Raw genomic sequence first — 72,089 nt, 5'->3', positions numbered from 1 at the left:
CTGAAACAAAAATTGTGGTAGATACTGCAGTTGGAGGTCAAGTGTTAGAGAAAAGCTTTGACGAGATATATGCATTATTGAACAAATTCTCCAAAAGCAATCCGGACTAGAAAGGAGAAATGGGCAGACAAACAGTGCAAAAATCTGCAGGGGTTCTTGAGTAGGGATGACAAATGGGGCGGGGCGGGCCAAGTTTAGCTTTAACCCGCTCCGCCCCGCACGAACTCACCCTGGCCCACCCCGTATACACTTTTTTCCTTTACTTTGTTATTTGCATATTCATAAATTTAAAAACATTTGGATAGATTTTGGAAGCAGATTCAACAGATTAAAATTATCACTGAATAACAACAAATTCGTCTTTATCATGAGTTCCTTATTCGATTTGTAATAAACTGCTTTTGTTATATAATTTTAAAAAAACAGAAAAAAGACTTCATCCTATTTTTATCATGTTTGATGGAACAAAGTATTTTAAGTTTAATCATATATGACTAATTGTTTTTCCGCATATGATATCAAAATAAATTATAAAAAAGCACTTACACATAGATTTTCTAAATGCACGGAGATAAAAAAAAGACCAACTTTTATTGCCGATTAAAAAATTGTATAGACTCAAAAAAGAAAATTCTCTATCAATCTGGACGGATACATGGTTTAATCGAATAACTAGGACATGATTTTGATAAAGTCTAGAAGAGACATATCGCATATGGTATAACCCACCCCCGCACTCGCCCCGCATAGTTTTGGAAAAATTGAAGTTTCACCCCGCCCCGCCCTTCCCCGCACCCGCATAAGCACATCCCTGCCCCGCCCCACCCTGCATCTATCCTGCCCCACTGCCATCCCTATTCTTGAGTTAGATATCGCCTCGGCATTATCAGCGTAGATTTCTACACTAACCAACAAAGTCAATCAGATGACCTTGGTTATTAACAAGCAACAAGCTCAACCAGTGCAACAAGTTCAAGTGTTTTGTGAAGTATGTGGAGAGGGTCACACGAGCGACTTATGCCCGGTTAATTCAGAGTTTGTCTACTTTGTGGGTATTGTAAACATGGTCTAGACAAACCAATACAGGAACACTTACAATCCCAACTGGAGGAACCAAACAAACTTCTCTTGGGGTGGAAATCAAGGTGCTCAAAATCAATACCACCCCCAAGCACCTCAACAACAATATAGATCACCTCAGGTTGAACAATAGGCAAACTCAGACATATTTAGTAAACTATTCCTCCTTCCGAAAGGATGAGCTGGATCTGATACCACAGTATAAGGAACAAAGCAAGAGACTCCAAGAAAGCAAACTAAATCATAGATACAAAAGTCTCCCTACAAAGGGGCTGGCTTCAACAACCCATAAGGGTCCTACAAAGGGGCTGGCTTCAAAAACCCATAAGGGACGGTTTGCCAAGCTACACAACAACCCATAAGGGACAGTTTTCTTAGGCTGAACAAGTTAGCTTGAGGAAATGATGATGAAATTGATGGCTGATCAGCAAGCCCAAGCCACAACAATGAGAAATTTGGAGCGCCAAGTGGGACAACTTGCCAATGCCCAAAATACTAGACCAGTTGGAGCTCTTCCAAGTGACACTGAAGCTAATCCTAAGGCATCCATTAATGTTGTGTCATTGAGGAATGGGAGACAATTAGAAGAAGTCCAGTTGAAAAAAAGAAAATAGGTGACATTTAATGAGAGGCCAGCCACTATAGAATCAAAATCAAAAAAATCAAAGGAGTCAGAGAAGCCAGCTGAAGAGGTGGTGGCTGAGCAACCCCCACCATTGGTTGCAAGGCCACCACCTCCATTTCCTTAAAGATTGCATAAAGTGAAGGATAATGTCGCGTATAAAACGTTTCTTGATATTTTGAAGCATGTGCAAATTAATATTCCATTGGTAGACATCTTGCAAGAAGTACCCAAATATGCAAAATACATCAAGGACATAGTGGAAAATAAAAGGAGGCTGACCGAGTTCGAAACTATGGCAATCACTGAAGAATGCAGCTCTAGAATCCAAAGCAAGCTACCTCAGAAATTGAAGGATCCAAGTAGTTTCACGATCCAAATATCGATGGTTAAGCATGCAGTGGGGCGAGCTTTATGTGATCTTGGAGCGAGAATCAATTTGATGCCGCTATCTATGTTCAAACAGTTTGGGTTGGGTGAGCCACGCCCAACAACGGTAATACTACAGTTGGCTGACAACTCTCTTGCTCATCCTGAAGGAGTGATTAAAGATGTGTTAGTTCAAGTGGGTTCTTTCATATTCCCTGCTGATTTCATTATCTTGGACTATGAGCCTGATCAAGAAGTCCTATTTATTTTGGGGCGTCCATTCTTAGCCATGGGCCGAGCTATTATTGATGTAAGCGAAGGAAAGATGACAATGAGAGTAGGTGATCGAGTGGAGGTATTCAATGTATATAAAGCACTCAGATTGCCAGCCCACTATGAAGAGCTATCCATAATTTCTATGGTTGAAAGTGATGCTACATCCTTAGTGCCTTATATGAGCCTTATAGATCCCCTTGAACAAACTTTGATTGGGGATGAAGAAGACAGTGAAGATGAAATAATGGGAGAAGTTGAGCAATTACTTGATATGTCCTGCAGTTATGTCCATGGGTTCAGAAAATTTGAGGAGTTGGATAGGTGATCGGTGCCAACCCTATACCACTACAACGTGGCTAGAGCGGTCGAAGATGCTTTTACCCGAGATGGTCGGGATCGAATCTACAGGGAGCTAGAATTGGAAATTGGATTTCTATCTAAACTAGTAGTGCGTAGTGCTCTTAATTGCACTTCCAATCATCTTTGGATGTTTGCTACTTCTAGTTTTTAAACTAATAATATGCTAAATTAAACTAAGAGTGAATGCTTGTAAGGTTTTCTAAATAGTTAAAGAGGCACTAGGGAAGTAACTTTCTCCTAGGTGAATACTTGATGGGATCTAGAGCCTAAGGCAAAGATGTTATGTTGGGAATTGCGATATAGATAATGCACAAAAATACTCACTCTATACCTCTCGGTAGCTTGAGTGACTTTGCCTTAATTGACTTTCTCAAGACCAATTGGGTGTCCAAATTGTGCAAACAATATAGGCTCAGGTCGGGTATTACTATCTTTAGGTTTAACCCTTTAATTATGGCTATCAATTTCTTAATTACACCACAATTCCTTGTTAGACTGATTTTCCTAGACTCAACTATTTCTCAAGAAGAGCCCAAGTCAACAACAACAACAACAACAACATCCCAGTATAATCCCACCAGTGGGGTCTGGGGAGGGTAGTATGTACGCAGACCTTACCCCTACCCTGAAGGGCTGAAAGGCTGTTTCCAGGAGACCCTCGGCTCAAGAGAGCAACAAAGAAAGAAGAGGCCAAGTCAAATAGGCACAAATTAGTGTTTGCAACCACTAATTCAACATGGAAAACACAAATCAGACCAAATATCAACTACCCATAAACATCTAAGCCTTAAAACAAAAGACCCATCAAATACCCCCCTAGGTAGAGCCACAACCCTAGATAATGAGTCTAGCTACTCATAGTAATGGAAGAAAATAGAAAAATAGATGAAGAATAACCCATACATTATGATTACAAACTAAGATATTGAAGATTCAGTGTTAATCTAGCTACAAATTACTTAAAATGGAATAAAACAGCCGTTCACATGCTCTGAGATCTAACAGATTACAAAAGATGCCCTAAAAATGTGAAAAGAAAGCATTTACACTAGGCCGAATTTTCTGGACAAAAATACCCTTGACGGAGGTACTGCGGTCCGCAAGAAATGGATTGCAGCTGCAGTGGGGCTTTTTAGCTTCACTTGCTCAATCTCTGAACTTGGCCACCGGGCCGTATAAAATGCATCGCGGCCGCAGTGGCTTCACTGCGGTCCGCATAAAATCCTCTGCGGACCACGCTGGCTCCAATTGTCCAGACTCCCAGGTCTCTGAATCCCCCTCTCCGCGGACCGCATAAAATGGTTTGTAGCCGCAAAGAGGCTACTTCGTCCGCGAGAAATCCTCCGCGGACCGCACTACTTGAAGCCCCCAAAAGTGCACCTCTCTGAACTTTTCCACCGCAGACCACACTAAATGGTCTGTGACTGCGGTGGGTCTTTTGCGGCTGCAGTGGATTTTATGCTACAGCACTGCCTTGAATGGTTCTTGGTACTTGTGCATGTTTCACCCCTTTTTGAGTTGGTTTTGACTACTTGTCACTTTTTTTTATCAAACCCTGCAAACAAGTACAACATGTAAGCCTTTGGGACTATTTGTATACATTTTTAATCCAAAACTCAAGTAAAAAGAAGTGTAAAATGAACTAGAATCCCTAGTTATCAACTCCCCCAAACTTAAGCTTTTGATTGTCCTCAAGCAAACAAAATAAGTCCCACCTCCTTAAGAGTAAAACCAAGAAAATTCATAGGAACTAAAGTGACCTCATCTAGCATCAATTGGGACTAACAATTGCCCTCAAATCAAATGAATCATTAACAACATTCAACATTTTAAGCACCATGGTTTTAGTGCGACACAAGAGCATCAAAAATTGACTCAATACATCAAGGAAACTCTTTCTACTACATTGGTCATTGTGGAACCCAAACTCATACTCCTCACTCTCCTTTAAGCAAACCTCACTTTTAGATTGAAACACTCAAAACGAGGATTGCAGAAAACACACTCATCTCTCTCAAAGAAAGGTCACAAGTCCGGCTCTAAGTACCATAAACTTTCCCTTTATGTGAGTCGCCACTAATGTAAGCTTCATTCAACTCAAGATCATATAGGGCTTTTGTGGAGATATAGTGAAGGTTTTTGGTTCAGGGTAGGAAGTATTTGGTCTAAGTAGGTTCCATTTTCCCTTAAGCGCTTCATTTGCTTCCTTTTGGCATACATTCTCTTGACTTTATAAGTCATTTACTTCTTTCTTAGGGGTTAGAGAAACACACTGTCACTCTTTATTGTTCATTTCAAACCTTTTTTTCCTTTCTAAACTTTCCACACCTTTCATCTCTTTACTTTTGTTGAATCCTTTCATTTCTTCAACATTGTTCATTCTTTTTGACTTTTTGATTTCCTTTCTTTTTTCATTGCCTTTCCTTTTCTTCATTTTGTACCTTTTACCACTTTGTTGCATTCCTTGTCTCTCCCCCCCAAACTTATGCTTTTGCCTTTTGCTAAGGAAAGATTGGGTGCCAAAAGAGGGTATTTTTAGAACGGGTAAAGTCTTGTATCATGGTTTTTGCAAGAAAAAAGGCTATGACTCAAAATGGTTGACTAGGGATAGTATCATTAGTAGGATATGGAAATTTTCAAGATATCATTCGGATCAAGGAGAGCCTATAATCACTTCTCAAGTCAAACTATACTTAGGATTTCACTTAGACAAACATTCAGGGCAAGTTTTAGACTAATGGCACGAGACTTGGACTTGCAATTCAAATTCTCACCACACAAGCTATAGGATTGCTAAAGAGATAGAGTCGGGGGCCCACAACAACCTTAGTTAAGATTTGAGCAACACGAATGGTCCCGAAAAACCATTTGATGATTATCGGCCAACACAAGAGTCTCAAGGTCACAACTTTCACCATCCTATACACAATAATTTATTTTTGACCATAAGATCAAAGGCAAATGTGCTAGGCCCAAGTGAATCTTTGCTTGAGGCACCATTACTCACTAACTACTATTTACACAAAAACAAAAAGAAAACAGGCTCAAACCCTTAAGAAGGTTGTCATGTCATCCATCATCAGGAAGAGCTACCCCGTTCACACAAATTCCACCTTTGGAAAGAACCGTGGCATTAAGAAAAATAAAAGGCTTATTGAACGCAACAACTCAAAATAAGAAGCTACCAAAAAGAAATAAGAAGAATGCGAAAAAATAGAATGAATATGTGTAAGAGGGGATTTAGACGAATATACATAAGGGGGAAATGAATATATACATTAGAAAGTAACTTTATATACATACCAAAGTTGCAAAGTATGAAAAGTGAAATAATATGGTAAAATTATGTACATACAAAAAGTGAAAATAAAAGCATAATAAAAAGAAAATAGTATCATATTTACAACACCAAATCATCCAAATAGGGATACCCCATCAAATGAAAGATAGCATTGTACTCAATGCTAACTAACCAAAAATAGCTCAAAATAAAATTGAGAGTAAAGAAAACTCCCTATTGGCCCTTCGTCTGCATAGGATCATGAGTCTGGGTCCCTGGTTCCTTGGACTGTTCGGGAACCTGTGACTGGATCCCTGTAACCTGTGTTTGCACTGGGACCTAGGCCTGTACTGGGTCCTGGGCCTGCACTAGGGCCTGAGGCTGGCTAGAGGAACCTCCATACGGGTCCTCCAACTCTATCACAATATCATCAGCACGGGAAATCACCTTTTTCCTCTTTGCTGGCCTCTCCACATCCTACTCCGGTTCAGGCTGGGCTGCTGGAGCCGGGTCATGCAATAATAGCTCCAAGGTCAAGTGATCAACCTTCAATTTCTCTACTTCCACCCTCAACTCTTTCACTGACTCCTTTGATGCCCGAGTCTTTCTCAACTTCTTTGTTTCTTTTGTCAGCTCCTTCAATGCTTTGCCATGAGAACATACAGCCTCCAAAATTAATTGTTGGTTCTCCAGGAGCTTCTTCTGGTTGTCCAGAAGCTCCTTGAGAGTATCCTCCACTGACTGTGGAACTTGTGGCTGAGGGGTATAGACTGGGCTGCCACCGAGCTAGAAAGTACAAACATCTTAGAAGTAGTTGTCTACATCCAGTTGTTGATACTGGCAAGGGTTTGGCTCAAATAGTGGGCAGTTAATGGGTAAGCTAAGGATGATGGGATATCTGGAACTGTGGAAGTAGAGGGTCCTGGGGCAATGTCTGGTGTAGCTGAGGGAGGCTGAGAAGAAGCTACTACTACTATTGGCTCTTCAGACTAGCTAGTAGAAGCAGTTGTTTTACCTTTTGGATCTTTAGGGTTGTCATCACCCTTAAGGCTGTACTAGGAGAAGGGTTCCTTTGGTTTCACCTTTACATCCAACTTTCTTTTCTCCACATCTTGATCCTCAAAGTACATGGTTAGGAAATGTGGAAGGGGTAGGATCTATCACCTTCATTTACCACCCGTGTAATCACCCTGGACATAACATTCCTGATGTTTATCGGGTACCCCGCCATGATAGACGCCACCAATATAGCCCGGGAGATAGGAAGAGAGTTCTCGTGAGTGGTGGGGTCTAGCCTACTACACACAATGGTCTCCCACCCTTTCGCCTCGAAGTTCATGGTTCTCCTCAAAATTTAGACCCCTGCTGTCAACCATGCTGGGGTGGTACCTGGGATTGCCAAGTAATCTGCTAACCACAGATGAGCATTCTCCCCCAAAGCTACATTTTCTAGGTATAATGTTTCACCTTCCTCCGAAAAGTTCAGGTAGTCATTGATGTTTTTCCCGTCAAACTTCACTGTCAAATTTTGCACCTCAGTCACTTTCATGCCTTTTTTATGTAGGCAACATTAGTGTAGAACTCCTTAACCAGGTGCTCATTTTCATCCTCAACATTGCCTGTGAAATACTCCTAACCCGGTCTCTCTCTGAATTGCCTCCGCACATTATGATTGTAAGGCAGAAGATCCTTGTCAATGAATCTCCGTTCAAGTATCAACTTCCTCTCGGGCCACCACTCTTAGAATTTGTGGTAAGCAATCTCACTGACAAACCTTCCACACCTCGGGGTTTCTAGTCCTTTTCACACCCCCGAGTTGTGGTACACCCCCTCCCTCTTCACCCAGAACCTCATCATCGACGAGATCCTCTCTAGGTGATGAACCAGTAGGTGAGGTAGATACTTCACTATCACTGCCCTCAGCTGAGCCCTCAGATGACTCAGAAGAAATGTGTACTGAAGCTTGAGCAGTAGGAGTTCCCCGAGGTGTATCTCTCAATCTGTGCCTCTCCGTCCAGTCAGGAACATACTCTGGCACTGAACCAGAATCAGATGCCTCCCGGGAGGGTACATTCTCACTTCCCTCTAAATGGGAAGCAGCTCTATTCGCAGCCTTGATTGACTTTCTGGTGTCCTTGATTGCCTGCCGGACTTGGGGAGTCAATTTGATCATACCTTTTACCCTACCCTAGGAGGACTCTCCCTTTCCCTGTTGTTTTCTACCACCACCTCGTGATTGAACCATTATCTGCAAGTGAACGTTAAAGCTTGTTAGTATCAAACCATAAGAAGCACTTAAAATTATGATTACAGAAAATAGTTGCAGACAGTAGACTGCGGACCGCATAAAATACAGTGCGACCGCAAAGAGACCATCATGGACCGCACAAAATGGCACCGCGGTCCACATTGAGCTGGGGGTCAGAATACCCACTATCTGATTCCAGGCACTGGGAACCGCAAGAAATGGTCTGCGGCCGCGGTAAGGCACCGCAGACCGTGAAAAATTGACCGCGGTCGCGGTCCTCAACATTCAACTTTCTAAAGTTTCACCACCACGGTCCGCACAAAAAGGCCTCGTGGACCGCAGAGAGGCACTGTGGACCACAATAAATCTACCACGGACCGCGGTAAGCCATAAGCAGCAATACCAACCTAGGGTTTCAATTTTCGTCTCATTTTTAGCCTAAAATCACATATCATTAACCTACTAGGTGTCAATCATTATTCTTAACTAATTAACCCTAATTTAACATCATTATGTAAACCTACGCTACAATTTAAAGAAAAGGGAAGAAAAAGAAGTACAATTAACTAATTAATAGAAAATAAAACAAGGTTAAAAACTAAGAAGAGATTAAAATTACCAGTAGAGAGATGCAACACAGATGACTTAGAAACAGGGTTTGAATTTGTGCAGTTAGGGCTTGGATGAACAGTACTTTTTACTATTGAGAGTGAGAATGAGCAAAAAGTTTTAAATGAAGGCCTAAGGTCCTATTAATAGAAAAGGACCCTAGGACCCACCATACCTACCCACCGCGGACCTCAAGAAATGCACTGCAGTCCGTGGTGCATGACCATATGAAGCACTGGGCATAAGGGCACCGCTGGCCGCAAGAAAAGCTCTGCGGCCACGGTAGGGCATCGCGGACCGCACAAAATACAATGCGGCCGCGGTGACAACTTTAGAGAACCCCATTTTTAATCATTCACCATTGTGGACCACATTGAAATTTTTCCCCCGCACTAAGACCTTTGTGGCCACAAGAAATGCAATGCGGCCGCAGTGCAAACTTCAAAGAGTGACATTTTTCCAACTTGGTCCTACATTGCATCAAAACAATCCTGTACACATCTCACAACTAGTTAGTCCAAAAGCAAATCCTATACTAAAAAGAAAATCAATGAAAAACAAAAAGAAAGACACATGGGTTGTGTCCCAAGAAGCGCCTGATTTAACGTCGCGACATGATGTAGGTTACCATCATATCACTTTAGATGGATCAGGGCCACCATGTGGCTATCATCAATCTTCCTAAGGCAGTGCTTGACTTTGTGCCCATTAACTCTGAAGACCTCTCCATTTTTGTTTTTCAAGTCAAGTGCACCAAACGGAGTTACAAACACTACTTCAAAAGGTCCGCTCCATTTCGACTTAAGCTTTCCCGGAAACAGACGTAACCGATAATTGAACAAGAGAACCAAATCACACACTTTGAACTTCTTTCCTCGAGCATATTTATCATGAAGGTACTTCATCTTGTCCTTGTACAAGGAGGAACTGGAGTAGGCATGAAATCGGAATTCATCAAGTTCATTAAGCTACTCCACACAAAGATTTGCTACCACATCCCATTCAAGATTCAACTTCCTCAAAGCCCACATGGCCTTGTGCTCTAACTCAACTGGTAGATGTCAAGCTTTCCCAAACACCAACCGGTACGGAGACATACCAATCGGAGTCTTGTAAGTAGTCCTATAAGCCCATAGAGCATCATCCAATTTTTTTGACCAATTGGTCCTATTTGCATTGACCGTCTTTGACAATATACTCTTGATTTCCCTATTTGAGACTTCCACTTGGCCACTCGCCTGAGGATGATAAGGGGTAGAACTTTGTGATTGACACCATACTTTGCAAGCAAAGTGTCAAAAACTCTATTGCAAAAATGAGACCCCCCATCACTTATGATTGCACGAGGAGTGCCAAACCTTGTAAAAATGCTCTTATTGAGAAACACAACAACACTATGGTACTCATTGTTGGGCAAAGCCACGGCTTCAACCCACTTTGAAACATAGTCAACTGCCACTAAAATGTATGTGTTCCCACACGAGCTAACAAATGGGCTAATGAAATCAATGCCACATACATCAAAACTATTAACTTCAAGAATGGTATTGAGAGGCATCTCATCTTTCTTCGAAATTCCACCCGCTCTTTGACATTCGTTGCATCTCTTCACAAGTTCACTTGCATCTTTGTACAAAGTTGGCCAGAAAAACCCACAACTAAGAACCTTCGAAGTGGTCATCGCCCCACCGTGATGACCACTACAGGGAGAGGAATGACAAGACTTTAAGATACTCAATTGCTCCTCCTCCAGGACACACCTTCGGATTACACCATCCGTGTAGATCTTGAACAAGTACGGCTCATCCCAATAGAAATCCAAACTATCCCGTTTGAGATTCTTTCTTTGGTTAGAAGAGAGCTCATACGGGATTATACTATTCACAAGGAAATTAACCACGTCCGCAAACCATGGCATACCATTCACCGACACAGAAAGGAGTTGCTCATCTGAAAATGAATTATTAATCTCTAGGCCATCACGAGGCCTCCCCTCCTCCTCCAAGCGGGACAAGTGGTCCGCCACTTAGTTTTCACTACCCTTACGGTCCACAATCTCCAAATCAAACTCTTGAAGTAACAAGACCCATCGCATCATCCTAGCTTTGGAATCCTTCTTAATCATCAAGCACTGGAGTGCGGCATGATCGGTGTGAACTATGACTTTGGCGCCCATGAGATACGGCCGAAATTTTTCCATTGCGAACACAATAGCCAAAAGTTATTTTTCAGTCACCATGTAGTTCACTTGCACATCATTCATTGTCTTGCTCACGTAGTACACCGGATGAAATATTTTATTCACTCTTTGACCCAACACCGCCCCAACTGCAACATCACTTATTTCACACATAAGCTCAAAAGTTAAGCTCCAATTGGGTGCGGTAATAATAGGAGTGGTGGTCAACTTGTGCTTGAGAAGTTCAAAGGCTTGCATACATACCTCATTGAACACAAACTTGACATATTTTTCCAATAACTTGCACAAGGTATTCACTACCTTCGAAAAGTCTTTGATAAATCTTCGGTAGAACCCCGCATGCCCAAGAAAACTTCTAACTCAATTGACGGAAGTAGGGGGAGGGAATCTTGAAATCACATTATTTTTTGCTTTGTCCACCTCTATATCATGCTTTAAAATTTTATGCCCATGAACTATGCCCTCCTCAACCATGAAGTGACATTTCTCCCAATTAAAAACAAGATTGGTTTCTTCACAACGGGATAATACTCTATCAAGATTTTTCAAACATTCATCAAACGAGTCACCCACAACACTGAAGTCGTCCATGAACACCTCCAAAATATCTTCCACTATGTCAGTGAATATAGCTATCATACATCACTGAAATGTAACCGGTTCATTACACAACCCAAACGGCATCCTAGAAAAGGCAAATGTACCATATGGACAAGTGAAGGTGGTCTTCTCCTGATCTTCCGGAGCAACCAAGATTTGGTTGTACCTAGAATACCCATCCAAGAAATAGTAGAAGGCACACCCAGCAAGTCGATCTAGCATCTGATCAAGAAAAGGCAATGGAAAGTGATCCTTGCGGGTCACCTTATTCAACTTGTGGTAATCCATGCACACCCTCCACCCGGTGATAGTGCTTGCTGGAATCAACTCATTTTGCAAATTGGTAACCACGGTCATACCACCCTTCTTCGGTACACATTGCACCGACGAAGTCCAAGAGCTATCAGAGATGGGGTACACAACCCCGACATCCAACCACTTGATCACCTCCTTTTTCACAACTTCTTGCATTGCCTCGTTCAACCTCCTTTGATGTTCCAAGGAGGGCTTTGAATCATCTTTCAGAATAATCTTGTGCATACAAAAGGCGGGGCTTATCCCCGAATATCAGATAATGTCCATCCAATTGCCTTCTTCTGCTTTTGGAGCACCGCCAATGTGGCATCAACCTGTATGTTAGTAAGACAAGAGGAAAGAATAACTGGCAAAGTTGAACTAGGGCCTAAGAATTCATACCTGAGGTGTGGAGGCAACGACTTCAACTCCAACACCGGAGGTTCCTTGATTGAGGGCTTTGTTGGTGGGGTCTTCCTATTCATCCAAAGAGAGTTTCCTAGGCTCATAAGAGCAAGAGCCTATTCAATGTAAAGCATTGACACACTCCACTCGGCCTTCATCCTCATTTACATCAAAATTCAAAAAAACCGCCTCTAGAGGGTCCTCCACATTTATCATTGCATAGTATCATCAATTATCACTGTCGTGATAAGTCCACAAAAGAGCACACTTCAGAACTGTTGGGCTGCTTCATTGACTTGCACACATGAAAGACCACTTTCTCATCACCCACCCGAAAGGTGAGTTCTCCTTATTCCACATTAACTAAGGCCTTCCCCATTGCAAGGGAAGGTCTTCCCAATATGATTGGAACCTCATAATCTACCTCACAATCCAAGATCACAAAATCAACTGGCACGATAAATTTCTCCACCCGAACAAGAACATCATCAATTATACCCAATGGTCTCTTCATTGTTCTATCCTCCATTTACAATCTCATAGAAACCTTGGTTCCCCAATACCCAAAGTCTTGAAAACTGAGTAGGTCATCAAGTTGAAACTCGCCCCCAAATCACACTGAGCTTTTGCAAAGTCCGCACTCCCAATGGTACAAGGAATGGTGAAAGCACCAGGATCTTCTAGCTTCGGAGCCATTGAGTGCACTATTGCACTAACTTGATGGGTCATCTTGATAGTTTCACAATCAATTGATCTTTTCTTTGTCACCAAATCTTTCATGAATTTAGCATAACCAGACATTTGCTCTAAAGTTTCCACCAAAGGCACATTAATGGATAAGCTCTTCATCATATCAATGAACTTCTTAAACCGGTTCTCATTTTTCTACTTTGCTAGCCTTTGAGGATAAGGTGGAGGCGGCCTTGGCAAAGGAGCCTTAGCTTTAGGCACAACCGTTTCCGGCATGTCTATTACGTGTTCCCTAGACGGATTCACGTCATTTTGAGTTTCCACCTCGGCATCTTGGATATCAATCCTCACTTCCTCATTCATATTCTCATCAATAACATTTTCAACCATTAAAGGGATCTCATCCTCTTGCAACTCAACTTCATCACTCAAAATTTCTTTTTGCTTGGAGGCATTCATATCACCGCCTCGTCCACTTTTTGTAGTTACCGCCATTACATGCCCAGAATTGTTCCCACCCTTCGGGTTTACTATCGTATCACTTGGTAGAGCCCCATTAGGGTGAGTATTCAAGGATTGTGAGATTTGGCCTAATTGAACCTCCAAGATTCTGATTGAAGTATTGTGGGACCATAACTGAGCATCAGAGTCCGCATTGTTTTTCATCATTTGTTCAAACATCATTTCAATTCTCCCTATTTCATTGTTGGAAGAACTAGGACCTTGGGAAATGGGAGTGGATTGTTCGATTGTTTGGGGGCCTTTGAAAGCCTTGCCCCTGATTTCCTTGGTGCCATTGTCCCAACCACCCTGATTATTGTTTCTACCCCAGTTGTTGTTGTTGCCACTCCAATTACCCTGATTATTCTAATTATTGTTCTGATTGCCCCAATTGGAATTTTGATTGTTGTTCCCCCAATTACTATTCCCTTGTTGTTGTTGATTTCCCCAATTGCCTTGGAGTCTCCATTGTTGTTGGTTGGAAGAATTGCCCCTTTGGCATTGATAATTGTTCATATATTGCACTTCTTCATTCTGCCCATCATAACCATCATCTTGGAATCCACCACTATCATTTTCATATTGATCCAAACTCCTTTGGTTTTGTTGACCTCTTTATCTTCTTTTGCTCACTAGCATGTTGACACCCTCCATAGAATTAACCTGTAGTGGATTTTGAATCTGTTGTAATTGTGCCTTTGCTAGCTGGTTCATTTTTGTTGTCATATCTGTTATTGCCTGCCCATGATCATAGAGCTCTTTGTGCAAGTGAGTGACCATGGGGTCACCCTGTGGCACATTGGCTCTACTTTCCCAAGCAGAGTACGTTTCAGCCATCTCATCAAGAATGTCACAAGCCTCATCATAAGGCAGCTTCATGAAATTACCCCCGGCAAGTTGGTTCACTATGCACTGATTTGTTGTGTTAATGCCCCGGTAGAATGTCTGTTGTATCATTGCCTCAGTCATATTATTTTTGGGACATTCCTTTACTATTGTTCGGTATCTCTCCCATATCTCATGCAATGGTTCGTTGGGCTCCTACTTGAAATATAAGATCTCATCCTTCAATGCTATCATATGTCCCAACGAGAAAAACTTAACAATGAATTTATTCGCCAACTCATTCCAAGTAGTGATGGAATGGTTGAGAAGTTTTTCAAGCCAATCCAATGCCTTCCCTCTAAGTGAGAAAGGGAATAATCTCAACCGGAGTACATCCTCTAACACATTAGTTTGCTTGCTCCCCCAACAGGTATCCACGAAACCCTTAAGATGTTTGTAAGCATTCTGATGGGGAGCACCCGTGAAATACCCTTGCTACTCCAACAATGTCAGCATCATTTGTAATTTGAAAATTTCCCGCCCGGATACAGGGTGGGACAATTGTACTAGCATATCTTTGGTTGGGAAGCACTCGAGGAGCCACTCTTGGAGGTGGCGGGGGAGGGTCTAGAACACTATCATTGGCCTGGCGGCCTCTCCTTTTGTCCTTGAGGTACAATAGGAACCTCATCATGAATATTGTCATCTACCTCCTCCTCCGGCGGAAGATCTCCAAGAGGTGCGTTGTTTGCTGCCATTTTGTACCTGAATTTGCGACAAACACAAATTAGTAACACAGAAGGAAAGAAGAACAATACAAAAAACTATTTAGATAGATAGCTCGTTATCTCCCCAGCAACGGCGCCAAAAAGTGATCGGTGCCCACCCTCCACCACTACAACGCGGCGAGAGCGGTTGAAGCAGTTTTTACCCGAGATGGTCGGGATCGAATCCATAGGGAGCTAGAATTGGAAACTGGATTCCTATCTAAACTAGTAGTGCGTAGTGCTCTTAATTACACTTCCAATCATCTTTGGTTGTTTGTTACTGCTAATTTTTGAACTAATAGTATGCTAAATTAAACTAAGAGTGAATGCTTGTAAGGTTTTCTAAATAGTTAAAGAGGAACTAGGGAAGTGACTTTCTCCTAGGTGAATACTTGACGAGATCTAAAGCCTAAGTCAAAGATGTTATGTTGGGAATTGCGATATAGCCAATGCACGAAAATACTCACTCTATACCTCTTGGTAGATTGAGTGACTTTGCCCTAATTGACTTTCTCAAGACCAATTTGGTGTCCAAATTGTGCAAGCAATATAAGCTCAGGTCGGGTATTACTATCTCTAGGTTTAACCCTTTAATTGGGGCTATCAATTTCTTGATTACACCCCAATTACTTGTTAGACTGAATTTTTTAGACTCAAACCCTCTTTCTCAAGAAGAGCCCAAGTCAAATAGGCACAAATTAGTGTTTGCAACCACTAATTCAATATGGAAAACACAAATCAGTCAAATAGCAACTACCAATAAACATCTAAGCCTTAAAACAAAAGACCCATCAAATACCCACACTAGGGTAGAGCCACAACCCTAGCTAATGGGTGTAGCTACTCATAATAATGGAAGAAAACAGAAAAATAGATGAAGAATAACCCATAAATTATGATTACAAACTAAGATATTGAAGACTCAGTGTTAATCTAGTTACAATTACTCAAAATGGAATAAAACAGCCGTTCGCGTGCTCTGAGATCTAACAGATTACAAAAGATGCCCTAAAAATGTGAAAAGAAAGTATTTATACTAGGCCAAATTTTCTGGATAAAAATACCCCAGATGGAGGTACTGCGGTACACAAGAAATGGACTGCGGCCGTAGTGGGGCTTTTAGCTTCACTTGCTCAATCTTTGAACTTGGCCACCGCGGGCCGTATAAAATGCACCACGGCCGTGGTGGTTTCACTGAGGTCCCCATAAAATCCTCCGCGGACCGTGCTAGCTCCAATTGTCCAGACTTCCAGTTCTCTGAATCCCCCTCTCCGCGGACAGCATAAAATGATTTGCGGTCGCGAAGAGGCTACTGCTGCAGCGAGAAATCCTCCACGGACTGCACTGCTTGAAACCACCAAAAGTGCACCTCTCTGAACTCTTCCACCGCGAACCACACTAAATGGTCTGTGGCCACGGTGGGTCTATTACGGCTGCAGTGGATTTTATGCTGCAACACAGCCTTGACTGGTTCTTGGACTATTTGTATACATTTTAATCCAAAACTCAAGTAAAAAGGAGTGTAAAATGAACTAAAATCCCTAGTTATCAACATGCCTGTCACTCTGACCCATCCTAAGCCATCTATTGAAGAAGCTCCAAAGCTGGAACTTAAGCCCCTACCAACGCATCTGCGCTATGCTTATTTGGGCAACTCTGAAACGTTGCCCGTGATTATCTCATCTAGCTTGACGAACATACAAGAAGAAAAATTGCTAAGAGTACTTCGCGAACATAAAAAGGCTATTGGGTGGAAAATTGCTGACATCAAGGGAATCAGTCCATCGTTTTGCATGCATAAAATCTTCCTAGAAGATGGACACCTCCCCAGTGTTGAACAACAAAGAAGGTTAAATCCTATTATGAAGGAGGTCATGAAGAAGGAAGTAATTAAGTTGCTCGATGCAGGTATCATCTTTCCTATCTCTGACAGTAATTGGGTATGCCCAGTTCAATGTGTGCCCAAAAAAGGGGGGATGACTATGATTAAGAATGAGAAAAACGAGCTAATTCCTACTTGTACTATGACGGAGTGGATAGTTTGCATTGATTATAGAAAGTTCAACAAAGCAACCCACAAGGACCACTTCCCACTTCCATTCATTGACCAAATGTTGGACAGATTAGCGAAGCATGAAAATTTTTGCTTCCTTGATGGTTATTCGGATACAATCAGATTGTCATATGCCCAAAGGATCAGGAGAAGACCACTTTTACTTGTCCTTATGGTATTTTCGCCTTCAAGAGAATGCCGTTTGGTCTTTGTAATGCACCAACTACTTTCCAGAGATGCATGATGGCTATTTTCACTGATATGGTGGAAATATTTGTGGAAGTTATTATGGTTGCTTTTTCAATCTTTGGGTCTTCTTATGATTTTTTGAAGAATTTGAGCAAGGCGTTGGCCCACTGTGAAGAAACAAATCTGGTATTAAATTGGGAAATGTGCCATTTTATGGTGTAGGAAGGCATTGTGTTGGGTCACAAAATATCGAGGAGCGGCATTAAAATTGATAAGGCAAAGGTGGAGGCAGTTGAAAAATTACCTCCACCTATTTCTTTGAAGGGTGTCCGGAGTTTCTCGGGACACGTGGGATTCTATCGACGCTTTATTAAGATTTTTTCTAATATTGCTACTCCTTTGTGCAGGTTGCTTGAAAAAGATGTAACTTCAATTTCGATGACGCCTGCCTCAAGGCATTTGAAGAACTCAAAAAGAAGTTGGTGGCTGCTCCCATTATTGTGGTACCAGATTTGTCCTTACCATTTGAACTTATGTGTGATGAGGTGACCATGTTATTGGGGAAGTGCTAAGACAGAGGAAAGACAGGGTATTTTATTCCATCTGCAATGCGAATAAGACTTTTGATGATGCATAGCTAAATTACACCACCACTGAAAGGAGTTGTTAGCCGTTATGTGGGCCTTTGAGAAATTTCGGGCATACTTGGTGGGAACAAAAGTCATAGTCCATACCGATCAAGCAGAAATTAGGTATTTATTTACAAAAAAAGAATCTAAGGCTAGATTGATGCGCCGGATTTTGTTGTTGCGGGAATTTGATGTAGGAATAAGAGATCGAAAGGGCACAGAGAACCAAGTAGCTGACCATCTATCAAAGCTGGAAAATCATAACCACATGGATGAGGGTGGACAAATTAAAGAAGTATTTCCTGATGAGCAACTTTTTGCTATCACCCAAGACCCTCCCCCATGGTACGCAAACTATGTGAATTATCTTGTGAGTGGGGTACTTCCTCCTGAAATTGAATCTGAAGCTAGAAAGAGGTTTCTACATGATGTGAACTTCTACTATTGGGATGAGCCATATTTGTACAAGAAATATAATGATCAGTTGATGAGGAGATGCATTGCAAAAAAGGAGGTAGAATTAGTGTTTTATAATTGTCATGCATCACCTAATGGGGGCCATCATAGAGGAGATAGAACAACTGCAAAGGTATTACAATTCGGTTTCTTTTGCCCAACTTTATTCAAGGATGTCCATGTATTTGTTAAGAAGTGTGACCAATGTCAGAGAACAGGGATAATCACTAGAAGGCATGAGATGCCTTTGAATAACATCCTGGAGGTTAAGATTTTTGATGTGTGGGGGATAGATTTTATAGGACGATTCCCATTGTCCAGAGGAAACAAATACATTTTGCTAGCAGTTGACTACTTGTCAAAATGAGTATAGGCGATCTCATTGCCAACAAATGATGCCATGGTGGTAGCTGCTTTTGTGAAAAAGAACAACTTCTCGAGGTTTGGGACTCCACGTGCTTTAATTAGTGATGAAGGAACACATTTTTGCAATTGGTTCTTGAATAATCTTCTAGCTAAATATGGAGTCCGCCATAGAGTTGCTACAACATATCATCTTCAAACAAGTGGACAAGATGAGTTATTGAACAGAGAAATAAAGCAAATCCTAGAGAAGACGGTGAGTGTGAATAGGAAGGATTGGGATGTAAAGTTAGATGATGCCTTGTGGGCATATAGAACTTCATACAACATGCCAATTGGGGAATTGCCGTATAAGCTTTTTTATGGGAATGCATGTCACTTGACTATTGAACTTCAACACAAAGCATATTGGGACAGTAAGAAGTTGAATATGGGCCTTGAAGTCGCGGGCGAGAAATTGCAGTTGAATGAATTAGATGAGTTCAGGCTGCACTCTTATGAAAGTTCTAAGATTTACAAAGAGAAAACAAAAGGATGGCATGACAAACATATCAAGCCACGTCACTTCGAGCCAGGACAACAAGTATTATTGGTCAATTCTAGGCTAAGGTTATTTCCTGGGAAGTTAAAATTGAGATGGTTAGGCTATTTGAGGCGGTGAGAGTCGCTCTTTATGGTGCAATTGCGCTGCGAGCTTTAAATAGTGAGAAAATTTTCAGTAAATGGACACAGAGTCAAGCATTATTGGGGAGGAATAATTGATCGTGAGAAGACCAAAGTTGTACTCGCTGATGAGTTCGTGAGACTCTGGGTCGTGCCGAGATGTTAAATCAGGCGCTTATTGGGAGGCAACCCAATTTTTCTTGCATTCATAGTTTAGCTTCTTAAATTTCTTTTTAGTTAGAATAAAATAGAGGTTGCATTTTTTTTGTAGGCATAGAAATTATAGGTAAAATGATGTGGGACATGTAAATTGAGTATATAAAAGGCTCGAGGTATCGGGATGTTATATGAAAAAAACAATTCTCGAAAATAGCACTAAGGCCAGCGCCTCACGCTGCCTAGGGCGCTGAAGGCAATGTGTTCAAGAGCCCTAGCGCCAGGCATAGCGTTGGGCTGTGGGTGGTCAGGTAAGTCATTTTTTTTATTTCGTTAGTCATTAATCTAATAACCCATACCTATAAAACCAAACCCATATACCTATAAAACCGAACCCATATACCTATCTACACTAATACTATAACCGTCTTACTACACATATCCAACCACAACTTGAATTAAAACATAATTCAAACACCTCCCTCCCAAAAATACCCAAATGTACTCTCTCTTTCCCTCTCTCTTTTGCTTCTGCTTCTGCCGAGTTTCTTCACTTCTTTCTCAAAACTTTCCTCAAGTTTTTCTCTTGCTTTCATCCTAAACTCTACAGGTATGTTCTTTTTCCTCCTCCTCCTCTTCTTCTTCTTCTTCTTCGTCGTCTTCTTCTTCTTCTTCTTCTTCTTTTTGTATTTTAATTGACAGATAACATTGTACATCCCATCTCCAAGTTCCCTAATCCTCAAATTTTTCCCTATGTAGTTCTTAAGAAATTTTTATGGTGGGTGGTCCACATTGATCGAAAAGTGTTTGGTTGTTTTGTATACTTAGAGTAAACTAAAATTCCCTCTACTTCATTGAAATTTGGGAAGGCCACCATGTTCCACCATGTTCCACCATTGTTAAACTAGAATGCACACATTTTATGCACATAAGTTGTTTGTTCAAATGTTTGAATGAATATTTTGGTATACCGATGAAGTCTGAATAGCCGAGTGTCTTTGTGTATGAATTTGGGATAAGTGTGGGGTGTGTGGGGATTATTTTACATGCTAGGGAGCTTGGCTTTGATGTAAACATGTTCCTACACCATGTATCTTATATAATGTATGTTGTAGAATTAGTTAATTTAGTGTAGTTGTAGTAGTTGTAGAAAGGAAAGTAACGTATGCCTCTTGCTTACATTAAGGTGAATTCACTAAGCCATGATCAATCACTTGTATGTGTGACATTTCTTAGTGCCTTTAAGCTATTATGTGGCATGGGGAAGTCTTGAGCATAGCTTTGGAGTGCAACATTTGTGCATTTTAGCTCAAAATTGTGATGTGTTGTACATTGCGCCTTCGGATTTAAGTGTGGAGTCATTTCATGACTTGCGCGACAACTGTAGGCATATTTCTTGATGAGTTCTCACATTCATGCTTATTTGTGTTGCAGGATATTATGGCTCGTGATAGTTCTAGCAAAGGAAAAGGCATTGGAAAGTCCTCCACCACTTCCCCCACACTCAAAAAGTGAAAGCAAGGAGAATGATCCTCACGAAAAGCTAAAGGCAAACAAATTGCCGAGGGATCACAGTAGGCACCATTGAGACTGAGGCCTTGCTTGGATTTAGTCAATGATGCGGCTATTGCATAGAACAAGGAGTTTGTGCCATATGGACGGTACATCTCCGAAATGGGAATTAATACCAAGGCTTTAGAAAGAAACTACCCAGAGGTACTTGGCCGGCTACGCGCATTATATATGAAGACGTTCCTAGAATGCCTCGGGTATGAAAATTTGAGCATGGTTCGGGAACTATATACCAACTAGGATTCAGGATGGGTCACTACACGTGTACGGGGGAAGAACGTACCAATGGATAGAGGGTCCTTATGTGCATATTTGGGGGTTGAGAATGCTGACCCGATGAGGCTCCAGAAATTTGTCAGAAGCTCAAAATACACATTGATACATCACACTCTTTGTGGCGTGGATTAAAATGCCAAGTGGACTAGAAAGCAAGGAAATATTTACCTTCAAATGGTCCGCTCTAATTTCAACAAGACTGCAAAAGTGTGGTAGAATTTTGTGCAAGCTAGACTCATGCCAGTGGAGCACATCAGCAACTGCACTTGAGCTAGAGTGTGTGTAATATTCTTTTTGATGACTGGCAGGACCATTAATGTGGGCGAGATTATGCCCGGTGAGATGGCCCGCACGATATTTGGGCGGCAGATTAAGAGGTTCTTTTTCGACAACTTACTCACATAATAAATGTTATTTCGAGAAGTGACGGAATACCCGGGATATGATGAGGTGGTGGAGGCTCCTACAAGGTTATTGGAAATCACATAATTGTTGGAAATGTCATCGAAGCTCACTCAGGCAGCAAGGAACAAACGAGACAAGAACTTCAATAGGTACCTCTATAACTCTTTGAATTTACTCATGAGCAGGACTGATATTTCAGATGAGGAGCGTATGCATTTACGCAATGACTTGTTGAGCTCGTCCAAAGAGATGTTGGGGATTGCACCTGGCATCCCCATTCACTCATCGGAGGATGTAAAAACGATCAAAGGCTTAGACACGGAGGACGAGGTGGGTGATGATGTTACGGGGCCCATGGCTTTGGTGCCTCTAGGACCTGATGATGATGTGACCGTAGTTGCTAAAGGAGGGCATGTTGAGGAGGAGGACTCTTGCTGACAGGGAGTTTTCTTTTCACCCTATTCTATTTTGCATTTTTATATGCATCAAGAACTATGCATAGACTAAATGTGGGGTGGGAGGGATACTACATGTGATGTAGTTTGTATATCTTGTATCAATTTGTTTTAAATTATTTCTTTTATTAGTTTTACTTAGTCTAGTTTGAGTTTAGTTGTTTTAGAAAAGAAAAAACACAAAACAAAAAAATATAAAAACACAAAAAAGAAAACAAATTAGAAAAAGCTCAGACTTTTCCCGACGATGGATCTTTTAGAATTTTCTTGAGGTATAAAGTCCGATTAAAAATACCAAAAAGTTTTTAGGAGTAAAGCTCAGAAAAAGTTTTTTTTGGATAGTTAGGTAGTATCCCTTGGTTTTTCTTTGGGCGCCGATTCTTTTTCAAGGGTGTAGCTCGAACTGGGTACCTAATTTTTTTTAGGAGTAGTTTAGGAAGAAACTGAGTTGCTCTGAGGTACTCATTGACGTGGTTGATGTTGGCACATTAGGCTATGACATATATTATATCTTCCCGTGTATTTGGTTTGAATTGTGACGTCTAAATAAAGTAAATAGCCTATTTTGTGACGTTTTTTCTCAGTTGTTTGACTTGTATGCCACATAGTGCAATATTGCTTAATTTTCTCAATGATGTGTGCTTGCTTGACTTGAGAGTTGAACAAAATTATCTTGATTGAGTCAAGTGGAAGATGTGTATGAGGATTTGGGATCTTCTATGCTATCCTGTGTGTCTAGAACTTGCCCCGTTTGTTAATCTAAGTGAAGTTGTAAGTTGTGCTAATATAGGAGATGACGTAGGCATTTCTTGCTTGATCATAGATTTGCTTGTCACATAAAAATAAAAAATTTTGTTGCTAGCCCATTTGAGCCTATAGACCTTTCTTTTGGCACCCACATTTCAAGCCATACCCCTATTTTGTTCTTAATTTGAGATTGTTGAACCTTTATCTCCTAAGGCACTTAGTCGCTAAAATAAGTAAGGTGAGAGATTGAGGAGTAGCTTTTGAGTGGAACCATGGAAGGGCCCTTTGGTGTACTAAAGTTGAAATCAAAAGTCACTAGACGATGAACATTAATGTATGGAGTGTGTGAAGAGAAAAAAAAAGAGAAAGAAAAAGAAAAATTGCAAGAAAAGAGAAAAAATGATAGTCAAAGTATGTAGAAAAATACACACCTCCAATTTTTATTAATTTGTGCTAGTGGGAGTATAAAAGTTCTTAATGAAAGTAAGGGCTATGTTGCATATGGTTTGTGGCAAATGAATAGTTGATAAGAATATGTGCTCAAATTGTGAGTGTAGTGTATTAAAGTGCTTAGGAGGGTTAGTCACTATTCCTAAATGTATCATACCCATTCTTTAGCCTACATTACAACCTTAAAATACAAATCTATCCTAGATTTGGCTAGCTTAAATTAGTAGAGATGTACATTACGGTCAAGCTTATGGTACGACCACGTGATGCATATGAATTCTTTGTGAGAGTGAGCGAATTTGGTTCAATTGTGTGATGTCCTTAATTTATATTCAAAAGCATAGTTGAATGTGTGGACTAGTATATACTCACTCTTTCATTTGTTGGTAAGGGCACATGATCTCATGAATTATTGGTAATGTTGTAAACTTTCTTATTGGGTGAGTACGCGAGTTGAGGGTGCTTAGCGATTACAAGTCAGATTTTGAGGTTGGGTGATTACAAATAGGTTGTTGGAATTGATTGAATTGAAATGTTATACTTGGGCATGCTTAAACGGAAAGAATATAAAATTTTGTATGTTCATGCTTGTGTGCCGGTATTGATCATAGTCAAGGGTAGAGTGTATGGTTAAAAGTTGAAGTGTTCCTCTATAGTTGAGACTTGTACGTAGTTGGGGGTAGATTTGGTAGTCTCATTGCTCGAGGATGAGCAAGAGTCTAAGTGTAAGGTGTTGATGTTTAGCTTAAAGTATATATATTTATATATATATTGCCTCACGTTTTACTTTTGTTACGTGGATTTATGATGTAAAATATGTTGATTTATATTAACTTGAGGTATTTTTATGTGTAGGAATGATCTGGGAGCAATTGGGGGCGAAAGGTGCGAGATTAGAGCCAAAACAGATGAAAAGAGGAAAAATGGAATTTTCAGCAACACAGGCAGCGCCCCACGCTACCTGTGGCACTAGAGGCAGTATTTGCAAATTGTCAGCGCCCGGGACGACGCCTAGCACTGGGTTAGGCGCTAGTGGCATGAATTCTGTCCAATTTTGCCCGGGACAAGGTTATTTCAGCCCTAAACCTATCCAACACGTATAAAAGCAAGACTAAGCTTATTCTTTTAGGGGAGACCCCACTTTAAAGAGGAGTTACACACGGGAAACATTCGAGAGCAAGAATATCTCAAATTTCTTCATCTTTTATTAGTATTTTCAACTATCCAATACTTATGAATTTGTTTGATATTATTATGACTGGCTAAAAACCCATAGTTCTAGGGTTGTGATTTAGCCATGAATATTATTATTTAACGTTGACTTAACCTTAATTATAATTCACTAATATATGGTTATTTCTTCAAGTATGTGATTAATTGCTTAATTTTCTAGCCAGCAGTTAGGTTCTATTTACTATTTATGCTATGCTTGGGAAATCCATGTTTAGATTAGAGAAGAATTGAAGAGAGCATGATCTTAACTCTTGGGGGGTGGATTTGTGGTTAGGATAGAAATATACCTAGTAACCATGCTTAATTAAATATCATAATCTTAATGTGTTCTTGATAGATTGATTCCGTAGGAATATAGGCGTTAATCTATTTTGAATAGGTGAGTAGTACTTCGGGAGAAGGCTATGAGAGAAATTATTAATTAATTAACAACCATGAGTAAGTTGTATGAAAGGGAGAGTTAACTAGAACACAATAGGATTGGTGAATCGATCACAATCCTAAAATATGTGTCTCTATTGAAAATATAACAATCATTTTACTGCTTGATAATTTAGTTATTACTAACAATTATAGATTAGTATAATCACATTCTTGGACTCGAATTTGGTTTGACTGAATAACAATCTTAGTGAATTTAGTGAGTAGTTGATACAAGTCTCTGTGGGTTCGACACTCAACTTATCATTTTATTACTTGTACGACGACGTATACTTGCGTGTGCATTTGAAAGAAACAGCTACCACGACAGGCTAATAACCAGAAGTTACTTAAACCACATTGGCATAAACATTGACCCCACCTACACCTTTTGTAAGGTCCATAGTGAAAACATTACTTACATTTTCATTGATTGCATAACTGTTAAGGAATTTTGGATTCTATTAGGCCTTGATACGGATAGATGAAACAACAATAGTAATTGGTTGACTAATATACGCGACCAAAATATTATTCTAAAAAATAGCATCATTAGTTGGAAAGATATGTTTCCGTTTGCTATATGGACAATTTGAGTTAACAGAAACAATAACTTGTACAATAATACCACCAACAAAGTTGTCCTTCTTTATGCTTACAAACAAGTAGTGATACAAACTCCTGACTGAGAAGGAATTTGTAACACATCAAAGGATTCTCATATCAGTTAAATAGCTTAATCCCCCTTGTAGCTACATTAAGCTCAACATTGATGGATCTTTTAAGGAAGAAACATCACTTTTTGGCTTTGGTGGCCTCTTCCGAGATAGTAGGGGACAGTGGGTACTTGGGTTCCAATAGACACTTCCAGGCTTATCTCCCCTGCATGCTAAGTTAATGGCTTTAAAAGCAGGCCTACGCATTGCCAAGGAATAAGGTTACACCAACATAGAAGTGGAATTAGACTCAACAGACGTCATTACATGCTTAGGAAATGGAATCACAATCTTTGACAATATTATTCATGATTGCAGGTTATTAATGACCCAGATGAAGGTTCAAACTATCTAGCACAACTTAAGGTAAGCCACAAGCCGGCTAGGAGCGCGATTCGTGATAACAATGGCAGGGATCTTAATATTATGTACTATGCCCCTCCTTTTGTATCTGTTGCTTTAACTACAGACTATGAAGAAACTAATTACCTAGTCAAAAATATTAACAAAGATGTTTGCACTAAGCTGGCATCCTTTGGAAATCAAAATATTCTACGAGACATTATAAATTTCTGTAATAGCCAAGTAGCTAATGTTTTATCTGACACAGTTAATGGTGTAGACTCTATTTTGTGATTCCTATATATATAAAGATCCATGTTTATCCAAAAAAATGGCATTCTTGTTAAGTGTCGTCCTAATTTTCTTATCATATTGAGTTTTCCTATATCTTGAAGGAAATGGCAACATGTGTTATCATAATTGGGGTTTTCTTTTAGCTAGAAGGAAATTAAAAATCATTAGTATTTGGCTAGTCCTTTTTCTTGGAAGAAATGGTTTTGTATGTCTATTAAATTGAGGATCATTCCTTCTCATTTAATAACATCCACAATATAGTCATAAAGGGTTTGAGAGTCTTGTTTAGGGGGAGAACTTTTGGGACACGTGTTAGTGTGTCACTTATGTTTGTCTCTTCGTGAGATTGTTCTCTCGATATTTTGTACTCTTTTTTTATATAATGGATTGCTCATCTCCGCCTGTGGATGTAGGTCAATTGACAAAATCACGTTAAATATTTGTATCTCTTTTGGTATATTTCTCTTTTATTGTGTAATTTATTGACATTTAAGGTTTGCTTTGTTAGCTTCCGCATGAACATGATTATTTCGATTTAATTGGACAGAAGGCCCCAATTCTTAGCAAAACTACTCACCTTTTATCATCTTATAGAAAAACTTCTACTTCTAAGGATAAAAATCTAAAACATCCAACCATTTTTCAAGTTTGCTCTTCTACAACGTCTACAAAATATATTTTGCTTCAGGCTTCTAAGTAGGCGTTTGGTCATATATTTTGAAATTTTTATACAAAAAAAATAAATTCAAATATATGTTTCTTTATAGAATTAATTTAGTTTTGGGGAGACATTGAAAACTAAAACTTCAAATCCCAAATATAGCTTAAGACCTCTTTTGGGGCCAAATCGTGCCATTTGGGACTTTTTAGCTAGAAAAAAAATAAATTTTTAACTTGTCAAAACTTGCTCCAAAATTCACGTCCAAACATGTTTTCAATTTCAATTCAAACTCACCCAAGTTAGCTTTTTCAAAAAAAATATTTAAAAATTTATGTCCAAACGAATCCTAAGTATGGCATCTAAAGATCTCTGCTTGTGTTGGAAGATACGACGATTTCTCTCCTGCCAACTATAGTAAACAAAACCAGCCATTAACATTCTAAAGATATCAGTGGATGAGTTGTTACTCCTCATCTAACTGCTTGCCCAGTCTATTTCATCCTGCAACATCATCACAATTATATGCCCTGGCATTCTAGTAATTTATACATATATAATACTTAAAGAACTCTATAAAGTGGCCATGAGCACCCACTATAACAAAGCTCTAATGGTTGAAATTTATACTAAAATCCGATAAGCACCCCACAACCTGTAAACTTTGAATTCGCTACTAAAGCCATATACATATGTCTTTCACACACATATACACATATCTTTATCAAATAACTACTCCTTATGTCTTAGTGGTATATATTTTCACTTCCAATTTGTAATTATTGAGATTAATTTGTTTGGTATGCTATAAACAGCAGGGCGCAAGAGTAAGTATTTTCTGTAGAAGCTAGACAGAGTCCAACTAATTATTAGTACTTCTGATAAGTTATACATCATCCGCTCTTTTTTAAAAGTAGAGTTGCATTTAAATTAAAAGGACGAGTGATGTTTTATACTACAATACCACACAGGAGGGGGGTGATTTGTGTGGTACCCAATTTTCGCTTAACTTAGAAAGACTTGGTTCTTCTACGTGTTCCAACTACTACTGTTGTGGAATAATAAATACAGAAAATAAAGAACACGAAGATTTTACGTGGAAAACACCTGGCTCAAAAAGTGGAAAATCCACGACCTACCTTCCAGTAAGATTTTCCCAAACTCTCTACTAAAATCACTGAGCCAAAAACTGCATTTACAAAAACTCTTTTGTAAACCTAGGATTAACTCTAATCCTCGTTGTGGCACACAACCTCAACTGTTGCGACAACTTCAAGTTAACTCTAACTTGAAAACTCTAAGTACCTAATATAATTGTTTCTATATAAGTTGAAAGGTATAATGTAAAATCACCTACTACAATTGAACTAGAATAAAAGATAGACACTCGGAACTGGTTCTTCTATCTGGTTCAAGTAGCTTCAGATTTGCACGCTTGAATCACACATAAATTGCTTGCAAAATTGTCTTGCTATTTTGCTCTCAATTCACTTTTTACTTCTGCTTATGTGCATTACCTGTAAAAAAGAGTAACACTAATAGTTAAGGAGGTAATAATTAGAGATTGACTAGGATCCAGATGCTACTCTTCCATGGTGGAAGAGTTCTAGTTGATCTCATACTCTAACTCTATTCTTTTCCTAAACCGTGTTCTCTTTGTGTAATGAGTCTTTTTCCTTATCCAATACGCAACTTTTTTTATCATGATCAGGAGATATCACTTCTGATAAGTTAGGTTTATCTCTTTCATGTGCATCTCACATGTTTGGGTTGATCATAATTGTGCTTCACAAGATGGACCTGGTCCATATCTGAGTTCCTTTGTCAGTCTTCAAAACTTCACCTTTACTTGGGCCAACAAATTCCCCCTTTTGATGATGACCAACTCTGTGTTTTTCACTCACTTAGGCCCTGTCAGAACTCAGCTTATTCATCAATACAAAGTTAGAAAAAGTTACTTATCATCAAGAACCAGGTTCATTAGGTTATAAACATCACTTATTCAGAATATGTAAAGCACAATATCTCTTCCCCCTTTTGCCATCATCGAAAAGTTGCATAAACAAAGTGTGAGTCCCATAATTTAATAATTACTCATGGCCACTGGGGAAACTGTAAGTGCAATCATGGATCAATCATCAGTAATCAGGCAAACATATTAAAACTATCAAGGAAATATTAACAGTTAACAAGAGCAAAAATAGTAGATATCATTGATAGAAGATATGTTGCTACCACAATCCACAAATAGAAAGTAAAAATATTTAAAACATGAGCAAAAAGAAAGATAAATCCCTAATCTGGGTCACTAGTGGTATTAGACAGGTTCAGGAGATGAAGGCTAGAAGTCCTAAGGCTTGGGGGAGCTAGAGGGTTGGTTTTAGGCTTGGAGAAGATTCAGCATATTATGAAGAATTCCATTATTCTTCCTTTTTTCCTTGGTAAGCTCAGTTCTGAGAGCATCCCTCTTAGATTTAACCTCTGCTAAGTGAGCTTTCTGCCTAGCTATCTCAGCATCCTTGGCCCCACTTTCCTGAACAAGAGCCTTGACTTTACTGTTGATAGGTATCTTCTTAGATGAACCAGGTTCATTGGGAATGGCAGTGACTAGATAGTCACAAACAATCAGAGTATTAATGCCAAAATGGTCCTTGCTTGTGCCCATTTCCCACTTCTTCAGAGGCACCTTGCACCGATCCAGAACAGTAGTCAGAATAAATCCATAAGGAGTAGCATGGGCCTTGGAGCCATTGATAACCCTGTCTAGTAGCTTGATGATGAATGTAGGCCAGTTGATTTGTCTTCCATTTTCAAGGCACTCCATCAGAACTAAGTCCATATAGTTAACAATGTGCCTTCTTTCCTACCTGGGCAGTAGGCACTTGTTGACAAACTCAAAGAGGACTTTGTGGTGTGGCTTCATTTCACTCTTGTGCACAAACTTGGCCTCATTCACTTCTTCAACATCACAGAATCTCCTAGTGATTTCAAGGGCAGGAGGAAGGGAATCCAGACTTGGCCATCTTTGCCTAGTGTAGTCATCATATCCCTCAGCAGGGATGTAAAGAATCTCTCCCAGCTTCTCTGCATCGAAGGTCACTTGGACTCCTTTCACTTGGCTGGTGATTCTGCCATCTTTGACCTCTGCATTGGCCATGAATTCAATGATTTCATTCCTAGTTAGCCTTCCATCCATCTGAAAGACCATGTCCTTCCAACCCTAAACAGCTAGTGCATCAACCAAATGAACCATTCCTGGTTCCACCAAGTTTTTCAGCAATCTACCCTTAAAAAATATTCTTTTGCCAAACTTGGTCAGCTTGTCTTGTTCACCATCAGAATCACTCTCTTCTTCACCACTCCATTCATCATCTTCAGCAATTCTAACTGGTTTGTTTTTCATTGCAGACCTTGTCCTCTTGGCCAATGAAGATTCAGCAGCCTTAGACCTGATGAAGACTTCTTGGAAGAGGTCTTGGTCTTTTTAGGCTTGGGGGTCTGAACCTCCACAGTTGTACGTTCCTCCTGATGGACCTGTTCCATCTCCTCAACATCAACAGCCTCAGAAGTCTCTACAACCTTTGCTTTTCCTTTATCTATTTTCTTCTTCTTGCTTTCAGCTAAAGCCTTCTGTAACTCACTCTCACTCTATTTCACCATACTTCTTGTGGCTCTCCCTTTTGGCAAGGGAATTTCAGCAGTTGTTGGGGAATTGACCTTTCTTTTCTTGATGTTCGTTGTAGTGCTTGGATCTTGGGCATTGGAGTTTTTATTTTCTTGGGATTGTAACTGGCATCTACTTTCCTCAGAAGGTCTCCTAGGGTTTCTTCAACAGATGAATCGGGTTCATCCACATGAGAACTCAAATTTACCAAACCCTCAGCAGCCTCCCTTGATCCACTTCCCCCTGTGTTCTTGCCACTTTTTCCCACAATTTCTCCCTCAGCCCCACAAATTGCTGGTCTAATAATCTCAGAGGTGGGTGACGAATCAACCACTTCTACCCATGTTCCTCTCACATTACTGCTTGCACCCTCTCTCTCCTTTTCTTTTTTATTTTTATTTTTACCTCCTATCCTTCTCAATTCTAGCATTTCCACATCTCTAACAGTCCCTATAAGAACAAACCTATTTTCTATATTTTCAACCAATACAAAACTTACCTCAGCAGTGGAACTCTAAATCTTCTCAGAATCAGAAGACGCAGGTCTTTCCCCCTCACTTGCATATTTGAAAAAATCGTCTGAGTGTTTAGATTCTTGGGCTTGGGTAGCCTTCAATTGTGCGTTTAATATCTTCGATAGTGCACTTGTGGCTACAGCTTTTCGAGCGAGCATTTTGACACGTCTTTTCTTAGGCTGAGGGTTTGTATTGGGTGGAGGAGGTGTGGAGGAATGAGAAGGAGATGGTGGTGGATGAGTGCCTGGATTATCTTGAGGGTTCGACATTTTAACTGATGGGTTGAGAAAATTTGTGAGTTAGGATTTTGGAAGAGAGAACAATTGAGAGTGAAATAGATTTTTGACGGTTTGGAAGAGTGAGGGTGGCAGAGGGTGATGATGGGTATTTAAAGAAAGAAACCTATTTAATGACTAACGGTAGCTTTTTGCAATCAGTTAGAGGTCTAATCAACCTGAAATTTCAGGTTGAATGAACGGTTAAGCTTCCATAAATTTTAGCCATTTTATGTGGTGAGAATTCTAATGGGACGGAACTGGTTAAAAAATAAACACATAAGATTTTCTGCTATTTTTGAACATAGGTAGGACTCTGCTCATGATGTAAATATTTATATTTCTAATTGTATAGAGCATAGAAAATATACCTCGTTATTTAGATGAACCAATACTGATGAACTAGGTTCTTCATTTAAAATTCTCTTGATAATGCCTCAATTTACCAAAATAGAGAAAATTTTGTTAGATATCAGTGAGTCATATCAACACATGTCACAGAAGTATACTATTTACAGTATGAAACTGAGTGAAAATTAATCTAGATATTTACACAAGTTCCAGATTTCCTACCTAATTGTTTTTTCATTTTTTCATTTTTTTCATTGTGCATTCTGAGCTGGTCCCATTAGGTGATCTTAATCATCCCTAATTCTAAAATATTCCTTTCAAAGCTTTCTCTACTCAGTGCTTTAGTAAAGATGTCAACAATTTGTTTATCAGTAGCACAGAATTCTATTGTGATCAATCCTTTCTCATAGTTGTCCCTCAAGAAGTGATGTCTAACATCTATGTGCTTAGTCCTCTTATGATGAACTGGGTTCTTGGTCATACTTATAGCACTAGTGGTATCACAAAAGATAGGGATGCAACCAACTTCAATGCCAAAATCCATCAGCTGTTGTTTGATCCACAGCAGTTGAGCACAACAAGAGGCAGCAACAACATATTCAGCCTCAGCAATGGATAAGGCCACTGAATTATGCTTTTTAGTGGCCCATGATACTAGACATGAACCAAGAAAATAAGCCATACCTGAGGTGCTTTTCCTATCCACAAGGAAACCTGCATAGTCAGCATCAACATATCCTACTAGATTAAAGTTACTACCTTTAGGGTACCAAAGGCAGAGATTAGTAGTGCCTTTCAAATATCTGAGTATCCTCTTGACATCAGTCAAGTGGGATCCTTAGGATTTGCCTGAAAACGAGCACAAAACCTACACTGAAAACTATGTCATGTCTGCTAGCAGTAAGATACAAAAGTGAACCAATCATACCCCTATACAACTTCTAATCAACAGATGAACCAGGTTCATCTATGTCTAATTTAGTAGTTGTTTCAATCGGTGTGTTTATTTCTTTTGATTCATCCATTTTAAACTTTTTAATCAACTCTTTTGCATATTTCTGCTGATGGATCAGGGCTCCATTTGGGTTTTGTTAGATCTGTAAGCCTAAGAAGAAGTTAAGCTCACTCATCATACTCATTTCAAACTTACTCCCTGTCACACCTCTTTTTTGCGCGCCTGCCCCGAGGGGTAAATGCGCGAGGGAGTTTTTCCAATTTAAGTGACAATATTCGAAATGAGATTATTTATTTAATTCAGAGTCGCCACTTGGGAAAGGTTTGGCTTTTGGTGTCCCAAGTCACCGGTTTATCTTGAATCCCAATTCGAGGAAAATATTCGACTTTCCAAATGAAGTCTGCGAACCAGAAATTCTAAGTAAGGAATTCTGTTGACCCGAGGGAAGGTGTTAGGCACCCCCGAATCCCGTGGTTCTAGCACGGTCGCTTAAATTGTTATAATGGCTAAATATCTGATTTAAATACATGTTGTGACTTATGTGCTTTTATTAAGTTTAAACCGCTTTTATTATTATCATTTATTTTTATAGAATTGCAACGTCGTGAAAATGCATCTCGAACCACGTCACAATCAATGCACCCGTGGTCGTCGACACATTTTGACTCCGTTGAGATTTGGATTTGGGTCACATCAATGTGCACCCGTGTTTAAGAAGGTTAAATTATTAAAGGTGCGCCTAAAGCAACTAGCGTATTGTTATTTTGGGAAGGCCGTAAAATTCGCTAAACGGCCTGTCCCGAATTCTAAGTATTTTAATATATACATTTAGAGGGCCCCGCAGCTTGTGCATTTTTGTAGGCGAGGCTCATCTCATTTATTTTGACAATGGTCAATCCTAAAATGACTACATTTTTCTATTAAAATTAGTCTCTAAAATAAAGAAAGAAAATCCTAATTAATTAAGAGCTTTCAAGAAGAAAAAAATTAAGAAAACGTAACATACTAATTGCTAGATTAAGACAAATATAAATGGAAAGGAATTTTACGAAAAAAAGAAAATTCGAAATTATAAAAAAAATAAGAAATTTGATAACTAATATTCAAAAGAAATCAAATATAGCTAAATTGAAGCTCGCATTGTTAAAACTATTGGAATTAATTATTCACAACCATTTGAAACTAGATTTAACCATAATTACTAAAGCTTATTAGAAAGTTTATTAAACTTCTTGTTTGGCCTTTCATTAAATTTAGCTACCCATTCATGATTAACCTACTGTTAACCATATTAAAACCTTCATAGCTAGTGAATTAACCCGTTTTGCCAAGCTGATTCACTAAAGACCAACTTATGTTATTTTTCTCTTATTCTAATTATTAAACAGTAATACATGAAATAGCCTAAATACAATCAGTAAAAGAGACGAAGAAAAAGCGAAATTAAAACTTCAAAGTTCCATTCTTCATATGTATTCATGCTTTCACATTTTCCAACTTACAATATCGACAAGATTACAGCCATGTACCTGGTATTGAATACAAGAGAAGAGGAAGATGAGAATCAGCAGCAGTAGTAACAATACAGCACAACAACAAAACAGTCCAGCAACACATGAATAGACCAGTAACAGAGTTTGCAAACCGGTGGAGTAGTAGCCCAAGAAAGAAGGTTCAAGCTTCGATGAAAACAGTAGCAATTAATGCTGATTTCAAACAATGAAGGAAAGTAGAAGATTTTTTTTTCAGTTTTTGTTCTCTCTCTCTCTCTGTTCTTCTTCCTTTTTTTTGGTTCTGAAATTTCTATCTCCAAATTCAGTCCTTTTTCTCCCTCTTTTTTCTTTTCTCTAAGTGTTAAATGAGTCCTCTTATACCCAAAGCAAGACTCTCCTTTTTCTTTTTACCTCCTTACTTTTTCCCTAATATTCTTCTACTATGTATACCTTTTAACCTTTTATTATTACCTATACTATTTTTGAATTTTACTTAAGTAAAAGTAGTCAACACGGACCCCACGGTTCCCCCCTTTTGAGTGGTCAAAGAAGACCTCATCATTATCCTCTTTCCTTTTTACTGTACATCATTATGTCTTGTCCCCCACTAACATATGTCTTGTCCCCCACTATAATATTTTACTATTATTAGAGCTTAGTGGGCGGAGCACTTAAATTAAATAAATCTGCAATTGGTTAATTTCCGTATTACCCCTAAACCTACTGTTACTGCCCAGATTCAAAAATGTTTTCAAACTTCAAAAATTATCTAAGAACTAAAACCAAATTAACAGCTATAACCAATTCAACTAATCAATTAACCAAAATATAGCAGCTATAACCAATTCTTAATCAAATTCAATCAACAAATTCAAACTAAATGGTGAACAACAAAGAAACAACCAGAATTATTTTGACTGAACAATATTTTTAAACAACATCCTATTTTCATATTCAACAACAATAACAAACAAACATATTCAATTTTTTTTTAAATTCAAATTAAGCTTAAACGGAACAAATAAACAGATTCAAATCACTAAACTCAATAATCAATGGCACCTCAAACTAAATCTAACAATTTTACAAACAAGGTAAAGGATTCAGTTGACTAATACATTTCTATATTAAAACTAAACAAGAACAAATGAATAAAAACAAACTGAAGAAATAATTAATTGAACTTCAACTTAAATCAAACAACATTATAATTAAACTAACAGTTTCTTTATTAAAAATAAACAATAACAAATGAAACAACCTGAAGCAATAATTAAGAAACGATAAACATGAACAAAAACAAGAATCAAACATGTACTAATTTCAGATCCGAGTATATCAAAACAAAATACGGATAGAAACGAAACTTAAACCCACTAACTGGGTCGGAACGACGATGAACTCGAACGAAAACAAATCTGCCCGGAAACAATTATCGCACCAAAATAACTTGACGCTGAAGACGACCAAGAACGGATGATCGAAGAAGATGGTCGTTTGGTGTCGTTTGAAGACGAAACAGTGGCGGCGAGGAGGCGGTGAAGCAGTAGTAGCTACTACTACTGAGCATGCTCGACGGAGGGCAGCTTTGGTGGTCGTCCATGGCTGGACGTAGCAGAAGGCATCAGTAGCGATGCTGCAGCTCATCCATGGCTGGACGTAGCAGGAGCAGCAGTGGCGACGGACATGGGAGGTCGACGGACGTAGCAGGAGCAACCACACGCAGCCATGGATGAACTTGGAGCAGCTGCGTGTGGTTGAAGACGATGGAGAGGCAGCCATCGTCGTTCGACGTGGATCTGGTCGAGCTGCTGGACGTGACAGTGGTGAAGCAGCAGCGGTAGGGTGCTGGTTCGAAGGCAGTCGGGGGGAGGCAGCCATAGTCGCCGGAGGTGAAGCTCGTTTTGGACTGGTTTGCTGCGTGTTGAAGAAGATGACGAAGCAGCGGTAGGCAACCATGGTTGCCGGAGGTGATGGTGACGATGAGGAGGCAGCCATGGCTGCTAGGGTTTGGAGGGATTTGGAGAAGAAGAAGAGGGAGGGGGCGGGTAGGTTCTGAGGGTTTTTTTTTTGGGTTTGTTTTTTGTGAAATGAAAGATAGGGAGATAGGGGTGTTGGGTTTTTTGGGTTATGGACTGGGTCGACCCGGTTTGAAATGGACCGGGTCGTAGGGGAAGGTTGGGTATATTTGGGCTTGTGGTTCAAAATTGAAGAAGAGGCCCAATTCCGATTTCCTTTGTATTTTTTGCTCTCTTTTCTTTTACTTCCTAATTAATAAAACTAAAAATTCTAAATTAAGTTATAAACTAAATTGACTTATCAAAAATACTAATTAATCCCTAGCAACAATTATCGCACATTTGAATAGCAATTAACGATAAAATTGCAAAATTTGGTCGTTAAATGCTAAAAATGCAACGTGCATTATTTTATGATCTTATTCATTTTGTAAAACAAACTTAATTACTCCTAATTGCAGAATTACATATTAAATGCAAATGTGACATATTTTTATATTTTTTATTCATTTAACAAATAAACATGCACAGACAAAATATAAATAATTATCCAAAAGTGCCACGAAAATTCAAACATTGCACACAAAGGAAAATTGTTTTATTTTGAATTTTTGGGAGTAATTCTCATATAGGGCAAAAATCACGTGCTCACAGCTGCCCCTCTTTGTCTGAAAACACGAAGAGTTTTCGTGAAAAGATAAAGTGAGCGGATACGAGCGATTTTTGCCTGTTCGGGTACTCCGTGTGAAGCATTTTTTGGAAGATTTAGCCGAACCTTTGCTTCAAAGGTTTCCTATATATCCCTGGCTAAAAGGGAATCAGGTTAATGTAGTTCGGGAAGTTTTGGTAGCTGGGACTACCATGAGACTGTAATGTTGCTGTTACTGCTGTTACTACTGCTTTACCGACCTCCTTATTACACCAAAGGAGAATTAAAACTAAGCTAGTTATGCCTATCAACTACTAGTTACAAGATTCCTATCTACAATTCTTTTGCAACTTGATCTTGAGTCTTAGCTGATTCTGCTTGTAGACTTCGATCTGAATCTTGATGCTTGCAAGTTGTAGGTGCTTGTTTATTTCTGCAGCATTGAGTGAAGCGGGATTGGCGGAGCTCGTGACTTCAATCAGATTTTGAGCGATCTGCACTTTGTTTGCTCCAGTATTTGGGCTCATCTTCTTTTGTTCTTTCCTTCCTTTCTTTATTCTGGATTGAGACTCACTTTGTAGGTCATCTTGATCCCTGTGCCTCGAGGTCAAACCTGCTCAGACAACGAAACAAACAAACGAACGAAATTTTTCTGCCCCAGTTTCACTAGGAAAATTTCGTGAGTTAACTGCAATAAAAATCTATAGAATTGATGAAGGGATTGGAAACCTCAAGTCTAAAAGATGCAACTCAGGGATTGGAGCCCTAATGTTTGCAAAAGGCAAAACGCTCAACTCAAATATTGGAACCCTAATGTCGGCTAAAGGAAAATTTGCTCAACTCAGGGATTGGAGCCCTAATGTCGGCTAAAGGAAACTTGCTCGACTCAGGGATTGGAGCCCTAATGTCGGCTAAAGGAAACTTGCTCGACTCAGAGATTGGAGCCCCAATGTTGGCTAAAGGAAAATCTGCTCAACTCAGGGATTGGAGCCCTAATGTTGGCTAAAGAAAAATCGCTCAACTTAGGGATTGGAGCCCTAATGTCGGCTAAAAGAAAAATCGCTCAACTTAGGGATTGGAGCCCTAATGTCGGCTAAAAGAAAATTGCTCAACTTAGGGATTGGAGCCCTAATGTCGGCTAAAAGAAAAATCGCTCAACTCAGGGATTGGAGCCCTAATGTCGGCTAAAGGAAAATTGCTCAACTCATGGATTGGAGCCCTAATGTCGGCTAAAGAAAAATTGCTTAACTCAGGGATTGGAGCCCTAATGTCAGCTAAAGGAAAATTGCTCAACTCAGGGATTGGAGCCCTAATGTCGGCTAAACGAAAATCGCCCAACTCAGGGATTGGAGCCCTAATGTCGGCTAAAGGAAAATTGCTCAACTCAGGGATTGGATCCCTAATGTCAGCTAAAGAAAAAATCGCTCAACCCAGGGATTGGAGCCCTAACGTTGGCAAAGGTGACTAGGGAATGGAGGCCCTATGTCTAAAATCTCAACTCAGGGATTGGAGCCCTAATGTTGGCAAAGGTGACTAGGGAATAGAGGCCCTATGTCTAAAATCTCAACTCAGGGATTGGAGCCCTAATGTTGGCAAAGGCGACTAGGGAATGGAGGCCCTATGTCTAAAATCTCAACTTAGGGATTGGAGCCCTAACGTTGGCAAAAGGCGACTAGAGAATGGAGGCCCTATGTCTAAAATCTCAACTTAGGGATTAGAGCCCTAATATTGGTAAAGAATAGGTTTATATAGGGGATTCTAAATTAAACCCCCCTTTTTTTGGAATTTTCTTCTTATTTCTCTTTTCGTTTTTTTTATGTTTTTTTTAGTAAAAATGCAGGAAAGAATTTGGAGGAAACTTCCCTTTTGGGTTGACTCCTTGCTGCAAAGCTGTTTCTTGCACTTGTGCATTTCTTTTCCCTTTGGTTGCACATGCTTCTTGCACGGTTGCTTCGGATTGCACCTGTTTCGATTTTCCAAACAAAGAACAATTGTCAGTTTGAAAACGGTGGTTGGTTCGGTGGCCTTGATCATTCCAATTGCTTGGTCCAGGCCTCATTTCTGTTGAGAAACTTTGCCATTGATTGGCTTCAAAGGCGACCCCCTTTCAAATTGATAGGACTTGGATTTCAGGATTTTATGATGATTTGCCCGTGTAAGGCTTTGGTTCTTCCATCTCATTCTGCTTGGGGATTTTTACTGGGGCAAATCTCATTGGGGATTTTTTTTTTTTGAGAATGCCTTTACTTTGGAGGTAATCAACATCATGATCAGTCGGGATTGGACTGACGCACCACTGAGGCTGGGTATTTTCTTCACTTCTTGCTAGATGGAGCTCTATGAAACCGGTCCTGCCACCTTTTCTTTCTAATACATTTGGAATTTAGGGTTAAACCGAAAGGGATTCAAGGAAAGGTAAACAAAGAGCAGAGAAACGAATTTAAAAGAGAAGTGTCCCTTTCGGGGAAAAGAAGGACTTATCTGAGGTTCATGCTGGCTTTAAACTGACATGACATGCCTTTTGGACTGGATGCCCGAACCTCACGAACTTGCATTTTCTCATGAACCAAAAACGGATCTATGTTTCCCAAACAGGGAACCTTGCAAGAACTTTCTGTGGTGAAATCATCTTTTCGGCCGATAGCGCCCTTTGCGGGTTTTCGCTAGTCGACCTCTCTCATTTCTCTTCTCACTGTCGCCTGATAGTACTCTTTGCGAGTTTTTACTAAACAAGCTCTCCCATTTTCGATTTCTCTGCTCGTCATTGCCTTACGGTGCCCGTGTGAGTTTTCACCAATAAGACTCTCTCCTTTTATTTCTCTCATTTTCTTGCGGATCCAAATAGTTGTATCCTCTAATCCTTGACCACTCTCACTGATTGATCATAAGGACTTGAAAGGATTTGGGTAAAAATGATTTGGATCGATTTACAACATTGGAACCATTCAAAACGGGATTATCGCGGGATCATTATAACATCTGCCCCAGTTTCATTTTGAGGGAATTTGGATTTTTATTTTAGTATGACTGAACCCCAGAGAGAGGCTGCCTACGTATCCTTTCGGAATCAAGTCAAGCGTAGTTCAGGCTAATCATTTTTTTTTCAACGGTGCTTTTGGATTCCAAATAGGGTGGCCAAAGAAATGTAACCGGCTCAAAGGGTTTGTAGAAAGAGTTGATAGTGTTTGGGTAGCGGGAAAAAAACTTTCATCATCTTAAATGTTCCAACACATCACTGAAGTAAACTCAGACATAGTACATTTTGACTGCATCCGCGTTCACAGCTGTTTCAGGATCATTTCCTTCAATATCACCCAGATACAACGCTCCTCTTGGCAATATCTTCCTGATGATGTACGGACCTTTCCAGTTAGGAGCAAATTTTCCTTTCGCTTCCTGGTGATGTGGAAGAATGCGTCTTAACACTAGTTGACCTACTTCAAAATTCCTGGGTCGCACCTTCTTGTTATAAGCGCGGGTCATTCTTTGTTGGTACAACTGCCCGTGGCAGACTGCAGCCATTCGTTTTTCATCAATTAAGGTCAACTTCTCCAATCGAGTCTTAACCCATTCGTTATCTTCAATCTCTGCTTCAACAATGGTTCGGAGCGAAGGAATTTCTACCTCTGCCGGTATCACAGCCTCGGTCCCATAAACCAACAAGTATGGGGTTGCCCCTACTAATGTGCATATTGTAGTGCGATATTCCAGCAAGGCAAAAGGTAATTGTTCATGCCATTGTCTGGAACTCTGGATTGTCTTCCTCAAAATATTCTTGATGTTTTTGTTTGCTGCTTCAACAACGTCATTGGCCTTGGGCCGATAAGGAGTGGAGTTCCTATGATTTTGAACTGTTCGCATACATCCTCCATCAAGTGACTATTCAGGTTTGTCGCGTTATCTGTGATGATAGTTGCAGGAATACCGAAACGACAGATAAGATTTGAATGTACAAAATCCACCACGGCTTTCTTAGTGACCGATTTGAGAGTGACAGCTTCTACCCATTTTGTGAAGTAATCAATAGCGACCAATATGAATCTGTGTCCATTTGAGGCTTTCGGCTCGATTGGCCCAATGACGTCCATGCCCCAAGCAACAAATGGCCAAGGTGCAGATATGGGATGCAATTCTGTGGGAGGTGCATGAATCAAATCACCGTGCACCTGACACTGATGACACTTTCGAACGGAACTAAAACAGTCTTTTTCCATGGTCATCCAGTAATAACCCGCTCGAAGGATTTTCTTTGCTAAAACATACCCGTTCATGTGGGGCCTGCATACTCCCGCGTGTACCTCATGCATTTATTCTTCCAGTCTCTTCGGCGTCAACACATCTCAACAAATTGAGATCTGGGGTTCTTTTATACAATACCTCGCCGCTCGAAAAGAATCCACTTGCATGCCGCCTAATAGTTCTCTTTTGATCTCCAGTAGCATGTTCGGGGTATTCTTGTGTTTTCAAGAACCTCTTAACATCATGGTACCATGGTTGGGTACTTGGTCCTGCCTCGATTACATTATAGTAACCGTGTCTTTCCCTGATTTGGATTTCCAAGGGATCGATGTGGGCATTGCCTGGATAAGGCAACATTGAAGCTAAAGTGGCAAGTGCATCGGCTAGTTCATTGTGACACCGCGGGATATACCTAAACTCTATTGATTTGAATCACTTGCTGAGATCCTCCACGTGCTGCCGGTAAGGAATAAGCTTGACATCTTGAGTTTCCCATTCACCCTGGGCTTGTCGGATAATCAGATCAGAATCCCCCATAATCAACAAATCTTCAACATCTTGATCGATCGCCATATTCATGCCCATGATGCAGGCTTCATATTCAGCTGTATTGTTTGTGCAAAAGAAACGAAGCCTAGCTGTAGCCGGATAGTGTTGACCAGTGGGTGAGATCAAGATTGCCCCAATTCCTACACCTTTGGCGTTTACAGCCCCATCAAAGAACATCTTCCAAGCATGAGCGTCTTCCGAGACTACTCCTATGGTGTTTATCTCTTCATCTGGAAAATAAGTACTCAATAGTTGGTATTCCTCATCAACTGGGTTCTCAGCCAAGTGATCCGCTAACGCCTGGGCTTTCATTGCCGTGCGAGTGACATAGACTATGTCGAATTCAGTAAGAAAGATTTGCCACTTTGATAATCTCCCAGTAGGCATTGGTTTCTGGAATATGTACTTCAAAGGATCCAACCTAGTTATGAGGTAAGTAGTATGAGCTTGGAGATAATGTCTCAATTTTTGAGCGACCCACGTCAAAGAACAACACGTTCTTTCCAACAAAGTGTACTTGGCCTCATAGCTGGTGAACTTCTTGCTTAAGTAATAGATCGCTTGCTCTTTCTTTCCAGTTATGTCATGTTGTCCGAGGACACAAGTGAAAGAATTTTCCAAGACCGTCAGATACAAGAACATGGGTCTCTCTGGCTCTGGCGGGACCAAAACTGGAGGATTTGAGAGATATTCTTTGATCTTGTCAAAAGCCTCTTGACACTCAACCGTCCATTTGATTGTTGCATCCTTCCTCAATAGCTTGAATATGGGCTCACATGTGCTAGTCAGTTGGGCAATGAATCGACTGATATAGTTTAACCTGCCCAATAGACTCATCACGTCTTTCTTCGTTCTTGGAGGAGATAGATCTCGAATAGATTTTATCTTTGTTGGATCTAACTCGATACCTCTCCTGCTTACTATGAAACCTAGAAGCTTGCTCGAATTGGACTCCGAAGGCGCACTTAGCCGGATTCAGCTTCAGGTCGTACTTTCTCAGCCTCTCAAAAAATTTCCTCAAGTCTCGAACATGATCGTCCTGAGTCCTTGACTTGACTATCACGTCGTCTACATACACCTCTATCTCTTGATGCATAATATCATGAAAAATGGCAGTTATGTCTCTCATGTAAGTAGCCCCGGCATTCTTTAAACCGAATGGCATAACCCGATAATAGTAAGTACCCCAAGGTGTAGTGAAGGCGATTTTCTTGGTATCTTCTTCATCCATCAACACCTGATGATATCCAGCGTAAAAATCTACGAAAGACTGTATATCATGTTTGGCATAGTTATCAACAAGGATGTGGATGTTAGGTAACGGGAAATTGTCTTTGGGACTTTCCCTATTCAAATCTCGATAATCCACACACACCCGAGTTTTTCCATCTTTCTTCGGTACCGGAACTACATTAGCCAACCACGTAGTATACTGGACTACCCGAATTACTCTTGTTTTCAGCTGCTTTGTGATTTCTTCTTTGATCCTATCACTGATATCAGTCTTGAACTTCCTCTGCTTCTGTTGAACTGGAGGACAATCAGGGTAAATTGGTAATTTATGCACCACTAGATCAACACCTAATCCTGGCATGTCATCGTATGACCAAGCAAACACATCTTTAAATTCAAAGAGGAGTTGAATTATTGCATATCGCGTTTTCTCATCTGTGTGAATGCTTATTTTGGTTTCTCGGATTTCTTCAGGAGTTCCCAAGTTAACTGGTTCGGTGTCATTCAAATTCGGCTTAGGTTTATTCTCAAAGTGTTCCAATTCTCGATTTATTTCCCTAAAAGTCTCTTCTTCGTCATATTCCGGTTCTTGGTTCATTATTTCACAGTTAAACGGCTCGTTTGGATCTGGGCGTGAAGTCCGCAAGCATGTCATATTATTTAAAGCCGCATTATTATAACTGAAAGGAAAAGATAAAAGAAAAATAGCAAAAATTAGAAAGAATAAAGAAAAATGATGAAATACTGATTTTATTCCTTGGAATTGGGAAGATAACAGGATTTATATTTCAGGAAATTAAAACAGGAAACTAAAGAAAAACATTCGAGTTACACCCTGGGATAACTCGTGATGCAGGAAAGGTGGCAGGACAAGTCTACCCGGACTCCTTCCTGACTGGGAACGGTGTAGCCTCCCAATTTTGAAGCTTAGCATTTGGCCCCATGTATAGCACCTTAGCGGTTCTTGTGCCTTCTCCCAGCTGAACCATGTGAGTTTCGTAAAGCATTTCTCTCATTGACCCAGATATTTCTTCAATCTCTTCGGCCGTAAAGGCCTCGTCATCTTCTTCTTCAATGTACTTTGGTCTGATGAAAGTTTCGTACAAATGTGGCAATGGTCGAGGCAACTTCCATCCCTCATTTTTTCTCTTCTTTGCCCAATTTTCATCTTTTGGAGTAGGGTGGAAGCCTATCCCAAAGATTTTCTTAGTGGAAGGCGAGGTGATAGGCTCAGTTATTCCTTGCAACGATTTTCCAAGTCCTCCTCCCGGTTTGAATCCCCGTCAGATCATTTGTTTAGCGACCATGATTGAAGCGTTGGACAATAAAGGTTGGGGGCAAGGGCTCCCTTCTTCATACTGCTCCGCCAGCACAACTTCAAAAGCCTGATAAACTGTGTGCTCACTCCCTTCTCTTGCTTCAAGATATGGGATGGATGGGTCCCGATAAATAGACAGTTCGTCTTCTCTGTGGACCACAATTTCCCGATCTTCATATTCAAACTTCACCATTTGGTGGAGAGTGGAGGGTACAGCCCCTGCAGCATGAATCCAAGGCCTTCTGAGGAGAAAGTTGTAAGATGTGTCCATATCCAGTACCTGGAAAGTTACTTCGAACTCCACCGGCCCGATAGTCAATATCAGGTCTATTTCTCCGAAGGTGTCCCTCTTGATGCCATCAAAAGCTCTTACACATACATTATTGGGGCGAATCCTTCCGATCCCAATTTTCATTCTTTGCAGCGTAGAGAGCGGACAAATGTCAACACCCGAACCCCCATCCAACATTACTCGCTTGACGTAGTAGTCTTCACACTTGACTGTCAGATGTAAAGCCTTGTTGTGAGTTGCTCCCTCCGGAGGCAAATCATTCTTGCTAAAAGAAACTTGATTAACCGCAAAGAACCTTTCCGTCATTCTTTCAAGTTGTTCAACTGAAGTCTCAACCGGCACATACGCTTCATTCAAAGTTTTGAGCAGGATCTTCTGATGCTCGGCGGACCTCATTAGCAAAGATAGCATAGACACATGTTCAGGGTATTTGCGCAACTGATCCAAAACTTCATAGTCAGGCATATTCATCTTCTGAAAGAAAGCCTCTGCTTCTTCAGCGCTTACAGGCTTCTCGGGTGGGAAGCGCTTCCGTGTGGCATTGTTCACTTCTTGAATGTCTGAATATCTTCCAGCGGAAGTATTTTCCGGAAGTTCCCCCGTGATTTCTTTGCCTTTGTACGTAACCAATGTTTGTTGATAATTCCACGGTATCATAGACGAGTCTTCCATTGGCTTCTGTGGCACGCGTCCGATAACCACTAGCTCATTCAGCCGAGGCGGTTTAATCGTCCCCCGAACCACATAGGCCCCTTTCACCACGTACATCGGTATTCCCCTTTTCATTTCGAAAATCTGTGGCTTCTCTGATTGACCTCGTGGAATGTAGAGAACTTCGTTCTTCGAAGGCAACATCGTCTCCGTCTTTGTCTCAGCCTTCTTTTCGAGCTCAGCCTTGACAGTATTAGTCTTCTTTTCCCCTTTCTCTTGCTTCGGGGCTGCTTTAGGCTTTCTCTCTGTATCGACAATGGCGATTATAGCTTTCAGGGCAGGATCAAACTCCTTGTCCTCACAGATCATCCCAATCAATGGCTCATTATTGTGAGCGGGCAACGGATTGTTGGTCACATTTGGGACCTCCTCGTCCCTTAATACTATCTTTTCCTGTTCTATTAAGTTCTCTACCACCCTTTTTAAAGTTCAACAATCATTGGTATCATGTCCTTCTGCTCCCGAATGATAAGCACACCTGACACCGGCTCTTTAAGCAGGTGATGCTGGATTTTGCCTTGTCTGAGGGACTGGTTGGACCAGTTTTGGGAATAGGGTAGAATACGGTTAACCAATGGGTGTGAAAGTTTGTCTTCTGGGTGATTCTTGAGGACGGAAGTTATTCTGGGGTAGTTGTGGATTATAGTGGTGTCGGTAGAGAGGCTGATTTCTGGGAGGTGGAGCTTGATTTCTGTTGGCTTGTTGTTGTGGCCGAACATAAGGCTGAGTATTCATAACCGAGTATGGCTGAGGAGTATAGGCCAAATCTTGGTGAGGGTAATAATGTTGCAGGGTCCTCTCTAAGAAAAAGGATCTGGGAGTATAGTTTCTCCTTGTACCCGACGCTGCCATGAATGTTTCTTCCCTTTTCTTTCCTTTTGCTATTCCGCCAGACCCACCCTGAATGGCTTGGGAGGTAGCTCTGATAGCAGATTGGCTTAGAATTCGACCCGTTTTTAGCCCATTTTCTACCATTTCCCCGATCTTAATCGCTTCTGCGAAAGGTTTTCCCATGGCCGACATCATGTTTTGGAAGTAATCTGATTCTTGAGCTTGGAGGAAAGTAGTGACCATTTCTATTTCATCCATGGGAGGTTTTACCCTTGATGCTTGCTCGCGCCATTTAATAGCATATTCTCTAAAGCTTTCTGAGGGTTTCTTCTTCAAGTTTGACAAAGAATTCCTGTCTGGTGCGATGTCAATATTATACTGAAACTGCCTTACAATATCTCTGGCGAGATCGTCCCAAATGTGCCATCGAGATATGTCCTGATCCATATACCATTCTGAGGCTATGCCCACCAAGCTTTCTCCGAAGTATGCCATCAACAATTCTTCTTTGCCTCCAGCCCCACGCAATTGGTTGCAATACTTTTTGAGGTGAGCAATGGGATCGCCATGTCCATCATATTTCTCAAACTTCGGTGTTTTGAACCCTATGGGCAGGTGTACATGAGGGAACATGCACAGATAAGTATATGAGACACTCTTCTGCCCGCTTAAACCTTGCATATTTTTTAAACTCTGCTCGAGGCTCCTCATTCTTTTCACCATTTCATCTTGTTCAAAAGCTTTGGGATTTTGGTCTTGCCCAGGCGTAAGCTTGTATTGAGGCTGCTGAGGGTGAGTGCTGGTGGTAAACCGATTTGGTTCCAGCGAGAAGGATGGTGCTTGAAATGTGAATGAGGAAGAGTCAAAATTAGGCATGTGTGTAGCGGGTTGTGCCACGAGTAGACAGGGCGGTGCAGTGAATATGTTTGTAGCCACATCTGTCGTTGACATCCGAGGATAAGAATCAGAGGGTGATCCAGCGGAGTGGGCTGAAATGGTAGGATACCCGAATGGGGTAGTTGGATAACTTATGGGGACGTTGGAAGTCCCACTTGTCCTAGAGAACAGCTCGGGGAATCCAGGGATTACACTCGGCGGCTCTTTTCCATTGTTCCAGTCATCTAACATTTCCAACATGCGAAGCCGCAAGATTCTGTTTTCTTCAGCAGTTGCTGATTCGGAAGTTGGGATGGCCGAGATTGAACTCTCTTCGGAGACAGGAATTGTTGGCAAAGGAATTTCTGAAGACATATCTACACTTCCCTTTGATCTCGTGAAGTAAGTGAGAATACTTCCTCTCGACTTAGTGACGGACAGCTGAACACTTCCTTTCGACCTCGTAAAGTATAAATGTGAGGCCAGACCTCCACCAAACCAAACCACCTTTCTAAAAACCTGGACTTAGCAGCAAGCAAACGGTTAGTTTGAAACAAATAACAGACAGGTAATCTCACATTGGAGTGTGATGCACATATACAGTTAAGTGAGTTTCTACATGTTTGCACTGATGGCATGCGTCATTTCGGCTCCCTTTTATTTATATTTTCTTATTTTTTGTTTTTATTTGAAGTTAAAAACGTGACCGGATCCGATGAGGATTGCCTACGTATCACGGCGCCGCGTGAATCAGATCTTTCTTAGTTCGGGAGATGTGAATAGAGTAAGTAAACTAACTCTCTTTTTTTTCTTTTTTTTGGAATAATTTTTTTAAAAAAAAAGGAAAAAATGCTTTAAAAGAATAAAGGTTTTTTTTTTGGATTTTTGTTTCTTTTGAATTTTTCTAAAAAAAGTGCTTTAAGAGAAGAAAAGGATATTTTTTGGATTTTTGAATTTGACACTATTTTTATTTTTTGAAAGAAAGACTTCTAAAAATTCTTTTTCTTTTGATTGGAACTTTGAGAATTTTAGAAGTAAAAAAAAAAGAAAATATTTTTGTTTGAATTTTCATTTATTCTCTCTTTTTCTAAACAAGAAAGAAAATATTTTCTTTGAATTTTGGCTGTTGCCTCTTAATTTTCGAAAGAGGCACTTTTATGAAAATATTTTGGATTTTTGAGTTTTTTTTATTTATTTACAAAAGCACTTCTAAAGAAAAGAGAAAATATTTTTGGACTCATATTTTCAAAGCTTTTATGGATATTTACAAAATAAAGACAGCTAAAAAGCAATTTTTCTGGATTTTTGTTTCTGATATTTTTTGGATTTTTTGGAAAAATACTTCAGAATGAAGGAAACCCGTATTTTAGATTTTGATTTTTATTGCTTTTTCTTTTTTTGTATGAAAGATATTAGAAAGAAGGAAACCATTTTTGTTTTTGAGTTTAAAAACTACTTTTTTTTTGTTTTTAAAAATTTTAAGGAAATATTTTCAAAGAAGGGACTGGAAGAAAATATTTTTGGATTATTTTTTGAAAATTGGGGTCGGAACCGATGAGATTTGCCTACGTATCTCACATCCGGTGAGAATCAGACCCGCGTAGTTCGGTAATAAAACAAACTATATTTTTTTTTTAAAAAACAAGAATCTTTTTCATTTTCGTTTTTGACATTTCATAAGCAAATAACAAACCACTTTCAAAGCACGACTCTTTTCATTTTCTTTTTGGGCATTTCATAAACAAAAAATATATATATATTTTTTAAAAAAACAAGACTTTTGTCATATTCATTTTTCACGGCAAGACAGACTATTTTCATTTTCTATTTTTTGAAAACAAGACAGAATAACGACTCTTTTTTTCTTTTCATTTTCAACAAACAATAAAACAACCTATTCCCAAACTAAAATAAAGACTCTTTTCTTTTTCTTTTTCTGCGAACAATTTCCAAAAATAAAGACTCTTTTTCTATTTTTCCTTTGCTTTTAGTAAAACAAACTATTAAAAATAAAAATATTTTTTTAAAATTTCGGCAGAGTTTCGACACTATTTGGACATTGTTATTTTTCAAAGCAGAAGATTAACCCTATACACTGCTATTTTTCTTTCTCTCTTTTTTTATTCAAATTTTCCCAATATTCAAAACCGGTCAGCATGCAAGTCCAAAGCAAATAAAATGCACAAACAGTAAGTAGGATGCATCAGGATGGGTCTTTTCTGTTTCAGGTTGCTATTCCTAGACGGACCCAACCCCTGTGTTGAGTCCCCTAAGTCAAAAATGCACATGATGCAGATTCCTACTAGGGATCCGGCATGAAGTTGAGTTATTCTAGGTTCAGAACCTGGGTGTTTGTTCTAGACCTGGATTACCCGAGCGGACAGCTCGAGCCGGGGGGGGTAGCGTACCGGGGATACAGAAGCTCAACCCGGCTTTGCAACTTATCTGAACCTCGTTCCAAAAATGGGATTGACTCTAAACAGAAAAGAAGTCACACGAAGTGCACCCTTCTTCATGATTTAGAAGACTCAGAGAGGAGATGGGTTTCGGCACAGTTTATATACAGTTCACAAAATATCAAAGAGGTAAAGCAGTTAGTTAGCACATTTAGGCTCAACATGTAAAATCAGATAAAACAAGCCAACTATACAGTTATTCTAAGCTCGAATTCTTGAACCCTGAACCGAAGTTCTGGGTTTGGATCCCCAGCAGAGTCGCCAGAGCTGTCACACCTCCTTTTTGCGCGCCTACCCCGAAGGATAAATGCGTGAGGGAGTTTTTCCAATTTAAGTGACAATATTCGAAATGAGATTATTTATTTAATTCAGAGTCGCCACTTGGGAAAGGTTTGGCTTTTGGTGTCCCAAGTCACCGGTTTATCTTGAATCCCAATTCGAGGAAAATATTCGACTTTCCAAATGAAGTCTGCGAACCAGAAATTCTAAGTAAGGAATTCTGTTGACCCGAGGGAAGGTGTTAGGCACCCCCGAATCCCGTGGTTCTAGCACGGTCGCTTAAACTGTTGTAATGGCTAAAATATCTGATTTTAATACATGTTCAAAAACTATAGTGCAATTTTAACTTTTAACCGCTTTTATTGTTATTATTATTATTTTTACAAGAATGTGAACATTGTTTAAAACATGTCTTTGGATTACGTCACATGAAATGCACCCGCAATCCGGAACACATTTTATTCAATGTTTTGGGATTTGGATTTGGGTCGCAAAAATGCGCACCCGTGTTTAAGAATGTATTATTATTAACATCGTGCCTAAAGCGATTAACGTATTATTATTTATGGGTAAGACCGTGGAATTCACTAAACAGTCCATCCCGAATTCTAAATACTCAATTAAACATTTATTGAGGGCCCCGCAATTGGTGCATTTTACTAGGCGAGGCTCATCTCATTTATTTTGACAATGGTCAATCCTAAAATGACTACATTTTTCTATTAAAATTAGTCTCTAAAATAAAGAAAGAAAATCCTAATTAATTAAGAGCTTTCAAGAAAAAAATTAAGAAAACGTAACATACTAATTGCTAGATTAAGACAAATATAAATGGAAAGGAATTTTACGAAAAAAAGAAAATTCGAAATTATAAAAAAAATAAGAAATTTGATAACTAATATTCAAAAGAAATCAAATATAGCTAAATTGAAGCTCGCATTGTTAAAACTATTGGAATTAATTATTCACAACCATTTGAAACTAGATTTAACCATAATTACTAAAGCTTATTAGAAAGTTTATTAAACTTAAACATTATCTAGTCTTGTTTGGCCTTTCATTAAATTTAGCTACCCATTCATGATTAACCTACTGTTAACCATATTAAAACCTTCATAGCTAGTGAATTAACCCGTTTTGCCAAGCTGATTCACTAAAGACCAACTTATGTTATTTTCCTCTTATTCCAATTATTAAACAGTAATACATGAAATAGCCTAAATACAATCAGTAAAAGAGACGAAGAAAAAGCGAAATTAAAACTTCAAAGTTCCATTCTTCATATGTATTCATGCTTTCACATTTTCCAGCTTACAATATCGACAAGGTTACAGCCATGTACCTGGTATTGAATACAAGAGAAGAGGAAGATGAGAATCAGCAGCAATAGTAACAATATAGCACAGCAACAAAACAGTCCAGCAACACAGGAATAGACCAGTAACAGAGTTTGCAAACCGGTGGAGTAGTAGCCCAAGAAAGAAGCTTCAAGCTTCGATGAAAACAGTAGCAATTAATGCTGATTTCAAACAATGAAGGAAAGTAGAAGATTTTTTTTTCAGTTTTTGTTCTCTCTCTCTCTCTCTCTCTCTGTTCTTCTTCCTTTTTTTTTTTTTAGGTTCTGAAATTTCTATCTCCAAATTCAGTCCTTTTTCTACCTCTTTTTTCTTTTCTCTAAGTGTTAAATGAGTCCTCTTATACCCAAAGCAAGACTCCCCTTTTTCTTTTTACCTCCTTACTTTTTCCCCAATATTCTTCTACTATGTATAACTTTTAACCTTTTATTATTACCTATACTATTTCTGATTTTTAGTTAAGTAAAAGTAGTCAACACGGACCCCACGGTTCCCCCCTTTTGAGTGGTCAAAGAAGACCTCATCATTATCCCCTTTCCTTTTTACTTTACATCATTATGTCTTGTCCCCCACTAACATATGTCTTTTCCCCCACTATAATATTTTACTATTATTAGAGCTTAGTGGGCGGAGCACTTAAATTAAATAAATCTGCAATTGGTTAATTCTCGTATTACCCCTAAACCTACTGTTACTGCCCAGATTCAAAAATCTGTTCAAACTTCAAAAATTATCTAAGAACTAAAACCAAATTAACAGCTATAACCAATTCAACTAATCAATTAACCAAAATATAGCAGCTATAACCAATTCTTAATCAAATTCAATCAACAAATTCAAACTAAATAGTGAACAACAAAGAAACAACCGGAATTATTTTGACTGAACAATATTTTTAAACAACATCATATTTTCAGATTCAACAACAATAACAAACAAACATATTCAATTTTTTTTTTAAATTCAAATTAAGTTTAAACGGAACAAATAAACAGATTCAAATCACTAAACTCAATAATCAATGGCACCTCAAACTAAATCTAACAATTTTACAAACAAGGTAAAGTATTCAGTTGACTAATACATTTCTATATTAAAACTAAACAAGAACAAATGAATAAAAACAAACTGAAGAAATAATTAATTGAACTTCAACTTAAATCAAACTATGATTAAACTAACAGTTTCTTTATTAAAAATAAACAATAACAAATGAAACAACCTGAAGCAATAATCAAGAAACGATAAACATGAACAAAAACAAGAATCAAACATGTACTAATTTCAGATCCGAGAATATCAAAACAAAATACGGACAGAAATGAAACTTAAACCCACTAACCGGATCGGAACGACGACGAACTCGAATGAAAACAAATCTGCCCCAGTGGAGTCGCCAGAGCTGTCACACCTCCTTTTTGCGTGCCTACCCCGGAGGATAAATGCGTGAGGGAGTTTTTCCAATTTAAGTGACAATATTCGAAATGAGATTATTTATTTAATTCAGAGTCGCCACTTGGGAAAGGTTTGGTTTTTGGTGTCCCAAGTCACCGGTTTATCTTGAATCCCAATTCGAGGAAAATATTCGACTTTCCAAATGAAGTCTGCGAACCAGAAATTCTAAGTAAGGAATTCTGCTGACCCGAGGGAAAGTGTTAGGCACCCCCGAATCCCGTGGTTCTAGCACGGTTGCTTAAATTGTTATAATGGCTAAATATCTGATTTTTTATACATGTTATAACTTGTGTGCTTTTATTGAGTTTAAACCGCTTTTATTATTATTTTTTAATAGAATTGCAACGTTGTGAAAATGCATCTCGAACCACGTCACAATCAATGCACCCGTGGTTGTCAATACATTCCGACTCCGTTGAGATTTGGATTTGGGTCACATAGATGCGCACCCGAATTTAAGCATGTAATTTAATTAAAATCGCGTCTAAAGAGTCTAACGCGTTATTATCTTTGGGGAAAACCGTGAAGTTCGCTAGACGGCCCATCCCAGAAAATCTAAGTTTTTATTATGACCAATTATTGAGGGACCCGCAATTTGCATTTTTTATTTGGCGAGGCTCGTCTCATTATTTTTAAAAGGATAATCTTAGAGTGACTAAATTTTCTATTTTTCGTTTGTCTCTGAAATAAATGAAGAAAAGGTCCTATTTTATTTACGTACTTTCGAGTTATTATAGTTAAGTTTTGAACATGATTCGTTAAATCTCAAATGAACGCAGTAAGAGCAGTCTGTTCGACAATTATGGGCCCAGGCCCAATGTGCATGGCGTGAAACTGGGCCGGAGCCATCCTTATTCCAATTGGGCCTAATTGAATTATTTTATATATGTTTGATATTTACAAGGGGGCTGAAATGTGAACCTGTGCTATCTAATTAAACGATGTTCCTGTGAGTTTCAAAACAAGCCTTTTGTTCCATAAGGTAACTATTAAGTATTTTGGAAATAGTCTAAGAGGCCTAACAGAGTCGCCAACAGAACATACCATTTTTACTATTAAGTATGTTGTTAAATCTGAAACAATAGAACATGTTTTCTACAACATCAATCCATTTTTAAATAAGCGCACAAGGGAGGAAGTTTACAACTAAACTACTACAAAACATTGTTCAGTTATAAATAACTCATACCTACATGATTCTAGTAGAAGACATGAACTATCATACGTATACCGCTTAGTGTTCAATATACAACTAAAAGATATTCAAACAACTTCATCTCTTCATTTTTTTTCATTCATGCTTCAAATTTCAGCTTACATTGAACCAGTGGATCAGTGTGTACCTGGATGTTGAAACACAACAAGAAGAAGAAGAAAGTAGAAAATCAGCATCAGCAAACGGCAGCAGTAACCAGCAAATAACAGCAGCAACAACAACAGTATCAACCAGGCAGAATAAATCCAGTGAACGAACATAAATAAACCAATGAACACAATACCAATATCCACCAAAGCAGACTCGGGAGACTCAGTTGAGACCCGGAAATACCAATGTTGATCACAGGCAGAAAACAGGTGAAATCCGGAACAAAAGTGAAACAGTAATTCCTGATTTTCGGACACTCAAAGAAAGAAGCCTAAGTTTCGATAGGACAAAGCAGTAAAAATGATTTCAAAACAGAAAAAGTGAAGGAAAGCAGAATTTTCAGCTTCAATAGAGCAAAAGAGGGTTTTTGTTTATTGTCTTCCTAGGATTGAAGTCCAGAAATGAGCTCCCTCTTTTTGTTCCAAGATCAGCTCCCTTAGGTTCTAACCCCCTCCTCTTGTCCGAAATCAGTCCCCTTTTTAAAGACTAGAGCTGGCCATTTTTTTTATTTTAACATTTCAACTTTCAGCCTCTTTTTTCTTTTTCCTCATGTGCATTTCTACCTTTTATCATTGAACCCATGCTGTTACTGATTTCCAGCTTGTTAAAACCAATTAAAAACTGACCCCCCATGCTTCCTTATTTTAAAAGCACTCATTCTATACCCCTTTTCAGATGCAATTCTTTTCAATTTTTTTTTTAAATCTGAAAGGCCTGTTATTCTCTGCAGGCCATTAGTGGATGTTCAAATAATATTTAATGCTAATCAAGCATGGTCGGATGAATTGATTAATTCAAAAGCATCTGTCCACACATGGCTTCCACTAACAGTTTAAAGCAGTGAATTAGATCCAATTCATCAGTTAAAATAGTTCCTAGACTGATAGATAAATGGTACAGATTGACTCAATCAGAATTGAAGCAATGTGAACCAAATTGTCATCAGGTTATTTTAACATTCAAGACTGAGAAACTAATCGACGACACTTATTAACAGACCATATATTACAACATATACAATCGATAACAAATAATCGAAATTGAATAGGTACGGGGGTGATTTCATACTGATAGGCACAGTGATTTTATGCAAAACTTAACAAATCGACGGAGCCTATTCGACTCGATTGCCCAAACTGTAATTACACGCAACAAAACGCGCATAAGCAAATTCGACCAAATAAAAGGTCCGGGCGAGGTGGACAGAATAGTCGACACCAATGAAAACAAACTCAAACTGACATTTAAACACATAAACAGACATAGACAAAACATGGAACTGACAAGGAAAAGAAAATATCTTAAGAAATTGAAGGTTAGACGAACCCGTCTTGGATTCTGACTCGGACCTCTTTTGGGGTTGAACGGACTTTAATCGAAGTGTTCTCAACTGAGAACACCTCGATTAAGGTCTATTAGACCCCAACCCTTCGTTTAATTGGACAAACCCCCAGGTTTTGGATTTCTAGGGTTCTTGGGGCTCAGATTAGGGGTTCGAGCTTTTCTGGTTAGATTCGAACCAAACTAGGCTTGGTTTGGTCACGAGGGAGGTCAGGGGAGTAACTGGTGTGCATTTGGGATCGGTTGGTATAAGTTGAGTTTTGGCTCGGATCATCAGATGAAGATTCGAGACGATGTAGGTTGATTCGAACCCCACAGTTTGCAGATCCGTGTCCAGGGGGTCGAGGTGCACTAGGGGTGTTAATTTGGTGGTCACCGGCATCGTTGCCGTCGGGTTTTAGGTAGGGGGATGGAAGGGCGGCGCTAGGGTTCTAGAGGGTTTCGGTTCAGTCTCTGAAAGAGACGAGGATGAAGGAGGGGGGTCTAGCTTAGGGGGCGTGGGGGTAAGAGAGGAGGGTTTATATACGGGATGGGGGAGTTGAATTTTGGCCGTTGGATCATTGATGATCAACGGCCTTGATCTTTTCACTTAAAGGGACAGCGTCGTTTGGTCTAGTGTCGGGAATGGGTCAATACGGGTACTAGTGGGTCGGGTATCTGGGGAAAGCTTGGATCCATTGGATTGGATAGGATGAGCGGCTCTGATTGGTCATGCCTAAACGGCGTCGTTTGGATTAATGAGAGAGTTGAACTGGACCGTTGGATCTGTTTGACCAACGGTCCAGATGGGAGGTGCCAAAACGGCGTCGTTCCTTGTTTCTGAGGGACGGACTGGATCAATGTGTTTTGGGCCTGATTTTCTTTGGGTTTAAAACGAGCCCAGGTCCGAATTTTTTTCAATTTTTGCACTCTTTTCTTTTCCTTCTTTAATTTCTAATTAAAAAACACAATTTCTAATTAAATTGTAAAATCAAAAATAAACTACACAAATATCAATTAACACTTACAATAATCAACACACAAATTAAAATATTTGATTAAAATAAATCACACAATGATGACACATAAAAGAAAAAATAAGTATTTTTTGCGATTTTCCTTTTAGAACCAAACTATGATTTGATTAATTCCTAAATGCACAATTAAATAATAAATATGCATGCAACATGTATTTCTTATATTTTATGATTAACTACAACAAAGTAAACATTTACGGGCAAAAATAATTACAAAAATGTCATGCAAATTCTCAAAATTGTACTCGAAGGTAACTTGTTTTATTTTCGATTTCTTTTGGAGTAATTTTCGTGAAGCAAAAATCGCGTGCTCACACTCCCCATTAATTTAGCAAATTTCTTACTCAGTTTTTCAGTGTTTGGCCCAAAAATTATGTCATCGACATAAATTTGAACTACTAGTAGATCCTTACTTTTTTCCCTCAAGAATAAAGTGCTATCAATCTTACCTCTTTTGTATCCATGTTTAAGAAGGAATTTGGATAAGCGTTCATACCATGCTCTAGGATCCTACTTCAGTCCATATAGGGCCTTGTCCAGTTTGTATACATGATCTGGACACTCCTTACTTTCAAACCCTGGAGGTTGTTTGACAAAGACTTCTTCCTTTAAGTAGCCATTTAGGAAGGCACTCTTCACATCCATTTGGTGAAGGGTAAATTCCATGTGTGCTGCAAAGGCTATGAGGAGTCTTATTGCTTCCAGTCTTGCAACTAGAGCAAAGGTCTCATCATAATCTATGCCTTACTCTTGGCTATAACTTTGGACCACCAATCTTGCATTAATCCTTATAACCGTTCCATCTTCATCAAGTTTGTTTCTGAAGACCCATTTAGTGCTAATGACTTAGTGGCAAGATGTCACACTTGACTTCTTTCAAACTGATTGAGTTCATCTTACATTGCATTCACCAAGTCTGCATCCTGCAAAGCTTCAGCAACATTTTTAGGTTCAATAAGAGATAAGGATGCATCAAAAGCACACAGATTCTTTAATTGAGATCTGGTTTTAACTCCAGAAGTAGGGTCAGTAAGGATGTTCTCAATAGGATGAGAACTTTGATACTTGTAAGGTTTCACAACCAGTTTGATTTCTGTTTGGAGTTTCTCCCATGCTCTGTAGCTGAGGAATAGGCTCATGGACAGGTTCCATTTGGGAGTTAGATTCACTTCTTCTTTGTTCAGTTCCTCCTGTCAGGTTGCCCTGAATGAAAGAACCTGTTCCATCACATGTTCTTTCTTTTGGTGTAGCTTCAACTTGAGCTGTGACTTCACTCAATTTTTTTACCAACCCAATAGATTCATCTTCATGTTCCTGTCTCTCAGAAAAAATGTTAGTTTCATCAAAAACTACATGTACACTCTCTTCTACACACAAAGTTCTTTTGTTTTACACTTTATAAGCTTTGCTATGTGAAGAACACTCCTGCATCACTTCTAGGATCAAACTTACCTAGGGAGTCCTTTCCATTATTGTGCACAAAACACTTGCATCCAAATTCCCTAAGATGGGATATATTTGGTTTTCTCCCTTTAAGTAACTCATAAGGAGTCTTCTCTACAAGAGGTCTAGTCATGCACCTATTAATGATTTAACATGCATTATTTACAGCCTCTTCCCAGAAGCTATGGGGCAGTTTACTAGAAAAAAATATAGTCCTAGCCATATCTTCAAGAGTCCTATTTTTTATTTCAACTACTCAATTTTGTTGAGGAGTCCTAGGGGCAGAGAAATTATGATCTATACCATGCTCATCACAAAATTCAACAAACTTAGCATTTTCAAATTCAGTTCCATGATTAGAACTAATTGATGCAAGTTGATTACCTAGTTGTTTCTGAGTTTTTCTAACAAAGGCAGTAAATATGTCGAATGCTTCATCCTTAGATGTTAAAAACAATACCCAAGTAAACCTAAAGTAATCATCAACAAGTACTATCACATATTTCTTACCACCTCTGCTCAATGTTCTCATTAGACCACAGAGATCCGTATGAACCAGTTCTATCAAACTGGTTGTGCTTACCACTTTCTTGCTTTTAAAAGAGGATCTTACTTGCTTCCCCCTTGCATAAGCCTCACAAACTTTGTCTTCCTTAAACTTGATGTTAGGTAACCCTATCACTAGGTCCTTGGAGACTAATTTGTTGAGTTGATTTAGACTTGCATGACCAAGTCTTTTGTGCCATAGGAGGGGATCATTGTCCAACACACTTAAGCAAGTGAGTTAGTTTTTTGAAAGAGTGGACAAATCTGCAATGTAAATATTGTTAACTTTTTTTCCTACAAAATAATATTGTTGGTGGTAAGATTAATCACAAAGCATTTGGTCGAGGTGAATGCTACCAGGTTACCTCTGTCACACAGTTGTGATACACTAATTAGGCTATATTTCAAGTCATCTATCAAGTAGACATTCTCAATGGAATATGAGTCTGTCTTACCTACCTTTACAACCCCAATGATCTCATATTTCTTTCCATTTCCAACGTAGACATTACCTCTTTTTAGGTCCTCAAGTGAAAGGAACTGGTTCTTACTTCCAGTCATATGCTTTGAGTAGGCAATATCCAAATGTACCATATTTGGCTACTTCCTCTCACTTGGACCTGTAAAACGAAATCAGAGGTTAGTCTGAGGAACCCAAACTAGTTTGGGTCCCTTTCTATAGGCAAATGGGTGAATTAAATTCCTTTTAGCTCATCCAGGCAGTCTATTTTTCTCTTGAACAAAGATTTTGTTCTTTTGACTGACCTTTTATTTTGCATTACATTCACTTTTGTAATGACTAGTCTTGCCACAATGTGTGTAAATTTTGTTCTCAGGAAGTGTGATGTACTTGCTTTTGGGATCCCACTTAGGTGTTGGGGTCCCACAGCCAAGTCCTCTCTTATTGCTATTGTGGTGCTCTTATTGCCAGGATAGTGCATCAGATGACTTATTAGTTCATGCTTCACCTTGCCTAGATCTTCTTTTAGGACTCTTATCTGCTCATCTCTCTTGTACAACTCATTCTTTATTTTTCCTAGATTTTCTTCTAAGGTGAAATGTGTGTGATCAGATTTCTTTCTACCTGTTCCTAATTTCAGTTTTAGATTTTCAAATCTAAGTTCTAAGACAGATGTGTCAAGTTCAAGGACATGTCTCTTCAACTCAGTATTTTTACTGTCACTTTCACTAGCCCTGAGTTTTAGATTTTTGCACTTGGCTTTTAGGATCACACATTCCCTAGAAAGTTATTCATTCTCATTGTTTATGACCTCACACTCATCAATGAAGTCTAGCAATAATTCAGATAGCTTTTCTTTAGACAAAAATTTAATATTGTCTTTGAGATGAATTACACTTACCTCTTGTTCATCGTCTGATTCTCCAATGGCCATAAGTGCTTGTTCATCTCCATCTTCATCTGTTGTATCCTTATCTAAGCTTTTTCCCCAAGCAGCAACCATAGCCTTTGTTGATCCTTTGTTCTTCTTGGGTTGAACATGTTCCTTCTTCCTGTTTCTTTGTTCAACCCTTTATTTCTTCCATTCAATTTCCCACTCAGGACAGTTCTTAATCATGTGGTCAGTCTTGCCACATTTGTAGCAGCCCTCGTTGGTCTATTTTTTTCAGGGGCCCTTGGTTTGTTTAAGTTACACCTCTTGAAGAACCCTTTCCTCTTATTAGGTACTTTTTGAAATCACTTGTGATCATAGCCATTTCATCATCCTCCAAGTCTGCACCTTCAGGTATTATTAGAGCTAGGCTTCTTTCCTTCTTGGGTGCATCCATCTTCATGGTTTGCCTTCTCAGTTCATAGGCAGTGAGGTTTCCAATCAGCTCATCCAACTTGAGAGTAGCAATGTTCTTAGATTCCTGAATAGCAGTGATTTTGCTTTCTCAGGTTACTGGCAAGACCCTTGTCAAGATTTTCTCAACCTTGTCTTCTTCAAGGATAATTCTTCCAAGAGACTTAAGTTCATTTATTAGTGTTGTGAACCTTGTGTACATCTCTTGGATGGTTTCACCTTCCTTCATGGTGAAATTCTCATATTGAGAATACAACAGTGTTCCTCTTGATCTCTTTACTTGAGGAGTTCCTTCATGGGAAACTTGTAGAGTGTCTTAGATTTCCTTAGTAGTAGTACAGCTTTGAATTCTGTTGTACTCGTCTAGACCTAGTCCACACACACGCCATTTCTTATCCTTGGCATTCTTTTCCCATTTCTTCAAATCTTTAGCAGTACAGTCAGCTCTCGTCTTTCGCACGTCCACTCCTTCAACATTCTTCTTTGTAGTAGCCAGGGGACCATCAGTAACAATGTCCCAAAGTTTATAGTCTTCTCCTATGATGTGGTCTCTCATCCTGTTCTTCCACCGAGAATAGTACTGGACATTAAAGAGTGAAGGCCTAGCAGTGGATTGTCCTTCACTGTTTCCAGGTGGTGTACTCATCTTGATCTGTTCCTAAGGTGTTAGCCTCTTCAAGGATAACCTGCTCTAATATCAATTGATGTTTTATACTTCAATACCACACAAGAGGGAGGGATGATTTGTGTGGTACCCAATTTTCGCTTAATTTGATTATAGAAGAACTTGGTTCTTTTATGTGTTCCAACTACTACTGTTGCGGAATAATAAATACAGAAAATAATGAACACAGAGATTTTACGTGAAAACACCTGGCTCAAAAAGTGGAAAAACCACGACCTACCTTCCAGTAGGATTTTCCCAAACTCTCTACTAAAATCACTGAGCCAAAAACTGCATTTACAAAAATTCTTTTGTAAACCTAGGATTAACTCTAATCCTCGTTATGGAACACAGCCTCAACTGTTGCGACAACTTCAAGTTAACTCTAACTTGAAAACTCTAAGTACCTAATATAATTGTTTCTATATAAGCTGAAAGGTACAATGTAAAATCACTTACTACAATTGAACTAGAATAAAAGATAGACACTCGGAACTAGTTCTTCTATCTGGTTCAAGTAGCTTCAGATTTGCACGCTTGAATCACACATAAATTGCTTGCAAAATTGCCTTGTTATTTTGCTCTTAATTCACGTTTTACTTCTGCTTATATGCATTACCTATAAAAGAGAACAACACTAATATTTAAGGAGTTAGTAATTAGAGATTGACTAGGATACAGATGCTACTCTTCCATGGTGGAAGAGTTCTAGTTGATCTCATACTCTAATTCTATCATTTTCCTAAACAGTGTTCTCTTTCTGTAAGGAGTCTTTCACCTTATATAATATGCAACATTTTCGATCATGATCGGGAGATATCACTTCTGATAAGTTAGTTTATCTCCTTCACGTGCATCTCACATGTTTGGGTTGATTATAACTGTACTTCACAAGATGGATCTGGTCCATGTCTGAGTTCCTTTGTCGGTTTTCAAAACTTCACCTTTACTTGGGCTAACAACGAGAGTAGGTAATCATCTTGTGTTAGCAGAAGAAATAAAATCATCTTGTACAACTCGGAAGTAGAAAGGTCCTTGCACTTTCTAAAATTTGTCGCAATCGTAATTAATTCTGGATAAAAGCTGGAAGTTGAAACATCCTTGTAGTAAATTCTGCTCATGTTTTGCGAAAAAATCCACTTGTTTGTATGCCTTTAGGAAACAATACGTCAATTTTTGAGTAAGCTCTGAAACGGGAGCATTATTCCGATATATAGTCGACCAAAAACGTGGAAGGAAATAATTCTTATAGAGATTAAGTTATCCACACATCATCACACCAACATGTTAGTTTTATCTGTTATAACGGGTTAGATATCTCTAAGATTACAATTTTCTTATAAATATCTTCTCCTGGTAGTGTAAAAAGTTTGTTACACTAAAAAGATATATATAACTTAAACTCATTGTCATATAATCACAATCTTTCATCAATCTCAAACCCAATGCTTACAATATATTTACAAACCTAAACAGTACAAATTATTTCTCCATCAAATTAATCAAATCGAGCGCGCATAACCCCTAACTATACAAAATATAGCTGAACAACAATTTCAGTTGTTCAACTTGCGATGGAAGGCTTCAAAAAATACATCCTCCAACACATATATACAACATTCCTAACATATAAATATCTTCATCTTAATTTCTTCCATCTTAAACCGGCGAATCTTCTTCTTCTTCTTCTTCCTCCACTTCTTTTTCTTGCAGAAGAGGAACTTTCTCATCAGAAGTAGTTGACGTACTACCCTTAATATTTTTATTTGTTTCGTCGTCTTTGAGTTGTCCCCAGAGTGTAGTGTAATAACCCAATCCACATATAATTGCACTAAACATGCTGCAATATTGATTAGTATTTTCGTGTTAGGAAAGAACAATAATATTAATTGCTTAAACATCAGAAAAAAAGAAATATATATCTGTGTTGATAAAAAGATAATTGCAAACAACTCTATATAATAAGCATTGGATATCGATAACCTAAATAAATGATAAGTACTCAAATATTATAACAAGTTAAATTATAGTAATAGTCTGAAATTTATTATTTTTTTACATGTATAACTCAAATCTTAAGGAAAAAGAAAGAAGATAAAACTTGCCTTCCATAGTGAAAAGTTTCGGCAAAAAGTAAACAGCCACAAGTACTAGCTGTTGGGACTCCCACTGGCTTGAAAAATAGAGGAAATGAAGCTCCTTTCAAACGCATGCACCACATTTGTACACTGCTACGTATTAAACTGCCGAAAATAGCCTAGTAATTAAGAAAAAAAACTTGCATGTTAATTTAGTTTAAATTAACTAGAAATTAAGTACGTCAAATTTTGAAAATTTCTGTACTTATTGGGCTTACAGTTAAAACAACAACAAGAAGTTCCATGTTAAGCTCAAGTCTCCATACTCTCAAATCTTTTTCCATCAGTAAAGCAAGTATTGCAGATTGGATCGTCCCAAATAAAGTATAGAGAAACACTATTTTCATCACCTGTGGGTGCTTTCTAATAGTTCCAGCCTGAAAATTAGTAAAAAGAAATACAAGTAAATACACCGCAATTAAAAGTGTGTATGATATAGACGGAAGCCATTTTTCATGAACCTATTTTCTGAAAAAAAGTATTTTTCGATGTTGATCAGCTTGTGAGTAGAAAATAATTTTTTTTTAAAAATCACATATTATAAATTATTAATAATAATAATGGGCACGAATCCAAGAGTGTTTTAGTAAATTGTTTGAGTGCTTAGATAATAATAATGTCTCAGTGTTACTTGATCACGTTATGAAGTTACATGTTAATGAGATACCTTCAAAGTGTTAACTAATATGAAGTTAAAAGTTAGTAATAAGATAATTGTAAGGAAAACGACTTTTGTTCATAAGTGAAGAAAGTTATTTTTGATTAAAAAAAATATTTTTTAAACACCAAAAATAACTCCCTCATCATGAAAAATATTTTTCAGAAAAACGACTTATGTCGTACCAAATTAATACAAAATATCCACCCAATGGCCAAGGAAAGAGGGAAATGAGAAAATTAAAGAGATAATAATAAAGAAGAATGATAATTAAACCTGAATAATATTCCAAATGCAAAGAGAAAATGAAGCAGCTGCAAATAAAAAGCAGCCAAGAACCCAGTTCTCATGTGTTGAAGTGAATACAGCAAGGAGGCGCGGCCTGGCTAGCTGAAGGAAAAATGGGGAGTATTGCTTCACCACTGGACCTTTGTAGTATGTAATTGATAATGCCCCCATTATTGATATTAGGCTTCCAATTATTCTAGCTTGGCTTCCTTGGCTCTTCAAATCAACTTTTATTTTCCTAAAATGGTTATGTTGATTAGCATAAATGATTAATGATAATTAACGTAACTTCCTAAAAGATGGCCTATAATAAGGAAATGGTACAGATCTCTTGTGTTATTTTTTACTGATTTTTTATGTTCACTTATAATTTGAATAAAGAAAATAATTCTACAAAGATCTCCTATATTTTATTTAATTTACATATCTCTCTTATTTTCTTTTTTACTGGTCTCTTGCGAAAAAGAGCATATAACTAAAAATTTATTTCAAAAGACTACAAAACCAAATCTTTCATGTATATATAACAAATTTAAAGATCAGAGAATAAATGCACAAAAGATATCCAACTAGTCATGATGATTGGTTGCTCAAGTAGCTGTTCAAAGAAAATGGAACTAATAATTTATATCACTACGACAAGTCACAATTTATTGATACTATCCATAGAAATATAAGTTAAATTCATTTTGAGTTTATTAGTTGCAATAACAGACCAACGTGGAAGTGAGGCTGAAATTACTGGGTGTTGTCTGTTTTATTCTTGCCGAAACTATTTAGGAAATCTATTCATAATTTTTCATTGGAAGGAGTTGTTTGACATTTCAGTTTTTGATTTTTACATGTAAAACTAGTTGCATGTTGGTAGTAGGTCCATCTCTGTACCAACCAATTACACCCAATTAATTAATAGCTACCCTTCGATCTCTCTTGTGGTATATATGGCCCATCAATTTGGATCCAAATATATTGGCTTGTGCCCACCTTAATATATACACACACGTCTCTTAAATCTAATTAATCAAACTTGATGTCCCACTTCCAACATCATCCACAAGTTCCTCTCTCTCTTTCTACATCATCTTTTGTCATTTCTCCTCTTTTCATCTTCAAGTTGCAAGAAATTAAAGGATCTCACAATAACAAAGGTGGGAGCAAATCTTTTTCTTTTTGTCTACAGCTTTAGTATCTAGTTTTCAAGATTCCATCCAATAGAAGCCATATAAAATAAATAAATAATTAAATAGAGGTTGAAGAAAGAACCTGAGGAATATGGCGAGAATAAAAGTAAAGGCTGGGATCTGGTTGGCCATGCCACATGCTACTATTGGTGAACTGTAACTTAGTCCCGCAAATGCAAGATTCTGAGCTATTGTTACCCTGTAAAAACAACCATAATTTAATCAAATTTTCTATCACACTTTTCAAGTGATGTTAATACTGTCTTTGTTACTTTCAATGATTTATTCAAATCGCTAAATAAGTAAGTGATGTTCTTAAATAGAGGCTGATACAATAGGTTTATAAACTGAACCTCAGTCTTTTTTAAACTGTGTATATATATGTGAGCGTGCACGAAAAACCACTAAAATGTTAATAAATATTAAATTTTAAAATTATAATTTAGAAAATACAAATATCCGGTGTAAGAGGTTTAATGTTGAATCTATCAAGATTAAATTCTGGATCATCAACCACTATTCTTAATTAGTTTGTTCCTATGATCAACCTAGCTAGGTTATAATGATGATTTCTATTTTCTCTCTCTCGCACTCTCTTTTCTGTAATTCTTAATATATTATTCAGCAAGAAAAGAGAAATTAGAAAGAAGAACTAACCCTACAAGACCAAGGAGGGATACACGAAGAAGTAGGGGAAAAGTAAACAATGGCGCTTGTATCCTGCAACAAGTAAAGAAAGAAAAATCAACACAGATTACATCCTATACAATCAAAAATAACAAAAAGAATGGTGTTGAAAATTTACTTGTCTCTTCTATGGTAGAGAAATGAATAAGGAAGAAGTATGATAGAGCTAAGAGCGTTCGTGTAAACCACAAAAACAAAAGGGCTCATCCCTAATCTTGACATGGTTGTACTCGCCATAATTGTCAAGAAAATAGTGCAAATTTCTATTAAAACCATGGCTGTGCATGGCAAAATATCTTCTACTACAGCTTTTACACCCATATTTTCTCCTCCACTTTCTATCTCTGTATTATCTAAGCTTCTAGCTCGTTTGGCTAATTTGTTTAGTGTGTCTCCCATTTATGGAGAAAAGGCAATGATAACTTTTCTATATACTAACAGAAGAAGTTAACCTTTCATGCAAAGGTTAAGCTACTTTTAAAGGGAACGAGCAACTCGAGTGACCCAAGAGGCCGTGACTCAACAATTAGTATTTTATTAATACTATACTCTATTCAAGAAACTCTTCTTATTTGTCCTACGTGGATTGTTTCAGGTAGTTAGTATAACATTAAGTTATTTAAATATAATAAATAGTCCCCACAAGGTTTGTCTTTGTGGTTCAAATTAATCATGTCCCTACGAGATATTTTTTCGCAACTCCATTATTACACCTCACAATTCCAATATTATTCCAGATTACAGAGCCTTTTTTCACACAAGAATGAGACAATTCAGTGACACGATCGAACAAAGGATGATTGCCTTAATATTTTACTAAACAAATATCTATGATTAATTTATAATCCATTTGACCTAATTTATCCAATGTGTTTTATTTTTATTTTTTTGCAATAGTTAAAGAAGAGTTTCTCTGGGAAATAGTCTTCATTTTTACTAAATAACTTCAAAGCGTGATGGGTTAGCGAGGAAATGAAAAAAACAACGTAACGTAAGTCAATTGGTGAGATGAAAAATCTTTAGTTTTTCCTAATTGATTGAAAGTGAACATCTAACTATGACCAGCGTTGAAATCCTCAAATATTCTTTCATAGCTTTATGTTGATTTTATGACCTATTTGTAACCCACTATTGATCTATCAGAACTAATACTATAGTCGTAGTCGTAGCTATGGGTGAATTTTCTGTGGATAGTGTCGCCTTAAATTGTCAACTATGTTTAAACAAATATTAGTGTAAGGTGGAAATAAAAGTTAAATTATGAAGAATTTAAATAGTTTTAGTTTAAGTGAGTTCTAAAATAATTTTTATCATTTTAGTATCCATATCATTTGTAAATAACGTATTTACTTCATATCCAATTTTACTCTGAGGATTCATTAAATTGATTGCCAATAGGCACAAAAGGATGAACAATTTGGGACGGAGAACTATACATTTTATTTTTTCTTCTGAAAATTGAAACTAATGTCAGTTAATTTGGGCCAGAAAGGTTATGTGATTATTCTCCTAAAATCGAAACTTATAACGTACAAAAAGATAAAGATTACATCCTTCTCCATAAATCTATTTTAAGAAAATAGAGATGACACCAGTCACGCATAAGAATCCAAGGTTAATTAACATACTCTTAACTGATTGGCTGGTTGTGATACTTTAAGGGGGTAGTTGATATAGCAAGTGATAAAGAAATTAGAAGAATTTAAGACATCAGCAATTCGAGTTTCGTTTGTGTTTAAACAATAGACGTAAGCATTTTTTTTGTTTTGTTTTGTCACCGGGTATTTGGAATCTGTCTTGAAGTTCGATTGAATTCGAATTTGTATGGGAAAACTTTACATTAAAAAATAAAATACTCTTTAACAAAAATAATTTCATACTTAAAGCTCGAACTCAAAAAATTTAATTAAAAATATATTAGGATCCTTCCGATGGTACGTAAGCAATTAAAAGTGGAAGAAAAAGACCCGAAACTGATTATTATAGTAAAACGTCATCAGAGTGGTGACCCCTGAGGCCCTGACCATGTTTTTGAAATAATAGGTGAACCCTTTTGTCATCTTTGGACCCAACTGCTCTTCTCATACTTGTCAAATGTTTGTTTGTCCAAACCTTATTTTAGGTGTTTCTTTAACTTAATTTATTTCTTTTTCTTTTTCTAGGGCATATAGTTGACGCTGTTATTTTAATTGAATCATTTGATTATGATGAAATAGTCTTCAACATCAGTAATTACAATAAGCTATTTTTACCACAGTAGAAACTTACTATTGTTTGTCAATTCATATTCTAACAATGTGATTACTTTTTATGGTTGTATATTAAACATATTATTCTCCCGTTCAAAGGCAAATTCATAATTTTAATTTTATTGGTTCAAGATTCAACTTCAACCATTGAACATGTCACCTCCTTCTGTGAGCTATGGGTTCATAGCTCAATTTTTAAATCAATTTTAATGAATTTTATATAGAAAATCTAGGTCTAGGATAAAAACTATGAATTCAATTGAACTTATAGCTAAGCAGTTGGATTTACCGCTGCTCCAGCTAAGGATTGTTTATTTCTTTTTTCTTTTTCTTTTCAAATTATTGCTATATCTTGACGTAATTTTTTTTGGCAATATTAAGTACCTTATAAAAAATGTACCTTATCGTCCTTTTATTAAATTAAATAATTAAGTTCAAAAAGAAACTCTGTACGTGTTAATAGGCGTCATATTATTTATATATGCAGCCTTTCTTGTATACGTAAAGGCGTTTTTTGGGCAAATGGAGTCAGTTTGAGAGTGCTGTTATATTAGCATAATTTAGTACATATTTCATTTCAACTAGTTTTCGGCACATGCGTTGCGCGTGTATCTCATCTCCATAAGTATAATTTTTTTTTTGAAAAAATTACATAAATATAATAATGAAGTTGTGTTTGAATTATAGAGTAAAAGATAAAGACAAAACTGTAAATGCAAGAAAATGATGATTGTTGATTCTTAGTTAGCCAACTCAATTGTACCGGATGAAACCTCAACCATCTCAGCTAATATATTCAATTTAAAATTTGTTTAAGCTTTATATTTTTATTACTTCAATTTCACAAGTTATCATGCTTCCCTTTTAGCTTTAGCATGAATACTCTAGAAGATTTAGGTATTTTTCTGAATTTTCTTAAAAAGTTATTTCCTTTTAAATAAAATGGTCAGGTGACGAACATAAGATGTCTTTTTTTTTTCTTCTCACCAGCAAAATACACAAAATGCCATTTAATCCATAAGAAATACTATAAGAATAGTTTCCAACAAATTAGAAAAGAATAAAGCAATATCGCAAAAATGCAATTAAACCACCATATTTTAATTGATCCACTGTTTCTTTATTCTAGGAAAGCTTAATTTCTCTGTCCAAGCACATATTCATGCACTCAGATGTTATGTTTTTGTGAAGCAAGAGTTTATTATCGTTATCGAATTACTTTTAATTGATGGATGTTGAAAGGACTGTATTAATTCTATCCCATAAGAAGTAAAGATATAAAAAAAAGATTAATATCATAGTTAGAATTTATTCTTTCAACCAGTTCCCACAGCATAGTGTTTTACTTTCGTTTGCGTCTATAATAAATTATCATTTAAAGATTTGAATTCTTTGTAATTGTTTCTAATTTGTTAAAGTATTTTTAAGAGAAATATATTACAAAAATACTTTGTTTATTTATTTCTAAAGATATTTTATTCAGATGATTTAAATATGTTTTTTCTTCTTCCATACACCAGATTTTTTTTTTCTATTTTGCCTTTCACTTAAATGGTAAGTGCTTTGATATTATTTAGATATGTGCACTAATTTACGATATAATAGCTTGATAATCATTGAATTACATAGATTTCTTATTTTGTTGGGGTTTTTTTAAATCAAGAATCACTCGTATAAACTATTCCAAGATTTCAGTCTACCTATAGACACTCTTGTAACTCTCTTGTAATAACTTAACTTTATTTTTGTTGTAATGTATTTTATTGTAACAAAAATAGATACATATAACTATAAAAACTCTCCCACCATAGTATTGCCTGATAAAAACATATTATTAATCAAGGTGTTTTATCCTTTTTATTCATAAAAATCATGAGAGTGTACAAATCTGTCTAAAGTTTGCAAATTTTCCATTACATCTTTATAATTTTTATATTTTCATTCCTAAACATATTTATATTTTAATCTCTCTTTCCTTCACGTGAAAAAGTATATAAAAAAAACACTTCACAAAGATCATAGTCATCTCTCTTTTTAAGTCGGATCAAGGAAAGAAATTAAATGAGAAACTTATTATTATAGTAGTACATACTAACTAAACCAACATATATGCAATGCAAAAGGCAAAAAAACAGAGTCGTACATCTATTATCACACGGGGAAAATTTGGTCGATAATGATAATAAGACAATCAAGTTCCAAACATTATTTAAAAAAAAAAAAAAAAAACTTTGCGCCGTTGTATATAGAGAAATTAGCTTACAGATTGAAGAAAAAATATTCGATGCATAATGAACTCCTTCAATGATTTTCTTTTTAATCTCCATAATTTTAAGAGAAGTCAAAAGATCAAGGAGTGAAAAGAATAAAAGAATATTACTGTACGCAAATAATTGTTGTCTGTTGACTTAATTTTCTTCAAAAATGACATCCTTAATTCTGAATTTCTACATTATTTGTCACGTTGTATGGAAATAATATGATTTTCAGAACTTCCGAAACTCAAAGAACACCACAATCTTGTAGGATCTTTATTTCTTTGAATTGAAAAATAATCAGTCTTATGATTTTCAGAACTTCTGAAACTCAAGAACACCACAATCTTGTAGGATCTTTATTTCTTTGAACTTAACCGCATATTTGCATCGTTACTATAGTTATCTTTTCTTCTCAACTTTTAAGTGTTTTATTCCTTCCAATTTTTTCCTTTGTGTTATTCTTAAAAATCCAAGAGTCATTCGTTAAATGACATCCTTTCCGAAAGAAAAGGCACCTCTTCGGATGGTGAGTTTTCTTATAATTTGTAAGTAGGATAATTAGATCTTTAAGAAGGGCATTTTAGTAATCTAACTTTCTAGTTTAGGTCTTCCCACTTTTATAATAATATAGATATAGATATAGATATAGATAGAAGATATAGATTAATTAAGTAGGAAGCTGTCAGTGATCTCTTCCCGCAGCCGGCATTTGAAGTGAAGCTGAACACCATATATTATATGGTGGTGACTGGTGAGGAATACAATTGAATTTACGACTTTAATTAAAGACTAATTTCGAGTTTACAAACTCTTATACTTGAATTCTGGATTCTATATTGAGATATCTGGGATATTAAGTGGTGATAAATTTTTAACACACGCCCTCAGTAGATTTTTCAACTTCAAATATTATCTTCGGCTCTTAAATAATGAGAAATATATTGTCTTTCCGAAACTGCTTCAATTTCTCTTGGTACCATACTACGCGATTGAATACAACTTACCGAATACAAATGAATGCTCACAAGTCACAACTTGACTAGGTTGTTGACAATCAAAAAACAGCTCCGTTCTTATAAATATCTATAGTTTATCGTTTCTTCTCTCATTCACTCAATCTAGCATTCACATCTAGTGTTTCTCTTTCTTTTCATTTATTTCTTGACTTACACGCAACTCAAATAATCACTTTTGTTTATCAATGGTAATGAAACCATTTAGTACGGAATAGTTAGATTAATATATTGCTAAAATTTTTGCTAACTACTTCCATGTATAATACTTCTAGAGTGAAGAATTCTCATGCTAGAGGTCTTTCACTTCTCTGAATAAATAACAAATTAGCTCGTTGTGGTTATTATACTGTTGTTAGGTTTGCTGTTAATTACTTTCAGATGTTGACTTTTTTGTATTCCTCTTCTTTGGACAGTTAAGCTCTAATATTTCACACAAGGTCCAACTTCGATAAAATCCAAACTTAGTTTTCTATTTCTTTTGGTTCGACTTCCAAGACTCAATACCTCTGTCCAACATTTATAAGGGATGAACGTGCCTAGGCCATCTATCTATAAGACCAAGTTAATTGAAAGGTCTATATTAGCTCCTGTCCTATTATTATTTTAATAGAACAAGTTCTTTTTTATATAATCCTAAGGACGAGACATGCTAACTTACTAAGGTATAACTTTAGCCCACGATATGCATAACCATTTAAAAAAAAAACTAGTTTGGT

The 72,089-nt window shown here is 38.0% G+C and overlaps 4 protein-coding genes across 4 annotated transcripts; 1 reads left to right on the top strand and 3 right to left on the bottom strand.

Annotated features, from left to right (window-relative positions):
- The first annotated feature begins 1,997 nt into the window (after nt 1–1,997).
- Nucleotides 1,998–2,672, top strand: LOC138879974 (uncharacterized). The gene has a single exon (XM_070159623.1). It carries the CDS (start codon nt 1,998–2,000, stop codon nt 2,670–2,672), a length of 675 nt encoding a protein of 224 aa, XP_070015724.1.
- Nucleotides 2,673–40,369: 37,697 nt separating this feature from the next.
- Nucleotides 40,370–43,505, bottom strand: LOC138879973 (uncharacterized). Its single transcript, XM_070159622.1, has 3 exons — nt 43,362–43,505; nt 43,097–43,148; nt 40,370–40,800 (listed from the first exon to the last, which is right to left on the bottom strand). The coding sequence occupies exons 1-3, from the start codon at nt 43,503–43,505 to the stop codon at nt 40,370–40,372; spliced, it is 627 nt and encodes a 208-aa protein (XP_070015723.1).
- Nucleotides 43,506–44,427: 922 nt separating this feature from the next.
- LOC138879972 (uncharacterized) lies at nt 44,428–58,990 on the bottom strand. Its single transcript, XM_070159621.1, has 4 exons — nt 58,889–58,990; nt 57,506–57,754; nt 57,341–57,429; nt 44,428–45,883 (listed from the first exon to the last, which is right to left on the bottom strand). The coding sequence occupies exons 1-4, from the start codon at nt 58,988–58,990 to the stop codon at nt 44,428–44,430; spliced, it is 1,896 nt and encodes a 631-aa protein (XP_070015722.1).
- A 3,295-nt stretch (nt 58,991–62,285) lies between these two features.
- LOC104237983 (WAT1-related protein At1g70260-like) lies at nt 62,286–66,363 on the bottom strand. Its single transcript, XM_009792236.2, has 7 exons — nt 65,969–66,363; nt 65,821–65,883; nt 65,246–65,362; nt 63,971–64,220; nt 63,255–63,413; nt 63,004–63,155; nt 62,286–62,738 (listed from the first exon to the last, which is right to left on the bottom strand). Exons 1-7 carry the CDS (start codon nt 66,247–66,249, stop codon nt 62,558–62,560), a joined length of 1,203 nt encoding a protein of 400 aa, XP_009790538.1. The 5' UTR covers nt 66,250–66,363; the 3' UTR covers nt 62,286–62,557.
- Nucleotides 66,364–72,089: the final 5,726 nt, after the last annotated feature.

The sequence above is a fragment of the Nicotiana sylvestris genome, chromosome 10 (genome assembly GCF_000393655.2).
Source record: "Nicotiana sylvestris chromosome 10, ASM39365v2, whole genome shotgun sequence".
Classification (NCBI taxonomy): domain Eukaryota; kingdom Viridiplantae; phylum Streptophyta; class Magnoliopsida; order Solanales; family Solanaceae; genus Nicotiana; species Nicotiana sylvestris.
Note: the sequence above shows the minus strand (reverse complement) of the source record. Positions and strands in the feature narration are given on the sequence as shown.

Excerpts from the sequence above, each read along its gene's own strand:
- LOC138879973 (XM_070159622.1), bottom strand. The coding sequence starts at position 43,505 with ATGCCAGGATTAGGTGTTGATCTAGTGGTGCATAAATTACCAATTTAC. Across the intron at positions 43,149-43,361 it reads CAAAGCAGCTGAAAACAAGA|GTGTTGATGGATGAAGAAGA; the intron begins GTAATTCGGGTA and ends GGATATCATCAG. Across the intron at positions 40,801-43,096 it reads CGCCTTCACTACACCTTGGG|GGGCAACCCCATACTTGTTG; the intron begins GTACTTACTATT and ends GCACATTAGTAG.
- LOC138879972 (XM_070159621.1), bottom strand. The coding sequence starts at position 58,990 with ATGACTGGAAGTAAGAACCAGTTCCTTTCACTTGAGGACCTAAAAAGA. Across the intron at positions 57,755-58,888 it reads AGATCATTGGGGTTGTAAAG|GAACATGAAGATGAATCTAT; the intron begins GTAGGTAAGACA and ends TCTGAGAGACAG. Across the intron at positions 57,430-57,505 it reads CTGGTTGTGAAACCTTACAA|AATCTGTGTGCTTTTGATGC; the intron begins GTATCAAAGTTC and ends TCTCAATTAAAG.
- LOC104237983 (XM_009792236.2), bottom strand. The coding sequence starts at position 66,249 with ATGGGAGACACACTAAACAAATTAGCCAAACGAGCTAGAAGCTTAGAT. Across the intron at positions 63,156-63,254 it reads TTCTTGTTGTTGTTTTAACT|GCTATTTTCGGCAGTTTAAT; the intron begins GTAAGCCCAATA and ends CTTAATTACTAG. Across the intron at positions 62,739-63,003 it reads GAAACTTTTCACTATGGAAG|CATGTTTAGTGCAATTATAT; the intron begins GCAAGTTTTATC and ends TCAATATTGCAG.
- LOC138879974 (XM_070159623.1), top strand. The coding sequence starts at position 1,998 with ATGGCAATCACTGAAGAATGCAGCTCTAGAATCCAAAGCAAGCTACCT.